General features: G+C 43.3%; 2 protein-coding genes across 3 annotated transcripts; both read right to left on the reverse strand.

The window, feature by feature from the left end:
- Positions 1-20,341: 20,341 nt before the first annotated feature.
- Positions 20,342-44,865, reverse strand: LOC112215859 (acetyl-coenzyme A synthetase, cytoplasmic). 2 transcript variants are annotated; one of them, XM_024375295.2, is made up of 18 exons: positions 43,728-44,865; positions 42,294-42,489; positions 34,484-34,679; positions 32,221-32,293; positions 31,494-31,569; positions 30,942-31,053; positions 30,445-30,489; positions 26,294-26,431; positions 25,918-26,088; positions 25,284-25,417; positions 24,745-24,877; positions 24,462-24,518; positions 24,258-24,338; positions 23,999-24,107; positions 23,753-23,821; positions 22,748-22,924; positions 22,487-22,561; positions 20,342-22,368 (listed from the first exon to the last, which is right to left on the reverse strand). In XM_024375295.2, exons 1-18 carry the CDS (start codon positions 43,852-43,854, stop codon positions 22,241-22,243), a joined length of 2,097 nt encoding a protein of 698 aa, XP_024231063.1. In that variant the 5' UTR covers positions 43,855-44,865; the 3' UTR covers positions 20,342-22,240. The 2 variants fall into 2 exon arrangements, with proteins under 2 accessions (XP_024231063.1, XP_024231062.1); XM_024375294.2 differs by having other exon boundaries at positions 30,445-30,492; positions 43,728-44,864.
- A 7,323-nt stretch (positions 44,866-52,188) lies between these two features.
- LOC112233090 (microtubule-associated protein RP/EB family member 1) lies at positions 52,189-60,401 on the reverse strand. The gene is made up of 7 exons (XM_024400497.2): positions 60,077-60,401; positions 59,243-59,366; positions 58,896-59,041; positions 55,547-55,739; positions 55,131-55,240; positions 54,862-55,014; positions 52,189-54,429 (listed from the first exon to the last, which is right to left on the reverse strand). The coding sequence occupies exons 2-7, from the start codon at positions 59,361-59,363 to the stop codon at positions 54,379-54,381; spliced, it is 774 nt and encodes a 257-aa protein (XP_024256265.1). The 5' UTR covers positions 59,364-59,366; positions 60,077-60,401; the 3' UTR covers positions 52,189-54,378.
- Positions 60,402-60,948: the final 547 nt, after the last annotated feature.

A 60,948-nucleotide genomic window follows, 5' to 3' on the forward strand; every position in this document is an offset into this window, starting at 1 on the left:
ACACTGCTCAAAAAAATAAAGGGAACACTTAAACAACACAATGTAACTCCAAGTCAATCACACTTCTGTGAAATCAAACTGTCCACTTAGGAAGCAACACTGACAATACATTTCACATGCTGTTGTACAAATGGAATAGACAACAGGTGGAAATTATAGGCAATTAGCAAGACACCCCCAATAAAGGAGTGGTTCTGCAGGTGGTGACCACAGACCATTTCTCAGTTCCTATGCTTCCTGGCTGATGTTTTGGTCACTTTTGAATGCTGGCGATGCTTTCACTCTAGTGGTAGCATGAGACGGAGTCTACAACCCACACAAGTGGCTCAGGTAGTGCAGCTCATCCAGGATGGAACATCAATGTGAGCTGTGGCAAGAAGGTTTACTGTGTCTGTCAGCGTAGTGTCCAGAGCATGGAGGCGCTACCAGGAGACAGGCCAGTACATCAGGAGACGTGGAGGAGGCCGTAGGAGGGCAACAACCCAGCAGCAGGACCGCTACCTCCGCCTTTGTGCAAGGAGGAGCACTGCCAGTGCCCTGCAAAATGACCTCCAGCAGGCCACAAATGTGTATGTGTCTGCTCAAACGGTCAGAAACAGACTCCATGAGGGTGGTATGAGGGCCAGACGTCCACAGGTGGGGGTTGTGTTTACAGCCCAACACCGTGCAGGACGTTTGGCATTTGCCAGAGAACACCAAGATTGGCAAATTCTCCACTGGCGCCCTGTGCTCTTCACAGATGAAAGCAGGTTCACACTGAGCACGTGACAGACGTGACAGAGTCTGGAGATGCCTTGGAGAACGTTCTGTTGCCTGCAACATCCTCCAGCATGACCGGTTTGGCGGAGGGTCAGTCATGGTGTGGGGTGGCATTTCTTTGGGGGGCCGCACAGCCCTCCATCTGCTCGCCAGAGGTAGCCTGACTGCCATTAGGTACCGAGATGAGATCCTCAGACCCCTTGTGAGACCATATGCTGATGCGGTTGGCTCTGGGTTCCTCCTAATGCAAGACAATGCTAGACCTCATGTGGCTGGAGTTTGTCAGCAGTTCCTGCAAGAGGAAGGCATTGATGCTATGGACTGGCTCACCTGTTCCCCAGACCTGAATCCAATTGAGCACATCTGGGACATCATGTCTCGCTCCATCCACCAACGCCACATTGCACCACAGACTGTCCAGGAGTTGGCAGATGCTTTAGTCCAGGTCTGGGAGGAGATCCCTCAGGAGACCATCCGCCACCTCATCAGGAGCATGCCCAGGCATTGTAGGGAGGTCATACAGGCACGTGGAGGCCACACACACTACTGAGCCTAATTTTGACTTGTTTTAAGGACATTACATCAAAGTTGGATCAGCCTGTAGTGGGGTTTTCCACTTTAATTTTGAGTGTGACTCCAAATCCAGACCTCCATGGGTTGATAAATTTGATTTCCATTGATAATTTTTGTGTGATTTTGTTCTCAGCACATTCAACTATGTAAAGACAAAAGTATTTAATAAGAATATTTCGTTCATTCAGATCTAGGATGTGATATTTTAGTGTTCCCTTTATTTTTGTTGCGCAGTAGTATCAAAAGTAGTATCAAAAGTAAATGGAATTGCTCAAATATACTTCAAAAGTAAAAGTATAACTCATTTCAAATTCCTTCTATTAAGCAAACCAGACGGCACCATTTTCTTGTTTTTTTATTTATGGATAGCCAGGGGCACAGTCCAACACTCAGACATAATTTACAAAGCATTTGTGTTTAGTCAGTCCGCCAGATCAGAGGCAGTAGGGGTGACCAGGGATGTTCTCTTAAGTGTGTGAATTGGACCATTTTCCTGTCAAAATGTAATGAGTACTTTTGGGTGGAGTAAAAGTACATAATTTTCTTTAGGAATGTAGTAAAAGTATGAAGTAAAAGTACAAATTGGCAAGAATATAAATAGTAAAGTACAGATACCCCAAAAAACTAAAGTAGTACTTTCAATTATTTTTACCATAAAATGAGGGGCAGACGTAAATGAATCACTAATCACGTGAAATAATAATCTTGAGATATAACTTTGTCAAAGCAACAAAATAACTAGGGCTTTACAATGAAAATGTTTTTTGGGGGGTTAGTGGATTAAAATCTTAGACATCACAGATGGTGCACGGAGGGACATGTCAAGATGCTGAATTTTAGCACTTTAGCATGTCTTTACTCATATTAATCTGATGTATTGAATTATCCATGTGGTCTATATTAAAGGGCATTTCAGGCACTGATTTCGTGGAACAACCCAGCACACGTTAAGTTCTGCCCGTTGGACATTGGTTGCAATGCTTTTGTCAAGTTTGTTTATTTGTCATATGCACATAAGACACAGCCACACCACATGACACGTTTGTCATTTTTGTATCCTTTAAATGTTCCTGCCTTTGGTATGCACAATGTACAATCAAATTGCATTTTGTAGCAGTGGCAGCCTATTAGAACACTTGGAGGCGTGGCTTGTTAGGGGCTTACAGTTTTTTTTGATTGCTTAAGCACGATTTTCAAAACAGGGCCGTGTTTTCAAAACACTACACACAATTAGCACAACCACACACCCAATTAGCAAAACACTACAGATCCTTTGCAAAATTAAACACTCTTGTAAAAACTATACACTTCTTTTTAAAAACCACACTTTGTTACCATATGAAACACACACGTTTCACATTACTATGCTCTGTTTGCACGAGTTACACTCTGCTGTGATAAACCTAAAACACTTTCAGCACTTCTACTTCCCTATGATTAGAGTAGGCTACTATCAAAGTACAAATATGTCATTTCACCAAACACTACACAAGACCAATGTTGCAGACTGAAGAAACTCATTTATTTCTCAACACGCCCAAAATGTTGACATGGAGATTCATAATACTGTAACCAAACGTCACTTTACGTATTGTAAGATAAAAAAAAAATTACAAAAATAACTAGACATTGTCTCTTCGCCTAGCTGGATCTGGCCAGAGAATTTCATCAACATCGCAGGTAATGTTGTCATTAGCAAGACACCTTGGAAAGAAACGTCTTGAATGACGAATCCATCCTTGCATTGCTGCTACCTCCACCTGGTCACAGGCCTCCTCCATGGCTTGGATGAGGGGTACCTCAGCCTGGAGACGGAGATCATATACCTTCCACCGCCATGTCGAGAAACTCTTCTATAGGGTTGAGGAATGGAGAGTATGGTGGAAGATATAGGACGGTGAAATGTGGATGTTGCTGAAACCAGATCTGAACCAGAGCAGAGCGGTGGAAAGACACATTGTCCCAGACAACAATGTATTGTATATGATCGATTTGATTTGCTGCTGTTATGTTGTGCAATTGGTCCAAGAATGTAAGTGTGAGTGCTGTGTTGTAAGGGCCCATATGGGCATGGCGGTGGAGGACCCCATTCTGTGTAATGGCTGCACAGAGTGTTATATTACCCCCACGTTGCCCTGGGACATTGACTATAGCCCTGTGGCCAATGATGTTTCTTCCCCTCCTTCGTGTTCTCATCAGGTTGAACCCAGCCTCATCTACGTAAATGAACCGATGCTGGATCTCCTCTCCATCCATTCGTAAAACTCTGAAAAACAGTGTCAGGCAAAATTGTGTAGTTCAGTGTAGATCTAGTATACATATTACAGTACAGTAAAAGATTGAGACAGTATGCAAGATCACACTGCTAAAGTGAATTACATACCTCTGCATAATCATGCCGCAGTCGTTTCACCCTTTCGGAATTGCGCTCGAAAGGTACTCGATAAATTTGCTTCATTTGAATGTTGTTTTTTTAGGATGCGTGCCAGTGTTGATGTTGAGACCTGATGGATGTCGTTGAAAAGGGCGTGGTTATTGACCATGTTAGCTTGGAGCTGCTTGAGTGTTATAGCATTGTTGGCCAAAACCATGTTTACTATCTCCCTCTCTTGCTGTTCTGTGAACATAGGAGGCCTTCCCCCTTGTCGTCCCTGACCCTCAATCCTATGTAGAAAAAAAACAGTATACAATAGTACAGTAATTTCACAGGAAAAGGTAACAGAAGTGCTGAAAGTGCATAGAATACAGTACTGTAAGCAGTTACTGAAACCGTGCAGATGTTTTTGATATGATGATATTTTTACAATACCTATTTTCCAGTCTAAATGTTCTCATCACACTTGCCACTGTATATCGGCTTAGATTTGGCTGTACTCGCAGTCCAGCCTCCCTCAGCGTCAGGCCGTGGTTGACAACGTGGTCAACCAGTGTTGCGCGGATCTCATTTGTCAGATTCGGTCCTCTTTGAGCACCTTCTTGTCCTCCTCGTTCTCCTCGTCCTCCTCTTTCTCTGACTCTTTCCATTGTGCTTGAAGGCCGATGAACTCACCTGCTGCTTTTTATAGTGCTAATACACCTGATTGGTGTGTCTACAATTAAGCAAACGAGTGTTTGCACACCTGATGACTGTGTTGAACCAATAGGTTGGAGGGTGTGGTAATCTGACAGTCAGTGCTTTGGTATTGCAAGGATGTGACTTCATGATAGATTTTTGTGAGTAATGTATGTTAAGTGTGTTTAGTGTTTTGCAAATCACTGTGTGTAGAGTTTTGCAACAAGTGTGAGGTTGACAATGTGCTTATAGTTGTGCAAATATGGGCTGATGTTTTGCTTCTTGAGTGTAAGGTTTTGCTAATAGTGTACTACTTTTAATTTTAGTGTGTAAGCAATCCAAAAAAACTGTAATACTTTTTGGCCTCCCATGTGACGACAATTCATGCCAGGTAATCTGTATTGTTCTGTGGTAGTTCTCTAATCATAATGGGACTGATGTAAACGCATGTAATGACAAAAATCTTACTGAAGTCTAATTGTTAAGGTAGAAACCGTTTTGTTACAATATGACTTGGTACATTCTAATTTCTAAATATATTTCTTACAAATACTTCTAAAAATGAATGTTGGAATATATTTGACAAAACATTGATAAACATGTGAATGTATATTCTAAAATACATGCATTTAACATTTGACATTCATATATACATTTTAAATACATGTAGGAATGTATTTAACATTTGACATTCATATATACATTTTAAATACATGTAGGAATGTATTTAACATTTGACATTCATATATACATTTTAAATACATGTAGGAATGTATTTAACATTTGTAAAAATAAACAATTTATACATTGATTTGGACAACTGTAAATATTTCTCATGAATCCTAAAAATATATATTTTAAACGTTTTAGTTTTTCATATCAACAGCGAACATTAACAAAATGTACAACAGACTCCATTACATTTTATTAATGTGAGATACATGCACACACACACACACACACACACCGCTGTGGGCCTGAGATATTCCCAATAGGATTGATAAATGTCATTAGTAACAGAGTAACAAAATAAAACCCCGCAGCAAACTCCGTAAATTGAGGAGACTGAGGAACGGCATTGTGTAAATTGGAGCTTGTTCGGCGCATTGCCATCTCTCTCCTTCTGTCTGTACAGATTTCACTGTCAGCACTGATGTCACAGTTTCAGCCCTCCTCATCTCCTGAACACCATGTCTGTCTGGAGATGATGTGCTCGTGTGGCCTCTCTCTCTGAGCTGTGTTGGTCTCTCTATACCGCTGGGCTCAGCAGGGGGCGGGGGAACTCGCCCGGCAACTCACTGCATGCGCCAGTCCACGTTGCCATGGCAACCTCGCCGCCTGGCATTCAAGGAGTTGGCAGTGAAAAGGAGGGAAAGATGGAGAGAGAGAGAGAGAAAAAAACAATATCAGTGACATGTAGGCAGTGCTTACTCTAATAGTCAACAACAAAACATAATATGTTATAAGAGCCAAATACAAAATACATTATATATTTAATTGCTATATTGTAATTACTTCGCCACCATGGCCTATTTATTGCCTTATCTTACCTCATTTGCACTCACTGTATATAGACTTGTTTTCTTTTTTTCTACTGTATTATTGACTATGTTTTGTTTATTCCATGTGTAACTCTGTGTTGTTGTATGTGTCAAATTACTATGCTTTATCTTGGCCAGGTCGCAGTTGCAAATTGATTCTGGTGTTTATTGTACTAAAACTGCACCAAAACCTAAAGAAAAGCATAAGGGTAGTCATGCCTTCCTTCCCGTCCATCCACTCATTCCAATCGTTGACACGCATGGCCGTTCCTGACTCCAATCACTGTTGACGGACAGGGTCAGCATAGGCCTCGCTGTTTCGCCGAGATTCATTCGTTCCATTGAGCAATTTTCATATTTTGCACATGCGTATTGCCTAAACATGTTGTGTGGGTAAGCCATGCACATTTGGGCGTGTTCATAATTTGCCGCTTGCATCTGAGCTATCTGTTGTATGGTAAACTTGGGCTTCATCAAGGTTTATTTGTGAGTAAATCTGGCTTTGATAACAGCCGGTTTCTACCCAGTCACCGACCACACTGCACGTCACTGTATAACATCAACAAAGCACTTACATTGTGCTGCAAAGCCCTAAACTGCATCAGTTATTCAAAAAGACAGGTTTCATTTCAGTTTCTTCCCAGAGGTTTTTAGGATACATGGTTTAATGCAGGGTTATCAAACTCATTTTGCCCCGGGGGGCACATTCGGTCTTCAACGAGGTCTGGTGGGCGGCACTGAAAATTGGTGATATTTCCTCGCCAACAAAATTACCAAAATAATCCTCCTCAACCCTTTGTTTGTTTTTTTATTTGCCAATCTCCCTGACTGTCTAGCTTTAATTTCAGTGATTATTAGCAGCTGGCCAGTCAAGAAACTCTATGGAGGACCATTATCATTACTACACAGTTGTGATTTGGTTTTAGTCATTTAAAAGTACATTGAATTCGTTCCCCAGCGGCCTATATGTTTGACACCCCTGGTTTAATGTAAGCTCACTATAACGAAATAGAATCCATCAGCTGAGCCAACAGACATTTGAAAGAATAAATATTATTCTGCAAATTGTCTTTTGACAGTAATTGTGTTATGGACATATTCTCTTGCCGTCGTCGCCAAGTGCCAACTAACCTACTAAACTGAAATAAAATATAAACGCAACATGTAAAGTGTTGGTTTCATGAGCTGAAATAAAAGATCCCAGAAATGTTCTATATGCATAAAAAGCTTATTTTTCAAAAATTCTTTGCACAAATTTGTTTACATTCCTGTTAGTGAGCATTTCTCCTTTGCCAAGACAATACATCCACCTGACAGGTGTGGAATATCAAGAATCTGATCAAACAGCATGATTATTACACAGGTCCACCTTGTGCTGGGGACAATGAAAGGCAACTCTAAAATGTGCAGTTTTGTCACATGACACAGATGTCTCAAGTTGAGGGAGTGTGCAATTGGTATGCTGACTGCAAGAATGTCCCCCAGTGCTGTTGCCAGAGAATTTCATGTGAATTTCTCCAACTTCGTTTATTGGCAGTATGTCCAACCGGCCTCACAACTGCAGACCACATGTAATGGCCTCATGTGGGCAAGCGGTTTGCTGACGTCAACGTTGTGAACAGAGTGCCACATGGTGACGGTGCGGTTATGGTATGGGCAAGCATAATCTATGGACAGCAAACACAATTGCATTTTATCGATGGTAATTTGAATGCACGGACATACCGTGACAGATCCATTGTCATGCCATTCATCTGCCACCATTACCTCAAGCTTCAGCATGATAATGCGCATGTCACGCCCTGACCTGAGTATTCTTTGTTTTCTTTATATATTTTGGTTTGGTCAGGGTGTGACGAGGGTGGTATGTGTGTTTTTGTCTCATCTAGGGTGTTTGTACTGTCTAGGGGTTTTGTAGATTTATGGGGTTGTTTCCATCTAGGTGTGTATGTAGGTCTATGGTTGCCTAGATTGGTTCTCAACTAGAGGCAGGTGTTTATCGTTCTCTCTGATTGGGAACCATATTTAGGCAGCCATCTTCTTTGGGTGTTTCATGGGTTATTGTCCATGTCTAGTTGCATGTTAGCACTATGTTTCATTAGCAGTCGCGATTGTTGTTTTGTTAAGTTTACTTAGTGTTTTTCATCATCCATTAAAATTATGCATTCACACGACGCTGCGCATTGGTCCGCTTCTTACGACGATCATGACAGCGCAGCCCCATGTCGTAAGGATCTGTACACAATTCCTGGAAGCTGAAAATGTCCCACTTCTTCCATGGCCTGCATACTCACCAGACATGTCACCCATTGTGTATGTTTGGGATGCTCTGGATCAACGTGTATGACAGCGTGTTCCAGTTCCTGACAATATCCAGCAACTTTGCACAGCCATTGGAGAGGAGTGGGACAACATTCCACAGGCCACAATCAACAGTCTGATCAACTCTATACGAAAGAGATGTGTCGCTCTGCATGAGGCAAATGGTGGTCACACCAGATACTGACTGGTTTTCTGATCCACGTCCCTCCCTTTTTTGTTTTTGAAGGAATCTGTGACCAACAGATGCATATCTGTATTCCCAGTCATGTGAAATCCATAGATTAGGGACTAATTAATTAATTTCAATTAACTGATTTCCTTATATCAAACTGTAACTCATTCAAATCTTTGAAATTGTTGCATTTACATTTTGGTTCAGTATACATCTGTTCATTACAGTATTTGTTGATTTGAGTAACCCAACGCATTACAGAACAAGTTGTAGGTAGAACATTGTAGGTAGAACATTGGCTTTGTATCCATGATCAATTTCACAGCATTAAAAGATCCGCATTACCAAATGAATACAGCTGCAGGAAAACGGTGCAACATCTCGAAAGCCTTGAAAGCATTTTGACATCTAGTTGTCAATCTACTCCTCTGTGCAGGATAAACAATGTTACCCTCTCCAAGCGCCACTCCCGCTCTCTCCTCTATCTCTACCAAAGTAAAGTACTTGGGAATTGTTTTCACGGTCTGTCATTTAGCCCAAAACAGGTCTTTCTACAGCACGCCACTTACCACCATCTTTTTCAGCCTTCTTTCAAACAAAGGCAATGTCAGAAGACTTTCAACAACAAAAAAGCTACAGTGCCCCCTCTCTCGTCATTGAAGTGCAGCATCCCAACAGCGCACGCGCGTCAGAGTTACTGCAGGGTCAAAGTCCTTCATCTCCTGATGGGGTACAGATGTGTTCCTTTCTCTCTCCTCCCCAAGCTTTGAACCACCACAGGTTCGGATCAGAAGCACATCCAGATGTGCCATCAGATGACAAAAGACAGCAGAATTACAAGCCCTCTAAATTGCCCTGGATTATATGGTCTGTACAGATCGAGATAATTGGATGGATAGAGAGAGAAAATTGTTGCAAGTCAAGGATGTTATTTTCTTGGCGTTTTTACAATGCCTTTATTTGGATGATGCCTGCGAAGAGTAAAATACACACGTATATACACATGCATGCGTGGGCACACACAAACACTTACACTCGGCGTATGAACACACACACACACACACACACACCAGCTACATTGCTTCCTAAAAAAACTCAACCATAACTGTAATATCAATGCCACTTGAGCCCTGTATTGCCTAATTAGATCCAGTGGTCAGGCTCAGAAAATGTCCTCACATTTCAACCAGGGTGGGAGAAATAGATACGGCATGAAGAGACCTACACACGTGAGACCACCCCCCCCCCAAGGATTTGTCCCTAACTATCACACAGAGGAGAAATGAGATGAGACTAATGCAAATCCAACATCCAGAGACGTGCACTACATTCACACACACGTTAGCACACACACACACACACGTTAGCACGTACACACACGTTAGCACGTACACACACAAACACACATGCCGTCAAGTCAACCACACATCCATTTGTGGATCGACTCTAGTGGAGGAGGAATAAGGCAGCAGTGATATGAGAGGCAATCAGAGAGTAAAAACACGATGCTCGTCTCTCATCTCTCTCTGAACCACTGCATGATCATATGAGGGCAATATGTAATTGCCCATATGGCTCTTCCATGTGTGTCATGATAACTGGGTTGCTTTACCCCTCGGAGATGGTCTCTGGTGAGCACGATTATGGAAAATTGGGTTAGCGGGGGTATATCAAGAAGAGAGGGCTAGATCAGGTGGTGATAACAAAACTACTGAACTGCCTCGGTGTCGGTGGTGATAACCATGGATCAATCATAGAGCAACCAGGGAGCAACCAGTGTAGAACCACTGGTAAAAAAAGGTGGATAGTGAGGAAAAAGAAAAGCTACACACAGACAGATACAGAACGATAGTGTCAGATTTGAGACTGACAGTTTGGGATTATTATTTTCTAGGGACAAAGGGACAAACGGAAAGTTGAAGCATCTCAACACAAACAACCTGGAACAAAGAAGAGAGGGGTACAGGAAGACACAAGTCAGAGGACAGTGAACAAATAATTCAATGGAGGAAGAGGAGACCGACAGGAAGAGTAGGAGCTTGAGCAGAGTACGCTACACTCCTAAGGTCGACTCGTCTACAACTGTACTGATTGAGGACAGAGACGGAATGCTAACTAAGGTCTGCTAACCTCCAACAGTGCAGAAGAGCTATTCAACAGCTTTGCATTTACAGTATCTTCTCCAACTACTCACCAGAACCACAGAGCCACACATTGGTTGATGTACCGTATGTTGTCGTACGAAGATGCCACTAATGGCCAAAAAAGGTTATGGCCTTAGGCAGAGGGGGCTATGCAGAGTCAAAGCAATGGATGAGGTGGAGAGGAGAGGTGGTGGGCTGGGCTGGGCAGAACATTGAGGAAAGGGCCTCTTTGGTGACTCTGGTTGTGTAGATCAGAGGACTAGGACAGGCTATTTAAGTCAGAATCACTGAGTGTATGTTGCAGAGCTGGAATGACTTACTAAGTGACTGACTGACCGACCGACAGACCATCTGCAACGCTGTATGGGAGCAGTATGCAGCAGGGCCGGGCAGTGACGGCTGGAAGCTGCAGCATTAAAAACAGAGTATCTTAAATAATCCCACAGCACCCCTCCATGGCCTGCATACTCACCAGACGTCACCCATTGAGCATGTTTGGGATGCTCTGGATCGACGTGTACGACAGTGTGTTTCAGTTCCCGCCAATATCCAGCAACTTCACACAGCCATGGAAGAGGAGTGGGACAACATTCCACAGATAACAATCAACAGCCTGATCAACTCTCTGCAACAGAGGTGATTTCCTTATATGAACTGTAACTCAGTAACATTTTTGAAATGGTTGCATGTTGCGTTTCTATTTTTGTGTAACACCGGCACTTGACTTGTTTCACCCTTACTAGCGCTGACTTTGCTGATAGCTACTTTATTCGGGGAAAATGTACTTAGTATGCCTGTGATGTGGTTGTCTCAACCTAGCTATCTTACTCTAAGTCATTCTGGATAAGAGCAAATGACAAATGTAAAAAAAACACACAAAAAACAGTTAGGGCTGTTGAGGCTGGCTGTACCAAACGAGGGGAGGAGCCGTTAGCTAGAGAATCACTGATAACTCTGAGGGCTGCAGGCAGCTGGTGCTACTGCTACTTCTAATTACACAGGATAACTAGTGTGTGTGTGTGTGTGTGTGTGTGTGTGTGTGTGTCAGTGAGTGAGAGAGTGTTTGTACATACACACCTACATGCGTGTCAAAAGGAAACTAAGCAAGATGTCACTCTATAGCGAACAAGTAAGATTTAGCAAGAACGTTACTGTGAAAGAATGGATTGTTTACACTATATACACTTATCAGGGGTATGAGTTCCAAAAGGTACCCTATTCCCTATTGTGTGTAACGCCTTAGTTTTGACAAGAGCCCGGTTAAAAATGGCCAGCATCAGTCAGCTGATTCTAGACATCCCTTCTTGTTAGTTCTAGTCGGGCAGCTTAGTGTCCCATTCAGAGGACCCCCACCTTTTGTTAGTGTCTTATTGGTCATCTCGTTCAGCCTATCAGTGGCCTTCATTCCCAGGACATCAGTTTCAGTTAGTCTATGACCCCAGCACGCTGTGTGGTCAGAAACATGCTTTCCCAATCCTGATGAACTTTTCCTCCTGTGGACTGAATCCCTCATGCTCATTGTATTTATTTCATGTATTATGTTAACATTTCAACATTACTGTAATGTTTATTTGAGCACAATCGCCTGAGTTTCATGTGTACAAGTCCAATAGGTTGTTTTGTCTATTGCCATGTGACAACGCCTTATGGTTTTTTTTTTATATATATTTTTTACCTTTATTTTACACGGCAAGTCGGTTAAGAACAAATTCTTATTTTCAATGACGGCCTAGGAACAGTGGGTTAACTGCCCTATTCAGGGGCAGTTAACTCACTGGGGCAGGGGCAGAACGACAGATTTGGGGGCAGAACGACAGATTTGTCAGCTCGGGTATTTGAACTTGCAACCTTTTGGTTACTAGTCCAACGCTCTAACCACTAGGCTACCCTGTCTGCTGTGGTGTATAGTCCTTGCTGTTATTTTATTTAATGAGGCAAGTCAGTTAGGAACAAATTCTTATTAACAATGACGGCCTACCTCGGCCAAACTCGGAAGACGCTGGGCCAATTACGCGCCGCCCTATGGGACTCCCAATCACGGCCGGCTGTGATACAGCCTGGATACGAACCAGGGACTGTGACGCCTCTCGCACTGCGATGCAGTGCCTTAGACCGCTGTGCCACTCAGGAGCCAGGTATATACTTACCTGTGCTAGCTCATATCATTCATATTATAGTTCTTTCTCTGCTTTCCTTTCAGAACCACAATTAATGTCAGTTTTCACTGGATTCTCAGTTATCTGAACCATGAGCGGTCAGATGTGTGTGTGTGAACATCTTCTTCCATTAAACTCCCCTTATCCTGGATATCCGCCTCATCCATGTTCTGACAGTACCTTCTGTAGTGGTTGCTACCGGCCATAAGCAAGCACCTAAGATTTCTTATTACATTTATGGTCCATCGATTCTCTACAACCCTGCCCCTATTTTTCATGGTCCTTCAAGCCAGATCTAGTAACTGCTACAGCCCAAGGATGCCAGTTAACAGAGAAGATTCTCAAGATGATGTGGTCCGTCCGCGCTGACCAGCTCACCTGCCAAAATATTTCGATAATTACGCCGATGGCTCCGAGTCAAGGCATAGACTACCACACACATCCGCATACCACTCCTACAAGGGAGAGCAGTTAAGCACTTGAGAAAGGATATACTGCAGTCAAAGTGGCCTTCTTCCCCTTCAACAATTCACCGGTCCAAGTCATCACCCAGGCTGATCAGCAGAATAGAGGACAGTACCTCAGCCTTTTCATTGGTTGCTGATTCACCGGGTTCCCACCTCAGGCTAACCTCGGCCTGGGATCCTCAGGATCAGCATCGAACCTCGACCTGAGATCCTCAGGATCAGCATCGAACCTCGACCTGAGAACCTCAGGATCAGCATCTAACCTTGACCTGAGAACCTCAGAATCAGTATCGACTTGAGCGTGGACCTTCAGTGACAACCGGAGAGGTCTCACTGCGTTTACACAGCCAGTGTGACAAGATTGAGGAGTTCATTGAAGCAGTCTGGAAGATGAAAGGTTCCTACAGTCCACCCGACCACCGTCGCTAGTACTTACCTGATGGACACTCCCAGTTGTCACTTGACCTTCTCAGCCAGTCCTCTCCTCTTACAACTGAAATACGTCTTAGATATGGAGAAAGGGACCTCTGCAACCAAGCTGCTCAAGAAGTTGATGACATCATCTCAGACATCGTCATGCAACAGATACTACACCAGAAGTGCCAGAATGATGTTCTGCGGCACCAGCGCGACCAGCTCATTTATGCCAGACGTCAGAAAATGCTTGAGACGCAGCACCGTTCTTCATCAGCTTCACCATTAGCCCCAGTCTCGGATCCGACCCCTGCTTTGGAGTCCCTCACAGCTGTGCTACAGCTTTCTCCAAGGCCAGAGGAACTACCAGAGCTCACCCTGGCAGAGCACCCTACCACTGTGCTCCAGTCGACCCCAGCAGAGCAAATACAGCCTTTTTTTGACAATGGAGCTCAAGTTAGTAACGGGGCCTACTACAGCGGCTCCTGCCATAGCGGCTCCTGCCATAGCGGCTCCTGCCATAGCGGCTCCTGCCATAGCGGCTCCTGCCATGGAGCTACAGCTCGCCACTCCCACAGCTGTGCTTCAACCAGCTCCTGTCGCAAAGTCTCAACTGGTTCCTACAGTTGTGCCATCGATGTCTCCAGTGACAGAGGTTCTGCCGACCCCTGTTCTGGACCCAAGATTAATCCTTACCTCCCTGCCTGTTCACGAGCAGGAAGACCTACAGCCTTCTCCAGGGACGGAGGAGATACCAGAGCTCACCCTGAGGGAGAACCCTACTCCAGCTGACACCTCTGAATGTCAGTTGGTCCATAATGCAGGAGCCCTGTCTGTAGCTGCTGAAAGTGCCAAGTCCAGTCCTGCTACTCAGACCGCTTCGGCCCCTGTCTGGTGGGATCTGCCTCATCCAACCTTCGACATCCAGCCTACTATCGTCCAAAGACATCTCCCTGATCCTCCATGGGAGCCCCCTCCAGTCTCTCCTTCAGTGGCTTGATCTGTGTCTGCGGTCCAGGCCTTGTCAGTCCCTGCCTGGTAGAACCTGCCATTCTCAGCCCTGGGATTCTTGCTAGCCCACCCAAACTGTTTCCCGCTATCTCCAGCCTTGGGAGACCCTACTGACGTCCCCGTGGGGAACCATCCTGACCAAGGTGTTCAGTGTCCTGTCGTAGAAGACACCTCACCTTCTACCCTACTAGGTCCTCAGTCTATAGCCTCGGTAGGCCCAGAGTATCTTAGCCCTCAGTTCCCTGATCGCCTATTTGCTTCAGTTTTCTGCTAAGCTTTCCTGTCCCAGTAGGCCCAGAGCTTTCTGTCCTTATAGATCTAACATCCCATAGCTCACAGTCTATTACCCAGTCAACAGCTCTAGGCACTCAGTCAGTTTCTCTTGTACCCAGGGTCCAGCTCTCTCCCACCGTTGGGTCTTTTACCCCCACCTTTTCAGTTGTGCAGCTGTCTCCTCTCCTGATATCTTCACCTGTTGCTGCTGTGGGGATCCAGTTGATCTCAGTTCCGGTCCCAAAGCCATCTCCTTTCACTGCCGTGGTGGTCCGGTCGTCTATTGGCCTGAGATCTCAGTCCCTGCAGTCTCCAGTCATCAGCTGACACCAAGCCAGGGGTCAATATGACTTCTGCTCCTCCCCTGGGGGTCTTACAAGCCCTCACTATTGAGGTACTCCTGTTGCCTGTTCCTGGGCAAAGGGGGGCAGCCGTCACCGGATCCACCACCGCATCTTGTTGGCTCCCCTCTTCCAGAACTGCTTCACAGCCTGCACTGGCCCCCACAGTATCACTCGCCCTGTTCTGGTGACCTCCAGCACCTTTGTGACGGGGCGGCCAGGTGCACCAAAAGACAGGCCTTCTGTTGGACCAGTCGCCCGTCTGGTCTACATTTCTGCCTATCTGGATGAACACAAGTATTCACGTCATTCCTCTCAGCCCTCGCTACCCTTTGTTGTTGATTACAAATCTGTCAACATATTTGGGGGTGGCTGTTAAAACAGCCAGCTTCAGTCAGCTGATTCTAGCCATCTCTTCTGGTTAGTTCTAGTCAGGCAGCTTAGTGTCCCATTCAGAGGACCCCCCACTTTCGTTAGTGTCACGCCAAATACTTATCACCACATCTCATTCAGCCTATCAGTGGCCTTCATTCCCAGGACTTCAGTTTCAGTTAGTCTATGACCCCAGCACACTGTGTGGTCAGAAACATGCTTTCCCCATCCTGATGAGCATTTCCACAGTTTTCCCTCCTGCTGATCTGTTCCTCCTTTGACTAAATCCCTGTATGTCTGATGTTTAATTGTGCTTGCATCTAAACGTAAGTGCCTTGAGATCGGCGCATATTATGTGGAGCTACGTTTTGTGGTCTATTGTGTATAATTACCTTGTGTAGCGCTTGTTAGTTAGCTCGCGCTAGCGTTAGCACTACCGTCAGCATTTTGCATTGGAATGCATGAGCTTTTTAGCGATTAGCCGTTTACTAGCATATAGCCTAAGTTCTTTCGCCACTTTCCTTTCAGAACCAGAGTTAATGTCAGTTCTCACTGGACATGATTCTCAGTTATCTGAACTATGAGTGATCAGATGGGTGTGATGTGTGAACATCTTCCATTAAACTCCCCTTAAGCTGGACATCCGCCTCATCCTTGTTCTGACAGTACATTCTGTAGTGGTTGCTACCGGCCTTAAGCAAGCACCTAAGATTTCTTATTACATTCATGGTCCTTCGATTCTTGACAACCCTACACCTATTTTTCAAGCCCTATGGGTCTTTGTCAAAAGTAGTTCACTAAATAGGGAATATAGGGTGCCATTTGGGTTTCAGATGAGAGAACTTCAGATTATTAGAAGGAATGTAAGATCCTGGGGTAGACGGAAGGTGACACTGAAGTGGCCCAGTAATTACTTTTTAAATTGCATTTGTTCCCTGAAGAACGCCCATAAAGTTAAACTTTAACCCCACACAGACACATTTGCCCTTCATGCACCAGTGGAAGGGTAGCAGTGCCTGCTTTTTCCTGATTCAACTCCAGTCTGGATACAATCTGGGTTTTACTTGTGAGTAAACACTAGCAGATATGCTCACAAGAAAATATTCATGAACTAGCATAATTTCCAACGCATGCACACACCAATTAGGTGGTTGGTTTATGTTGCTGTGTCATCAACTTAGCGAGAGAGATCTACCACTTCTTAGCTCTTGGAGCCATGTATTACTGAACTACATTTTCCCGTCAGATGTCATTTTATGATACTTACTTATTATCTATGTGCTGTGCCTGATGCAGCACAATTTCATACAAAACACTTGATCTGTTGTAGACAACAACAAAAAAACAAACAGTGCACAGTGACTCTTGGCTGACTTCTCAGACTTGTTCATCTAAGCCGGTCTGGGTGCAGGTCAGCTCTAAATGGGTGTCTGAGCTGTACTGAATTGGCAGGTCACTCCAGTCAGATCAGTCCACTGGACAGGCTGACCACAGACACTGTGACAAGAGGCTCATTCCAAAGTTCTGATGTGTTCTGGTCATTACTGAAGTCGGTTAGAAAGACAGACGGATGGACGGGGGCAGAGAGAGAGAGAGAGAAAAGAAAGAGAACAGATCATTTGAGAGGAAGAAAGAGTGAGTAGAAATAATTTGAGAGAGAGAGCTGACAGAGGAGAGAAGAACAGGGCTTCATTGTGATGACAGTCATAGGGGTTATTGTGTGGAGACGAGGCTTCACATTCCTCCTTAATCTGATCTGTAATAACATGGATTTACTCAGGCTGGGCCCACACAGATCTCTAATTTACTCAGTATGGACACACCCTTACATGCTTGATCGGAATGTAAGACCACAGCTAGAGAGAGAGAGACAGACCGACACCAGCTAGGTAGATGGAGTGAGTGGTAAATCCTGTCATTTGACTAAATGAGTTAAGAGGAAAAAAGTAGGTGAGGTAGAAACAGACAGATAAATCATTGGTCAGATGGATAGATCAGTAAGGAACGATGAAAATACATTAGTCTCATGGCATAGTAAAGATTGAGCTCAACAGTGAGCTTTGAACAAACAGAAAGACTTTTCCCTGGAGGCAATCTGGTCAGTTGATCGTTGTGCAGATCTCGAGCAGAGATCACCACCTGCTGTCTTGTCTCTGAGCTGCTCAATAGCTTCTGCTCCTCACCCACCCACCCACCCGACCAACCAACCACCACACTCAAATCCCCTTGGACCAGAGCACACAGCCCAGGGAGGTGTGATGAAGGGGTGGGGGATGAGGAAGAGAAGAGGGACTTAGGGAGAGGTTACTGGCTAGTTCTCCATTTCCCTTGCTCCGTCTTCCCTCCTTCCTCAAGCCCCAGGGGCTGTATGGTACATCCAGCCTGAATGAACCGTGTCCCATAGAAAGGGACTTTGAGGGGAAAAGCCAATAAGGTGCTGGAGTAGATTTGCCAGGCCATGATCAAGGCTAATCAAGCCTCTCTTTCTCCATCTGTTACTTATTTCACACCCTTTGTTTCTTTCTCTAGTCTCTTCAGACAGACGGGTTGCTTGCGGCAATGTACCAATGCTCCAGCTTACACGTCTGTAGAGGTTCTGGCGTAAGTTCACACATCGAGGACGAGTCGGAAATGGGAAGCACATCGGCGGTAACGTCACTGCCGTATCCGCTTGTTGACCTTGCTATACATGAGCACAATTCCTGCCCACATTTGAAGCACTGCCTACCCAAACTCGTGATTTGTTGTTGTCTAAAAGAGAACCCTCCCAGGATTTTACATTTTTTTTATGTCTGAAAGAAGCAGAAATCCTCCCCAGATCTTGAGCCGTTGCCTTACGTTGCTCCAAGGCATGGGACATCTGAGACTACTTTCTCCCTCTCTATATTTGCGCCTCCCTTCCCCAGTCTTTCTTTACCAACATCCTCAAATTCTCCTGTCTTACACCACAGATCTAAATTTCTCTCATTACTTTCTCAGTCATGTTCTTTAGCTCCCTTCCACCTCTGATATCTCAAGATCCTTCTTTCCCACCTGTCCTGTGCAGTCTCCTCCTTCTGTCACGGTTGGCCCACTGCGTGCACAAACAACAGCGGCCTCTCCACAGCACATATGCTCACAGGGGTCAAGCGGCTGAGACAGCTGGGCCAACACGCCCAGGCAGCTCACCCGGGGGACCCCCAGGGCTGTCCCCTCATTCTGTCTCCCATCAACAGGCCATGGTGGGGGTGATGGAACTGACTCTACTCCAGTCCTACAATTACACATGTATGGGTGTATGGGTGCAGTACACAAACCACCACGTACAGTAACGCTAAGGCTGGGAATTGCCAGGGACCTCACGATACGATCACAATACTTAGGTGCCGATACAATATATTGAGATTCTATTTAACACACACAGAACGATTCAATACTGCAATTTGATGTTCCAAACTTATTACTCACTATAGAGACGAGATATAAAAATTGTTTTCATCAGTCTGGGAAATATGTGCTGAAAACATGTTGCCTCGCTATTTTAAAAGATGGAGAACAAGCTATAGAATGAAAAATACTAGCATTTTAGTGCAGATACAGCCGAGTAGCGCCAGCTGACGCTACTATACAGTAGGAAATAAACTTTTTTTTTTAACACATCGATAATTCATCCAAAAATAATATTGTGATATGTAACTAATCGACCCCCCCCCCCAATACACACACACAAATGCACAGTGTGAGAAGGAGTGTCCTATGATTTACATGTCTCAGCGGCGCTGCACTTACTAGTCAGACTGCAGCACAAACAAGACCAGCTCCATCCCTTTACAGAAACTGCAAGTAGGCAATATAACTGGATAGCCAGGGTCTACTATTATTGACCTGAATATATCTATCACCATGCCCAGAAGAGGGTTGAGAGGATGAAAGGATCAATCTGAGGTTGCTCAGATTTCATGTGTGGAGGGAATGCTCAGAGAACAAAGCATAGAGGCAGATACTGTAGGACCCATGCTGTTCATGTGCACTAGTTATGGATTTTGATGCACAGGAAATACAATAACCTGACATAAATGGGGTGTCCCTGACACTTTTCTTTCACACGCAGGCGCACACAAACCACACACACAACCCCCAAAACAAGGACAAACCCCTTAGCTTCACCTGTCCGTGTGATTAACGACCACGGCGTCATTAGTGCTGTTCGCAACACTGAGATGGTGGGGAATCGAGATAAACATGAACACACATGCTACTGGCTGGCCCAAAAACAAGCACAACGTCATCAATTATTCAGTCCCAGCCATCCCCATTGGCAGCAGATGGCTCATCTTACTGAGCAATGTGGCATATCGTACAAGTGCATACTTCATTTCTATACTAGATAAGCATGATTCCTAGTACAAAGATGAAATGGAGAGAGACATCAGTTGAAGAATCAATACCAACATATTCACAAGAGTATACCCTCTCCAGTCGACACACAATGACAAAGGCTTACCAGGTCTTATCGATGCTTCAACACTGCCAGCTTGAGGGTGGTGCCGGTTCCACTCAGATAGTAGGTTCCATTCTAGGGGAAATCTGAAAAGGAATCAAATGGAACACAATGGAGGTGGAATGGATGATTAATATGTGCATTCGTCCTAGAAGATATGGTCTGGTGGCTTCCAGTAAACGAGGCAGTTGATGAAACACAAGAGCATCAACGAATACACCGAGCATTTGGGCAGCTACTACAATTCAACAAGCCAGACAAATACGCTTTTTATTTGACCTTTATTTAACCAAATGAGTCAACTGAAAAAACAATTCTCATTTACAATGACGACCTGGCCAAGACGCATGTACACACGCACACACACAATCTGCAGAATTATTTCATTTACAGCAGCAGCATACTGGTATTCTATAATACATTCACACTTTTAAATAATACACATTATTTTCTGACCAAGATTAAACTATATGAAAAATGGATGCCATACTAAAAAAAAAGAAGGAACGATTAAGGACTTTATAATTCATCTTATGATAATGTATCCTTGGAAGAAAAATAATGCCAATTATAGCAGAAAATGCTAAATTGTCGACAAGAAAGATAAGTCGTCCACGGATTTGTTTCGACAGGCAGCAGTGCATAAAGTAGTATTTCTCTGATACTCATGTCTCCTAGAGTATTCTGCTTCTAACTAAACAATTCCATCACATCCATGCTATGCATCATGTCCTGTTCAGTCAGATACTGAACGTGGACACAACTGGACACAGTATAGGTCTATCATTGTGTGCATATAATATCCATTGAACTGTCTGCTGACTGACAGATCAAACTGGCTATAGAAGAACACTACAGGGAAAAGATGTAGTAGAGTTGAGGAACCTGAGGATTTCAGAAAACATGTTATAGCACCATCTACTGGAGAATGTAAGAAAGGTCAAGACAAACTGCACAAAGAGGTGCGAGATGAGAGATGCAAGTGAATGAATAAAATGATTTTCAGCACTCCAACATGCCCAGGACAGGGTTGTATTCATTAGGGTATGCAAAAGAAAACATTTAAAACATTTTACAAGAGGACAAAATTGAGCATTTCTTATTGGACAAATAACGTTGTTCTTGACTAATAAAATAAAGGTTAAATTAAAAAGTCCTCTCCGTTTGTTTGTTTTCTACAGTTTAGTGCCTAGTAAATGCAACCCAGGTTCCATCCAAAATAACGACCACTAAAACTAGATGAAGTAGTCAAGTCAAATTAAAATGAGTTATTGCATCTCGCTTTGATACAAAGGGGCAACAAAAAGATAAAATTGCAAAGCGTATAAACATTTTTGCCCAGGCCCTAATACCAGAAGTTATTTCAAAATAAATTTAAAAAAATTTAACCGACACGATTATAACATCCAGCTTCAATGTTATGTTGGCACATGAACACAATGACAGTTCTGCTATTACATTTAAAAAAAATAATAATCTAAACGGGTCCTGCATTTTATGTTTGGTCCCACTTTGAAATAAACAACAAGTCTTCATTAGAACTACAATCATGTATAAGCGAGGTCCTATGACATAAAGGGCAATAACAGGCCCTTGCATCTATGCCAAATATGTACCCCCCCATGACATTTGTTCATGAATGACAGCAACGTTCTACCACAGCACCGGGGGCTGACGTCCAGTAGGTAGGCACCATAAAAGTAGTTTTTTTTCAAAATGTGACCTTTTCTTTCTAGTACAATCATCCCACACTCACAGACTAAAAGAGATGTACACACTAACAAACTCCCTCTGTCCCTAGATTACAGAGGGAGTAGAAAATACACCAACAACTTAAAACATTTCAAGCATGCAGACACAAACACACATAGCGATCCTATGTCAACCTGCAAAGAAAATAAAACAAAATGACAAAAGTCTACATAGTTCAAATGAAAAAAAGCAAACTTTGAATCTAATAGTACATCAACTGTACTTTATAACTGGGGAGAACTGAAACTCCTGACAAACTAGAGGGATGTGATTCCTCAAACCCAGTTTTGGCTTGAGCCCCACAGTGACGGCTCTACATTTCAATGCATGCATCTCCTTCTGCAACTCTTCCTCCCCTTCCTTCCAGCTTTGCCCTGGCAGGGCTCTCTGGCTCCCTCTGCAGGTGGAAGCTCACACTGCCCCACAGCAGCGGTTCAGAAAGAGCTGCTCGATGACCGAGGAGTCGGCTAGGGTGGACAAGTCCCCCAGGTCCCGCTCGTTACGAGCAATCTTACGTAGCACACGCCGCATGATCTTACCTGTATACACAGAGAGAAAGAAAGGCAATTTGTTCAATAACGCAATTTACAAGCTCTCATTCAGAACGGCTTTCAAATCATAGGGTAAAATGTTGCATCATATGTGCTATTCTCTCACCTGATCTGGTCTTTGGAAGGCTTGGGGCATTCTGTATGAAGTCGGGGGTGGCAATGGCACCAATCTTCTCTCTCACTGTCACAACAGATAATAATACACCGCATTAGTCATCTGAACATCCTCAATCCCAGTTATAATTCATCTGCTTCAACACAGGAACCTATCGTCTCTGAGATGCATGTAAACAAGGATGGTGCCTTCGAGGACATTCCCTTTCGTCATGTTCAGTGGCAGTACTTGGCCTAACGCGCATGCAAACACCTTGTTTTTTGAGCTCGGCCTCCAGGGTGTGGTTGAAGCCGACTCCATCGGTGAGCGTGACAAAGCAGTAGAGACTCTCCCCCTTGACAGGGTGCAGCCGGCTCACCACTGCTGCCTCGGCCACTGCCGCGTGCTCTCCCAGGGCTGACTCCACCTCTGCCGTACTCAGCAGATGGCCTGGTGTGTGTTCAGCAGGGAGAAAACCTTTAGAAACGGGGAGGTACTAGCTAAACTTGTACAACACAGATATACATTTTCTGTTGCAAAATATTGTGCTACGGTGTGCCCTACTTAACATGACCCAGATATGCATACACTCCATGAATCAGACTATGAGGAAATCCTTGATTTAGTTAAAAACATTTATCATTGAACCAGACATTGTAGATTCTTCTGATGACAGTTGTGGGAGGAAACGGTGCCGTTATCACAGGAAAGGTTGACTCGAGTTTCTAAATCAGTGGAATGCCCAGTGGAAGCAGAGAGGGGTGCCAAATGCGGAGAGTGTCCAAACCAGAACGCAGAAGGCTGTTATATAAAACACCTGTCTCCACATTACATCTTCAAATTAAGGGCATCCATGACAGAGGGGGAGAACGGGCAACTCTTAAAAATACTAGTTCAAATCACGACGTCAGAGATCTATCTTCTGGTCGGAAAGTCGGAGCTCTAGTTCCCGAGTTGGAATTCCAAGTTGGATGACCGTTCAAATAGATTTTCCCCAGTTGGAGCACGATTTTTTACCCTGAGTTCGCAGTTGTTTTGAACTCTGCATTAGAGTTGGAATCATGGCATATTGTTTAGCTAGCTAGCTACAAGTCTAAAAACAAGTAACCATTTCACTGTACAGTTTACATCTTCTGTATCCTGTGCATAATGTATTATGTTCTACAACACAAAGGGGAATTCCACCATTAGCAGTAGGGCAGAACAAGAGACCACATAGTAGACATACCAACATACCAACACTACGCATTTCACAGAGCTCCAGCTGATAGTACTGACCTGAGACATTCAACATGTCATCCATCCTCCCTGTGATCCAGTAGTAACCATCCTTGTCCCTATGGCAACCTGGGGGGGGAAACGTTAATACATAAGTGCCATTTACAGGGGGTCTTGATTTAAACAGGTATACATAAAACAAATTGGAAGTCTATAATATGATGCCACTTAAAGAATACATATTTGTGCGGTATTCTATAAACATCTGTCATGATGGTGCTCAAGACCATGTTAGCCTCATCTTACCATCACCAGTGACGTAGTATCCAGGGAATTTCTTGAAATAGGTGGTCTCAAACCTCTGGTGGTTGCCATACACCGTCCTCATGACTCCTGGCCAGGGCTGTTTGAACACCTGAGGAGGAGGACAAGATACAAGGATGTCCAAAGTCAAAAAAGCATTGAAAGTCCAATTCATCAAATGCCGACAACATATTGCATATATGAGAAATAATTACTTTTGCAGCTAAATTAAAGTACTGGGTAATTTCTACAGTTTTCTTACTAGGTAACCCTCGCATGGTCCCTCCAGCTCCTCCCCAGACTCATTCAAAATGGCTGGGACAACTCCAAAGAAAGGGAAGGTCTGGTGGTGGAGGAGAAAGACCAGAGAGCAAATTAGACCGACTCTGCCCTCATAATGACAGGAGGCAGGCATCATCTTAGTGGGCAGGAATGGAGAACTTGGTAGAATCAACGTAACACTTACAGCAGAGCCAGGCTTCATGGGCGTGGCAGCAGGAAGAGGAGTCAACACATGGCCACCCTGAGAGAAAAACAAATGGAAAGAGAGATTCAGACACACACCAAAAGGGCAAAATTAAACTACCTTTCAGTATTGACTGTTTACGCAAACAGAGGAGAGATGTCGATTCTGCAAGGAAGCCACCGTGGCCCGTTATTGTTTTCTATTTTTACCAACAGAAACACAGCTGTGTGTGCTGAATTCAGAGAAAGACCAATTCATTAAAAACAAACAAATGGGTACTGACGGTCTCAGTCTGCCAGAAGGTGTCGACCACAGGGCACCTCTTTTCCCCGACCACGCTGTAGTACCACTGCCACGCCTCTGGATTGATGGGCTCCCCCACCGTCCCCAGCACCTTCAGAGACTCCCGATTGTACCTGACACAAACACGGGGAGGGACGTGTTAACCTGGAAGACACACTCCCATAGACTCACACAAAAGGACAAAATCAAACATGCAGGCATTTGTGTATATAGCAGTATATTGAGAAGGCAAAAACAGACTATCTACACAATAGACGTACTTAAAGGATCATTTAAGCAGATGGAGCACTCAATAGCCCCATCTGTAGACACTGACACTTTTCTGTATGAAGTCCTGTCATATTCAGGCCTAGGTTGTGTTCAATAGGGCAGAAATGGTTGAAACTGGGTCAAACCATGAAGTACTCTCCAATTAGAACAGTTTTGTTTTCTGTTGCAAAACATTTTGCGACAGTGTGCCCTAATGAACACAATCCTGGTTAGAAACAGGGTGTATGAGCCAAGTGTGTGGAGACTCACTTCTGGACGGGCTCGCTGCCATACTTCATGAGGAGGCGGATGGCTGTGGGCGCCGTGTAGAACTTGGTAACTTGGTACTTGTCCACTATCTCCCACATGCGGCTCACATCCGGGTAGGTGGGCAGACCCTCGAACTGGACACCGATCAGATTCACATCACAACAGAGTCAGACGCAGTCACAAAATGACCACCACACAGAGCCCGAGGCAGATTATGTCAAAACAACTATGATCATAAACTAACTAAGTTATCATTGGCTGTCTGATAACAAAGATAATGCTGTCTCAACTACGTGAGGAAGTAGAGGTGGAAAATAACATCTCCTTTGATCGCTCTCCTCCGGTTTTACAACTTTTTTATGAGAAGACATTTTAATGAGTCGCTGGACGAGATGAGTCACAATAAAAACATGACTTGATTACAACAAATATCTCTGTACAGTTTGTCAACATGGAGTGTGGAGGTTTTTGACACCATTTAAAATCAAACGATATTATAAACCTGTTGCACAAAGTGGAAGCCCAGAAAAGCAACAAGTTCCTCATAATTAATCACAAAAAGCCTCCCTATATAGTGCACCAGAGCCCAAACGGAACTAATGACAGTAGTAAGCCTGTGGGGTCCTCCACTCACCAGGACGCTGGTGGCACCGTTGGCCAGGGGTCCATAGGTGATGTAGGAGTGGCCCGTGATCCAGCCGATGTCGGCCGTACACCAGTACACGTCGTCAGGCTGGTAGTCAAACACCAGCTTGAAGGTGGTGGCCACGTAGAGCATATATCCACTGACGGTGTGTAGAACACCCTGACGAGAAGAAGCACACATGATCATGACAGCAGCACTGACGTGCATGTGAAGAAAGAAAGAAAAAACCTAGAAGAGAGAGAGAGGGGGAGGCAAACAAATTGATAACGTGACCGAGAAAGATGAAGACGTGCACTTTAGGTTTCCCCGAGTGGACACAGAGAGACAGAAACGGAGTGTCATTTTTGCGTGCGATATTGTGCACCTTGGGTTTCCCCGTGGAGCCGCTGGTATAGAGGATGAAAAGGGGGTCCTCAGAGTCACACCACTCCGGCTCGCACTCGTCAGACACGCCGCTCAGCAAGCTGTGCCAGCACTGATCCACCTCTGGGTTCCACGGCACCTGGCGGAACCACACACACACAGGTAAAACCCAGACAGAATAATTGACCGGGAGACAGGGCTAGCTGAATGTTTTCAGCCCGTGCGAGAGACCGCATCAACAATAATGATTAATTCAGCTGATTCTATTCAGTCAAGAGCAACATCCAAGCCTAACAGACAACACTCATATTAAGCAGTAGGAAGAAGTATTAAATGCCTTTAAATCGCTTGAATCAGAAGTCAGCTCATATCAAACCTGCCGCTTAGACAAGAAAGAATAGAACAAACGAGAGAATAAGAAAGCGAGGCGCCAGGGATTCAAGTCTAAGTGAAGCAGCAGTGTATACACTTGAGCAGTCTGTGAAACAACGGTGAGAGAAGTGAGCAAATAATGCAACATCCAGAATTCATAATCAAATTCATAATCAATCTCCCAGGCTGCTGTTCTTGGGGGTTAAACGTCACTGGTGGGGTTAATGAAATGTACTGTACAGATGTTCTTCAACTATGGGTAGGGTCCTGTGTTTTCAGCCAACTTTTATCGTCATAGTATTTCTGAAAAATGCCATACATGTGCATCACATTGATAGTGTTGCACATATACTGATATACACTGAGTGTACAGAATACTGGGAACGCCTTCCTAATATTGAGTTGCATCCCTTTTTGCCCTCAGAACAGCCTCAATTCGTCAGGGAATGGACTCTACAAGGTGTGGAAAGCGTTCCACAGGGATGCTGGCCCACGTTGACTCCAATGCTACCCACAGTTGTGTCAAATTGGCTGGAGATCCTTTGTGTGGTGGCCAATTCTAGATAGACACGGGAAACTGTTGAGTGTGAAAAACCCAGCAACGTTGCAGTTCTTGACATGTTAAAACCAGTGCGCCTGGCACCTACTACCATACCCCATTTAAAAGGCACTTAAATATTTTGTCTGACCCATTCACCCTTTGAATGGCACACATACACAATCCATGTCTCAATTGTATCAAGGCTTAAACATCTTATTTAACCTGTCTCCTCCCCTTCATCTACACTGATTGAAGTGGATTTAACAACTGACATCAATAATTTATTTATTATTTATTTACCTTTATTTAACCAGGTAGGCAAGTTGAGAACAAGTTCTCATTTACAATTGCGACCTGGCCAAGATAAAGCAAAGCAGTTCGACAGATACAACGACACAGAGTTACACATGGAGTAAAACAAACATACAGTCAATAATACAGTATAAACAAGTCTATATACAATGTGAGCAAATGAGGTGAGAAGGGAGGTAAAGGCAAAAAAGGCCATGGTGGCAAAGTAAATACAATATAGCAAGTAAAACACTGGAATGGTAGTTTTGCAATGGAAGAATGTGCAAAGTAGAAATAAAAATAATGGGGTGCAAAGGAGCAAAATAAATAAATAAAAATTAAATACAGTTGGGAAAGAGGTAGTTGTTTGGGCTAAAATTATAGGTGGGCTATGTACAGGTGCAGTAATCTGTGAGCTGCTCTGACAGTTGGTGCTTAAAGCTAGTGAGGGAGATAAGTGTTTCCAGTTTCAGAGATTTTTGTAGTTCGTTCCAGTCATTGGCAGCAGAGAACTGGAAGGAGAGGCGGCCAAAGAAAGAATTGGTTTTGGGGGTGACTAGAGAGATATACCTGCTGGAGCGTGTGCTACAGGTGGGAGATGCTATGGTGACCAGCGAGCTGAGATAAGGGGGACTTTACCTAGCAGGGTCTTGTAGATGACATGGAGCCAGTGGGTTTGGCGACGAGTATGAAGCGAGGGCCAGCCAACGAGAGCGTACAGGTCGCAATGGTGGGTAGTATATGGGGCTTTGGTGATAAAACGGATTGCACTGTGATAGACTGCATCCAATTGGTTGAGTAGGGTATTGGAGGCTATTTTGTAAATGACATCGCCAAAGTCGAGGACTGGTAGGATGGTCAGTTTTACAAGGGTATGTTTGGCAGCATGAGTGAAGGATGCTTTGTTGCGAAATAGGAAGCCAATTCTAGATTTAACTTTGGATTGGAGATGTTTGATATGGGTCTGTAAGGAGAGTTTACAGTCTAACCAGACACCTAAGTATTTGTAGTTGTCCACGTATTCTAAGTCAGAGCCGTCCAGAGTAGTGATGTTGGACAGGCTGGTAGGTGCAGGTAGCGATCGGTTGAAGAGCATGCATTTAGTTTTACTTGTATTTAAGAGCAATTGGAGGCCACGGAAGGAGAGTTGTATGGCATTGAAGCTTGCCTGGAGGGTTGTTAACACAGTGTCCAAAGAAGGGCCGGAAGTATACAGAATGGTGTCGTCTGCGTAGAGGTGGATCAGGGACTCACCAGCAGCAAGAGCGACCTCATTGATGTATACAGAGAAGAGAGTCGGTCCAAGAATTGAACCCTGTGGCACCCCCATAGAGACTGCCAGAGGTCCGGACAGCAGACCCTCCGATTTGACACACTGAACTCTATCAGAGAAGTAGTTGGTGAACCAGGCGAGGCAATTATTTGAGAAACCAAGGCTGTCGAGTCTGCCGATGAGGATGTGGTGATTGACAGAGTCGAAAGCCTTGGCCAGATCAATGAATACGGCTGCACAGTAATGTTTCTTATCGATGGCGGTTAAGATATCGTTTAGGACTTTGAGCGTGGCTGAGGTGCACCCATGACCAGCTCTGAAACCAGATTGCATAGCAGAGAAGGTATGGTGAGATTCGAAATGGTCGGTAATCTGTTTGTTGACTTGGCTTTCGAAGACCTTAGAAAGGCACGGTAGGATAGATATAGGTCTGTAGCAGTTTGGGTCAAGAGTGTCCCCCTTTGAAGAGGGGGATGACTGCAGCTGCTTTCCAATCTTTGGGAATCTCAGACGACACGAAAGAGAGGTTGAACAGGCTAGTAATAGGGGTGGCAACAATTTCGGCAGATAATTTTAGAAAGAAAGGGTCCAGATTGTCTAGCCCGGCTGATTTGTAGGGGTCCAGATTTTGCAGCTCTTTCAGAACATCAGCTGAATGGATTTGGGAGAAGGAGAAATGGGGAAGGCTTGGGCGAGTTGCTGTTGGGGGTGCAGTGCTGTTGTCCTGGGTAGGAGTAGCCAGGTGGAAAGCATGGCCAGCCGTAGAAGAATGCTTATTGAAATTCTCAATTATGGTGGATTTATCATTGGTGACAGTGTTTCCTATCTTCAGTGCAGTGGGCAGCTGGGAGGAGGTGTCCTTATTCTCCATGGACTTTACAGTGTCCCAGAACTTTTTTTGAGTTAGTGTTGCAGGAAGCAAATTTCTGCTTGAAAAAGCTAGCCTTGGCTTTTCTAACTGCCTGTGTATAATGGTTTCTAGCTTCCCTGAACAGCTGCATATCACGGGGGCTGTTCGATGCTAATGCAGAACGCCATAGGATGTTTTTGTGTTGGTTAAGGGCAGTCAGGTCTGGGGAGAACCAAGGGCTATATCTGTTCCTGTTCCAATAAGGGACCATAGCATTCACCTGGTCAGTCTGTCGAGGAAAGAGCAAGTGTTCCTAATGTTTTGTACACTCACTCAGTGTATATTGACAGTGCTGCACAATCACAGTAAGAGAAATATTGCCATTATCCATAGCAGGAAACGAAAGGCCCCACTGACGGCATAAGAGATCAATATCGATACACTACATCTACATGGTTAGTCAGGGGTCAATTACCATTTGAAACCTTCTAGTTATTGTTTATCCTTCAGTGTTGCTTTCAGGTCCAATTTAAACCCAATGATCTGATCCTCTTAACTTAAGTATAGCTAAAAGTAAAGGCTAAATCCAGGCAGAGAAGGTAAGGGACCCCGGACCAGCTGTGAGCAGAGTGCTGTTAGTAAGACCATAGACAGACACTGACAGAGAGAGAACCTCTAGAGACAGCAGTTATGGTGTTAATATAGGTGGAACACAGGATCGACCCCCAGGGTTAGGCTACCGCTGAGAAGAGGATCAGGCAAAGGTGTTTATTAAAAAAATAAACAAGGAAACAAGAAATTCAAGCTCAGGGAAATCTGAAATACCTGAGGGACGGGACGGATTTTCTTGACGCCGTCTCTCTGTTTCTCCTGCTAGAAGGGGTTAATAGAAACGGTTATTTCAACAGATGTATATAAAAAAAGGGGGGGGTGGCTTCATGTCATTTGAACTGTGACATCTGAGACAAAGCCATACAGGGGCATACATCTATACTTCTCATCTTATACAAACACCAAAGCAAAAGTCTTGACTGTTTCAGGAAATACAACTGGAAAAACAAAAGACAGGAGGGAGTTAACATTAAAGGGATGACGACTTAAGCCATTATTTACTAAACAGTAGCCCCCGTAGCATGTGGTAAAGTTGATCGACCTGCCCTATGAACAAATGGGTCGTATTCATTAGGCACCAACTGGAAGAAAAGGGAGGGACTACCTGATCTTCTTAATAAGTGACACCCATTTTTATTTTCCATTGCAAAACCTTTTACTATGGTGTGCCCTGATGAATAGGACAGTGGGGCTTCTGCTGCTGGTCTCACCTGCAGGTCAGGACAGGGCCGCTTGGCAGGGGGGGACTGGGAGACCAGAGGAATGGCTTCCACCTCCTTGGACAGATGTTTCAGCATGATACACCTCTGAACTGGGAAACTCCTGACAGAAGGTGAAGAGAGGGGGGGAGTGGTATAGAGTAAGAAGACGAGGAAGAGAGAAAGAAGAGAGTCGTGATTCACGTCTTCACGGCCCACTCTAGGAAAATACACAAAGGAGACATCTAATGGAGGCAAGCATGGGCATGTGTTGTTGGAAATACCAAGACAAACCATCTCTTCAGGAACGGCAAACCGAGTAGAAGTGTGTAAATGCGACAAGCTAGTCCAGTGGAGGCTGCTGAGGGGAGGACGGCTCATAAAACGACTGGAACAGATTGCATGGAATCAAACACATGGAAACCATGCGTTTGGTGTATTTGATACCATTCAACCGATTCCGCTCCAGCCATTACCACCCCATTACCTCCCCAATGAAGGTGTCACCAACCTCCTGTGAGCTAGTCAGATAAAGCAGTGCGTCATGAAAAGCTTGGTCCTTACCGGTCCCTGCATTTCTGCAGCGCGTCGTCAGCGATCACCTTCAGGTTGATCAGCTTATCTCCTCTGTAGAAACCATCTGAGAGAGGGGGGGGCATGTCAGTGTTGGGGGAGTTCAGAATGGATGAGGTGAAAGGGTGCACACCGAACAGAGAGAAAGGCAGGGCAGTTATTGGCATAGACAGGACGTTACTGGTACTGTAAGATGTGACTGTCAGTGAACTGGCATGAACCTGTCACAGCCCGGGAACAATCTTCATCTTGATATTTTGAAACCCACTGACTATGAAAAGGAATGATTCCGTCTTAGATTATATGTATAGCTAAGTGGCAAAACACTTTAGTATTGAGGGTTTTCACATGTCAAACAATCCCAAAATGCACATCTAGGGTTCTAGTATAATTTAATAGTTTAAAAACAACAACTTTTAGTCCCCTTAGCAACAGTCTTTATCAGAGGGGAGAAATTGCCAATGACCGCACCACTGGCGCACACAAAGGAACCCCATCTAAAGAGGTTATGGTTATGGCGTTTATACGATTAGCGTCACTCCAGATCAATATCTGTAGTGTGATGCGATAAGCCTATACACTGGGCTCTCTCTCTCTATGAGCAAAATAAAGCAGGGCTAATTAAAACCGTGGATTAGGAGGTCATGGGATAATCTATGGCACTATAATCCATCTAATAAGAGTTTCATTATTACTGCAGTTTAGTTTGCAGTCTCACCGGCCGTGATCAGCAACGAGCACTGGGAGTTCAGGATCCTATCGCACAGCGACTCTGCCGAAAAGCCTGCAAACTGGAAAGCACACAAATAAAAACACAAGTACAGTAATCAAATACACTGTGCAGTGTGTGCGTAAGTGTTTGCCTTGTAGGGTGTGGGTAGATAGTTTTGTTCCTTCGAAATCTGTACGAGGAAGAGCTGATAAAATGGCTATTCCATCCATTTAGCACTTAAGTGGCTTAGGACGGCATCTAATTTTAAATTTGTATTTATTTCACCTTTATTTAACCAGGTAGGCAAGTTGAGAACAAGTTCTCATTTACAACTGCGACCTGGCCAAGATAAAGCAAAGCAGTTCAACACATACAACAACACAGAGTTACACATGGAAAAAAACAAACATACAGTCAATAATACAGTAGAAAAATAAGTATATATACAATGTCAGCAAATGAGGTGAGATAAGGGAGGTAAAGGCAAAAAAAGGCCATGGTGGCGAAGTAAATACAATATAGCAAGTAAAACACTGGAATGGTAGATTTGCAGTGGAAGAATGTGCAAAGTAGAGATAGAAATAATGGGGTGCAAAGGAGCAAAATAAATAAATACAGTAAGGGAAGAGGTAGTTGTTTGGGCTAAATAATAGATGGGCTATGTACAGGTGCAGTAATCTGTGAGCTGCTCTGACAGCTGGTGCTTAAAGCTAGTGAGGGAGATAAGTGTTTCCAGTTTCAGAGATTTTGTTAGTTCGTTCCAGTCATTGGCAGCAGAGCACTAGAAGGAGAGGCGGTTTTGGGGGTGATCAGAGAGATATACCTGCTGGAGCGGAGCGCGTGCTACAAGTGGGTGATGCTATGGTGACCAGCGAGCTGAGATAAGGGGGGACTTTACCTAGCAGGGTCTTGTAGATGACTTGGAGCCAGTGGGTTTGGCGACGAGTATGAAGCGAGGGCCAGCCAACGAGAGCGTACAGGTCGCAATGGTGGGTAGTATATAGGGCTTTGGTGACAAAACGGATTGCACTGTGATAGACTGCATCCAATTTGTTGAGTAGGGTATTGGAGGCTATTTTGTAAATGACATCGCCGAAGTCAAGGATTGGTAGGATGGTCAGTTTTACAAGGGTATGTTTGGCAGCATGAGTGAAGGATGCTTTGTTGTGAAATAGGAAGACAATTCTAGATTTAACTTTGGATTGGAGATGTTTGATGTGGGTCTGGAAGGAGAGTTTACAGTCTAACCAGACACCTAGGTATTTGTAGTTGTCCACGTATTCTAAGTCAGAGCCGTCCAGAGTAGTGATGTTGGACAGGCGGGTAGGTGCAGGCAACGATCGGTTGAAGAGCATGCATTTAGTTTTACTTGTATTTAAGAGCAATTGGAGGCCACGGAAGGAGAGTTGTAATGGCATTGAAGCTTGCCTGGAGGGTTGTTAACACAGTGTCCAAAGAAGGGCCAGAAGTATACAGAATGGTGTCGTCTGCGTAGAGGTGGATCAGAGACTCACCAGCAGCAAGAGCGACATCATTGATGTATACAGAGAAGAGAGTCGGCCCAAGAATTGAACCCTATGGCACCCCCATAGAGACTGCCAGAGGCCCGTACAACAGGCCCTCCGATTTGACACACTGAACTCTATCAGAGAAGTAGTTGGTGAACCACAGTATTGTTTCTTATCGATGGCGGTTAAGATATCGTTTAGGACCTTGAGCGTGGCTGAGGTGCACCCATGACCAGCTCTGAAACAGATTGCATAGCGGAGAAGGTGCGGTGGGATTCGAAATGGTCGGTAATCTGCGTGTTGACTTGGTTTTCGAAGACCTTAGAAAGGCAGGGTAGGGCAGATATAAGTCTGTAGCAGTTTGGGTCAAGAGTGTCCCCCCCTTTGAAGAAGGGGATGACCGCAGCTGCTTTCCAATCTTTGGGAATCTCAGACGACACGAGAGGTTGAACATTCTAGTAATAAGGGTTGCAACAATTTCAGCAAATCATTTTATTAAGAAAGGGTCCAGATTGTCTAGCCCGGCTGATTTGTAGGGGTCCAGATTTTGCAGCTCTTTCAGAACATCAGCTGACTGGATTTGGGAGAAGGAGAAATGGGGAAGGCATGGGTGAGTTGCTGTGGGGGGGTGCAGTGCTGTTGACCGGGGTAGGGGTAGCCAGGTGGAAAGCATGGCAAGCCGTAGAAAAATCAGGCTGGTATGGTATGTACCTAAAGGCCTCATCCAGACATGGTTGAGATGGTGGCTGTTAGCTACTCACCACGATTGAGTGCACAGCCCCGATGCGGACACAGGCCAGCATGGCCACCACCAGCTCCACCACCATGGGCATGTAGATTGACACGCGGTCCCCCTTCTTCACCCCCTGGGACTTGAGCACGTTGGCAAACTGGCACACCTGCTGGAGCAGCTCTCTGTAGGTCACCTTCATCACGTCGCCAGGCTCATTCCCTTCCCTGTGATGGGATCAAGAACAGAGATGTATCATACATAATGTTTGTCGAGATGTTTCCCGACCAAGACGGCCATAGTTTTAGTCATGTTGCAGGGATGCCAATGTCCAGTGTTCAATTTAACCACTGGCTGTTTAATTGGGGCCGATTTCAAGTTTTCATAACAATCTGTAAAAATCGGCCTTTTGGACACCGATTATATTGCAATCCACAAGGAAACTGCATGGCAGGCTGACCATTTGTTACTCAAGTGCAGTGTCAAAAGGACCTTGTGGGTGCAAGGAGCCAAGGTAAGTTGCTAGCTAGCACTTATCTTATAAAAATCAATCTTCACATAATCACTAGTTAACTACACATGGTTGATGATATTACTAGGTTAACTAGCTTGTCCTGCGTTGCATCGAATCACAGCCTACTTCAACTTCGCCAAACAGATAATTTAACAAAAGCGCAAACGTACCTAACCATAAACATCAATGCCCTTCTTAAAATGAATTCACAGAAGTATATATTTTTTTAAACCTGTATATTTAGTTAAAAGAAATTCATGTTAGCAGGCAATATTAACTAGGGAAATTGTCACTTCTCTTGCGTTCAGTGCAAGCAAAGTCAGGGTATATGCAACAGTTTGGGCCGCCAGGCTCGTTGCGAACTGTGTGACGGTAATTAATTTGCTAGAATTTTACATAATTAGGACATAACATTGAAGGTTGTGCAACGTAACAGCAATATTTAAACTTAGGGTTCCCACCCGTTCGATAAAATATGGAATGGTTCTGTATTTCACTGAAAGAATAAACAAAATGATAGTTTCTGGATTTGACCATATGAATGACCAAAGGTTCATATTTCTGTGTTTATTATATTATAATTAAGTCTATGATTTGATATTTTATAGAGCAGTCTGAGCTGTGATATGCTTACGAACCTGCTGCTGCCTTCATTCAAACAGCACATTCCTGCCTTTGCCAGCAGCTCTTCGCAATGCTTGAAGCACAGTGCTGTTTATGACTTCAAGCCTATCAACTCCCGAGATTAGGCTGTCAATACTATAGTGCCTATAAGTACATCCAATAGTCAAATCACATCAAATTATTTTATAAAGCCCTTCTTGCATCAGCTGATACCTCAAAGTGCTGACAGAAACCCAGCCTAAAACCCCAAACAGCAAGCAATGCAGGTGTAGAAGCACGGTGGCTAGGAAAAACTCCCTAGAAAAGGCCAGAACCTAGGAAGAAACCTAGAGAGGAACCAGGCTATGAGGGGTGGCCGGTCCTCTTGTAGCTGTGCTGGGTGGAGATAACAGAACATGGCCAAGATGTTCAAAAATTACCAGCAGGGTCAAATAATAATAATCACAGTGGTTGTCGAGGGTGCAACAAGTCAGCACCACAGGAGTAAATGTCAGTTGGCTTTTCATAGCCGATCAAAGGTATAGGAAATACAAATGGTATAGAGAGAAATAGCCGACACGTCATATTTCCTATAATAACTACAACCTATAACTTCTTAACTGGGAATATTGAACCACCAGCTTTCATATGTTCTCATGTTCTGAGCAAGGAACTTCAACGGTAGCTTTTTTACATAGCAGATATTGCACTTTTACTTTCTTCTCCAACACTGTGTTTTTGCATTATTTAAACCAAATTGAAAATGTTTTATTTTTTATTTGAGACTAAATTGATTTTATTTATGTATTATAGTAAGTTCAAATAAAAGTGTTCATTCAGTATTGCTGTAATTATCATTATTTCAAATATATATATATATAAAAATCGTCATCGGCTTTATTTGGTCCTCCAATAATCGGTATCGGCGTTGAAAAATCAGAATTGGTCGAACTCTACTCAAAACATTCACTCATACCAACATGCTCACAAAGCTCGTGCTCACGATGGATCTATTCTAGCTAAGTCTCGTGTGCCAAAGGTTGAAGTAATATACTGACATTTTGCCTCTGCTTTACTCAGCAATGTGCCTGAGCTGTGGAGTAATTTATCTCTTGAAATATCCTCTTAAAATGAAAAAAGCATGACTGGTAAACTCTAAAGACAAGCCCTTAAGACTGCAGAGTGTGCACTGATTTGGTTTGTTGCACCACAGCTTAGAGGGAACATTTCTCACAGGGCGTTGGCTAGTTTGTATTGTCAGTTATTTTATCATCAATTCACCGAGCCGTGTGTAATATTAAGCAATCTGGAGTTTGACAATCGGATTTCCACCCCCGTAAAAGTATGTTTTAGGATGGCACAGTGATTGCTATCCTTGGGCAGAATGTGGGATAGATGGGTGAACTTCATAAGTGACCTTTGCTCTGACTTCTCTGCAGTCTCTTGGGGCTGCTGTTATGGGCCAGTGTTCACACAGAGGGATGACATAGCCAACTGTGTTAGGAGGGACATAGTGCTTTAACAGAGAAACAAACTTGCCCAGTAACCACACTTTAAAACAGAATTGGTAATTTTTTTTGTAGGCTGAGGAGCGCATTGGAGTAGCCTTGTTCTATTTCACTGGCACGAGCGGTCTTTCCATCACCTGTAGTCAGAGTACTAGTAGATGCACATCTGAAATCACAGAGCATTTTACACTCACGTCATTTAGCAGAAGCTCTTATCCAGAGTGATTTACAGGAGCAATTAGGGTTAAGTGCCTTGCTCAATGGCACGTCGACAGATTTTTCACCTTAGTCATCTTGGGGATTCAAACAAACTACCTTGCGGTTACTGGTCCAACGAACTTAACCACTTGGCACGCGTGCAGCCAAGTTTGCACATTTGTTGACATTATTTGCTAGTTCGTTTCTAGCCCACTTATAGCAAATTTTAGTCAGCAATGGGAGAGGCATTGCTTCCTACAAGAGCATGAATTTGTACATATCAGTCTATGAAAAGCGAGCTTTTTTCTAAGGGAAAAGAAGTGTACTATTTTGAGACCGGCTTGAATTTGCAAATAAGCCAATAGGCAGATGGTATCATACATTTTTGTATGATTCTCTGTATGGTAATAATAAATGTACATTTTTAATAACACAATAGCGCAATTTCAAGTCACCTATAATTTGAGCTTTCAGACAAGTAAAACATTTCTAAAATGGTTCATGGCCCGCCTTACACCTACATCAGCACAGAATAAACATAACGAACTACAGTAACAATTAGGGCATTTAGGGACACAGCCTATTAGGCTGTGTGTAATAGGAAATCTAAAGGGAAGAGAGTGCTTCTGGGTCTGGCTGTGAATTTAGATTGAGAAACAATAGGCCTGCCAGATACTGTAGAGGGCCACTGTTGTTATCTCGCAACTGTTTATGTGCAAGCACGAAAAGGCCCATGCAAAGCTCTGCTTTCACACAACATGGATTTCTCAATAGACTGTACACTCCTCCCGTTTAGATTGATGTTTATTTATGAGCTTCACTCTGCTCTCTGGTGGAGTCTCACACGACTGCTGGCAGGTCAAGGTTATCCAACTAGTTCCCCTCCCCACGGTGGTGACAGAGTGTGACTAAACACACACAAGTCAAGGCAGCCAGTCCTATGAATACACTTTCAGCACTCACAGACAAGATGATGAAACACTCCACTGTTGTAGAGGTTGGCAGAGGACAGAAAGAAAAAACATGCCTGCCTAGCACCTACATCAGCACAGAATAAACACAATGAACTACAGTACAAATTAGAGCATTTAGGGACAAAAACAGCTAAAGTACCCTAGCAACAGACGATAGGCTTTCCTATTACAACATCAGTCCAAGACAAAAAAAAAAGTAATTCCTAAAGAAAGGACATATCCATTGGACTGACTAAGATAAGCAGCAGGGCCAAACTAATGGTATGCACAGGCTGATCGGACATGGGAACTGATGGGACAGACATTTCACACTTGAGAAGTCATGAGCACAGAGAATGGCATATCAAGCTACAGCAAATTTATTTTTTTATTTCACCTTTATTTAACCAGGTAGGCTAGTTGAGAACAAGTTCTCATCTGCAACTGCGACCTGGCCAAGATAAAGCATAGCAGTGTGAACAGACAACAGAGTTACACATGGAGTAAACAATTAACAAGTCAATAACACAGTAGAAACAAAAGAGAGTCTATATACATTGTGTGCAAAAGGCATGAGGAGGTAGGCGAATGATTACAATTTTGCAGATTAACATTGGAGTGATAAATGATTAGATGGTCACGTACAGGTAGAGATATTGGTGTGCAAAAGAGCAGAAAAGTAAATAAATAAAAACAGTATGGGGATGAGGTAGGTAAAAATGGGTGGGCTATTTACCGATAGACTATGTACAGCTGCAGCGATCGGTTAGCTGCTCAGATAGCAGATGTTTGAAGTTGGTGAGGGAGATAAAAGTCTCCAACTTCAGCGATTTTTGCAAATCGTTCCAGTCACAGGCAGCAGAGAACTGGAACGAAAGGCGGCCAAATGAGGTGTTGGCTTTAGGGATGATCAGTGAGATACAACTGCTGGAGCGCGTGCTACGGATGGGTGTTGCCATCGTGACCAGTGAACTGAGATAAGGCGGAGCTTTACCTAGCATGGACTTGTAGATGACCTGGAGCCAGTGGGTCTGGCGACGAATATGTAGCGAGGGCCAGCCAACTAGAGCATACAAGTCGCAGTGGTGGGTGGTATAAGGTGCTTTAGTGACAAAACGGATGGCATTGTGATAAACTGCATCCAGTTTGCTGAGTAGAGTGTTGGAAGAAATTTTGTAGATGACATCGCCGAAGTCGAGGATCGGTAGGATAAGTCAGTTTTACTAGGGTAAGTTTGGCGGCGTGAGTGAAGGAGGCTTTGTTGCGGAATAGAAAGCCGACTCTTGATTTGATTTTCGATTGGAGATGTTTGATATGAGTCTGGAAGGAGAGTTTACAGTCTAGCCAGACACCTAGGTACTTATAGATGTCCACATATTCAAGGTCGGAACCATCCAGGGTGGTGATGCTGGTCAGGCGTGCGGGTGCAGGCAGCGAACGGTTGAAAAGCATGCATTTGGTTTTACTAGCATTTAAGAGCAGTTGGAGGCCACAGAAGGAGTGTTGTATGGCATTGAAGCTCGTTTGGAGGTTAGATAGCACAGTGTCCAAGGACGGGCCGGAAGTATATAGAATGGTGTCGTCTGCGTAGAGGTGGATCAGGGAATCGCCCGCAGCAAGAGCAACATCATTGACATATACAGAGAAAAGAGTCGGCCCGAGGATTGAACCCTGTGGCACCCCCATAGAGACTGCCAGAGGACCGGACAGCATGCCCTCCGATTTGACACACTGAACTCTGTCTGCAAAGTAATTGGTGAACCAGGCAAGGCAGTCATCCGAAAAACCGAGGCTACTGAGTCTGCCGATAAGAATATGGTGATTGACAGAGTCGAAAGCCTTGGCAAGGTCGATGAAGACGGCTGCACAGTATTGTCTTTTATCGATGGCGGTTATGATATCGTTTAGTACCTTGAGCGTGGCTGAGGTGCACCCGTGACCGGCTCGGAAACCAGATTGCACAGCGGAGAAGGTACGGTGGGATTCAAGATGGTCAGTGACCTGTTTGTTGACAAAGTAGGACGTTCTGCAAAATCTCTTCTAACTTTAACCAATATAATGAGTAGCCCGTCGGTACGGAATACAGTTCAAAATTCGACTAGTGAGAACTTCTCCTGTAGTGAGAAGTCAGTTTTCTAAAATCAGAGTTGAAACCTCAGTCACCATAGTACAAGTTATGTGTAAGCCTATTGTTGTTCATCATTAGCCAATATCTGCGCTACAATTTGCAAGACACGCAACGCAGACACCTAAATGAATTCAACTTTAATGTGACTGGGAGCTTGGGTGTCCGTAAACCAATGAATTGAGACTACAGAGTTGCAAAGAATAATACATATCTCAGACTGGCCAATAAAAATAAAAGATTAAGAAGGGCAAAAGAACACAGACACTGGATAGAGGAACTCTGCCTAGGAGGCCAGTATCCCGGAGTGGCCTCTCAATATTGACGTTGAGACCGGTGTTTTGCGGATACTATTTAATGAAGCTGCCAGTTGAGGACTTGTGAGGCGTCTGTTTCTCAAACTAGACACTAATGTACTTGTCCCCTTGCTCAGTTGTGCACCGGGGCCTCCCACTCTTTCTATTCTGGTAAGAGACAGTTTGCGCTGTTCTCTTCAGTTTCATGGCAATTTCTCACATGGAATAGCCTTCATTTCCCAGAACAAGAATAGACTGACGAGTTTCAGAAGAAAGTTTTGTTTCTGGACATTTTGAACCCACAAATGCTGATGCTTCAGGTACTCAACTAGTCTAAAGAAGGCCAGTTGTATTGCTTCTTTAATCAGAACAAGTTTTCAGCTGTGCTAACATAATTGCAAAAGGGTTTTCTAATGATCAATTAGCCTTTTAAAATTATAACTTAGATTAGCTAACACAACGTGCCATTGGAACACAGGAGTGATGGTTGCTGATAATGGGCCTCTGTACGCCTATGCAGATATTCCTTTTTTTATTTTTATTAAGCCATTTCCAGCCACAATAGTAATTTACAACATTAACAATGTTTACACTGCATTTCTAATTTTATGTTATTTTAAATGGACAGAATGTGATTTTCTTTCAAAAACAAGGACATTTCTAAGTGACCCCAAACTTTTGAACAATAGTATGTATGTATGCATGTACGTATATCCTTTATTTAACTAGGCAAGTCAGTTAAGAACAAATTCTTATTTACAATGACAGCCTACCCCGGCCAAACCCGGACGACGCTGGGCCAACTGTGCGCCGCCTTATGGGACTCCCAATCACGGCCGGATGTGATACAGACTGGGATCGAACCCGGGACTGTAGGACGCCTCTTGCACTGAGATGCAGTGCCTTAGACCGCTGCACCACTCGGGAGCACTGGTACTACAGAGATCAAAATTAAAAAGTGAAACATTGTTTCCCGAAATCAGACAGCGAGGCTTGTATTAATTACCCCCGCTGTACCAAACTAAATGCTAGGTTGGAAGCAAGAAGAAATAATCCACGAGATGAGAAAAATACAAGAGATGATTCGGACAGGGACATGATATTCTTATGGCGGCGCAGTGATAATTTTCAGATTTAACTATTAGCAGGCATAGGTGTGTCTGTGACGCTAACACAGAAAGGCTTGGAACGCTGCTCGTCCAATCAGCAGCCAGGATCCAAACAACCAATTTTATGTGTATTTTTGCATCTCAACTTCAAAGCTCACTTATACCAACATAACACACAAATAGCTAACACATCCCTAAATAACCCATCCAGCACTAGAAGCCCATTCGTCCCCATGGATTCACTATTCATTCATGGGGACATCATTAAACTGAGGCTAGCTTTCACAAAGGAGGGGGGAAAAAATATTTGATATGACTAATGCGCAATGAGGCAAGAGACGAAGGACCAAGGATCACTGTTGAACTATTTAGCCTCCTCTCCTAGCATTCCATCCTATTGTTCCTGAGGGACACCCCCCCTCAAGCAGAGAACCATAGAACGGCCAACAAGAGAGTGCTTTGACAACCTCCGTAATTCCCTTGACACACACACACACACACACACACACACACACACACACACACACACACTGACCAGTAGAACGCCACTTTGTCCCCAAGCTTCCGCTCATAAACGTTGCGGTCAAGGACGTTGTAGCAGATGTTGGTGGTGGCCCCCTCCATGCACTTGATGTAGATCTCCCCCTTCGTCACGTCAAAGTTGTAGTCCAAGAACTGGCCCGTGTGCTTCGACTTCCAGTAGAAGTCTTTTGCAATGTCACCCCAGAACTCTGGAATAAGGAAACAATGAGCCATTATGATGACCACTAACTGGTGGTTGAAAGTAACACTCATGCAAGGCCACCTGCAGCCTCCACCACCAGGAAGAACAGAAATGTCAGACAGATGCATTTCTTGTGACATTTCCAAATGTGTAAACACTCCTGAACTGCCATCCATGTTAGACAGATAAAAAAACAAAACAATTAAAACAGTATTACTGCATGATGTTGGCTAGCTATCCTTATCCACCCCTGCAGATATGAGAGAGCATGAAGTGAGGCAAGTAGGGAAGGGGCGTGTTTTATGCTCATTAGCACAGAAATATTAAGGATATGCTGGCAAAATGTATACATTGTTGGGTCCCAAGTAAAACAAGACCTACTGGCATAAGTTTAGTTCATTAGGATCCCCATCAGCTACTGCACATGCAGCAGATACTCTTCCTGGGGTCCACATAAACCATACAAATACACAACAAAGTACAGAACAGTTATAGACAAGAAGATATAACATTCAATTCAAATTAAAAGTCACAAAGAAACATATATACTATTTACACACTATTCATATATAGAGTATAGTTATATCTTTAGAAAAATAGTATAGGCGCTGTGATACAAGATTTGTTTGTTTTTGAAAGCTAAACTGGCTTTTTGCCTGAGTAACTTCTGGCGGCAGAGCACTCAATGACGACATGGCTCTATACACAACTGAGCGACTCATTATATCTGTTTTTGGTTTGGGTATCGTGAAGAAATCCATAGTGGTGTATGTTTGAAGTGTATGCAAATACATTATACAAGGGGTTAGGCATTTTCACACGTTTTTCTTAGACTAGAAGTAGTTAACTTCTCCACACCCATGTAACACTATCATGCATGGTTGTTGTTATTTCTTGGTATGTGCTTAAGGGGAAAATACAATGCTTTTGGTTGTAGATGCATTTATGAACAGTTTATTGTTAATTACCCATTCTGAAACGAACTCATTTCTATGAGTCAGTGAGCTCACTGGCTGTAGGTGCTGTGTGGAGTGTGCAATCAGTATACATTCATTTCAGCTTCTCGAAAGACGAGGCAAATCATTTGTAAAAACAGAAGTGAAAAGGTGTTCGCTCATGCAATGCTTGTACTTCCACAAGTTGTTGACAAGGCTTTGATACGTGTATTTGTAGAAATCGAATAAAAAATGATGGGTCACATAAACATATTTAGCAGATGTTATTGCGGGTGTAACGAAAGCCTACCATCTGGATTTTCAATGGATTTCAGGTAGAGTTCTTTGTAATTTTCAAAGTTGGGAACATGAGCATTCTTCTTCAAGGCTCCTCCTGCATGAAAAACGTCCTCCTTTGGTGCTTTGTCTGGAATCATTTTGCTCTCGAGTCAGCTGCCTGACTAGCTAGCTATCGCCTATCGATTAGCTGTCGAGATACGAGACAGGTGGCAAAATTACCTAGAATGGTTTGAGGGTAAAAAAAAAAGATTTGCTCGTGCCCAATGCAGCTCTAGTAACGTACAAATCAAACCAGCCTCCAGTGAGTCACCCTCTCATTGGTCTGGCACAAAAACTAGGGCTAGTTAGCCAAATTAATGTACTTCCTTGTTTGACTGCGGATGCTCCTTTAGCCTCTTCCACGTTAATGCTTACAACTATGGTAGCTAAAGAAGCATAATAAAGCAATGTAGTTAGCTACTGAGAAAAGGACAGCTAGCTAATGTTGGCTGGTTGCACATTCAAATCAATATTACTAGGCAGTGGAACCCAAATAAATGAACTAGCAGCGAACTACTTACATCAACTAGCCATCTCTAGAAAAAGTTACAATATAAAATAGACTTTTTGGCTAAGAAAAGTGTTTCAATGCAACTGCATTTTCAGTTTGAGCTGGCTAGAGTTCAAATCCTTGTACGTTTTAGCTAGCATACAATAGCTCCCTAGCAGCTAGGAAAAAGTAGCAAGCAAACAAGATTCACTGGGACTTGCGAGACAAGGCCTTTCTGTTTCGACGTGCTAGGTCGAACACCACTTGACTTGATATACCCTTCTTCCATTCAAACAACACCTATTGCATTCATACTGAAATATGACATTTTTTATCTGCAATGGTATCCGTTTTGCCCTGAAGTGGAGGTGGTCTACCGTTCGTCCAAAAACCTCGTTGGTTTAACCGCAGAGACACCGCTAAGGTAGTACGCGTGGGAGCTCAGGAGGTGTACTCCGTTTGACCCACCACCACCGCGGCCGATCATATTTGAGAAGGCAGGTTTTAAAAGGGACCACGTGTCAGAATTTAAGATCCACGGCCACTTAATTTATATTTTAGGAAATTTACTATTGAGAGTAAAGAATAGTAGAATACACCGGGTTAAATTTCGAAATTTGGTTGTGCAACAGCAGTTTTCCTCTTGTTATGTCAGTCACTGACAGTCCCTCAATTAGCCGTGCTAGCTAACACTTTTTGGTAACACTTTACTTGACACCTAGCATCATCACACTTTATGGCAGGGTCATAACCATGTCATAATATCTCAGAACAGCTGACATAACCTTTATAATATGGTCATAACACAGTCATGGCGCATATTTAGACCTGTTGTGACATATATTGCATTATTTTATGGCTGTTTATGACAACTATATAAGAGTGTCAAAACCCACAAAATCTACCACACAAGGCAAAACATTCCATTACTTACACCATAGCCTACTTGTCAACAGAATGTTCATGTTATATAAAACAATTCTGAAATTGACCATATTAAATTATCATTGTAATTGCACACATCGTTGTTGGATATGCACCTACCCCAATGCTCTGTTTCTGATGACTGGGATGGATGCAGGAGCATATTTCATGAGCAGAACATTATTTTTAAATTGAACCTTTATTTAACTAGGCAAGTCAGTGAAGAACAAATTCTTATTTACAATGACGGCCTACCCCGGCCAAACCCGGACGACACTGGGCCAACTGTGCACCGCCCTATGGGACTCCCAATCACGGCCAGATGTGATGGAGCCTGGACAAGACACCCACTTTGTGACTGATGACTGACATAAGGGCATGTACCTGATAGGCCTATCTGGCATATATGATTATGATGGTCATAAGGCTTCTTGACAGTGTGATAAAGTGTATTTTCTTAGTCCAAGTATGATGGTCATAAGGCTTCTTGACAGTGTGATAAAGTGTATTTTCTTAGTCCAAGTAAAGTGACACAAGATGGTCATAAATGCTTCATGACATTTCATAAGGTGCATTTTCTTAGTCCAAGTGACAAAGGATGATCATAATGCTTTGTGACAGTGTCAAAATGTATTTTCTACAAGTTATTTTTTTTAAATCCTAGAGTCGATTGACGTACTGGTGCATCAATCTAAGTAACATTAAAAAAAATCCCCATTAAAATCTGTCAATTTAAGCTAGAGACATCTATTGTGCCTGGCAGGGGCACAACTTTGGTTTTAGAAGTGGGGAACATAATATATATATATATATATATATATATATTTTTATCCAATTGGATAAACACTCCAAACAAGCCTAACCGACCGCTTGGAGGCGTCTGTATGCTCCTAAAGCACACTGTTGCATCATTTTGTATCACATTCCAATGATAAAACTGGGGGGGACCAAAATGCAATTTTGCCCCCGACCCCAGTGAAAGTTGCACCCCTGGTTCCTGGATAAGGACCACTATGTAAGCAGGGGAAGCTACTGTATTTTAGCCTTTTGAGAGTGGGGCACAATGTGGTGAGCACCAGTGAAGTTTGGTCAGACGCACAGCAGGTGGCGACAGCGTTCAACTCAGGTAGGAAGCGGATCTGATGGCGGGTGGGGGGTGAGGCACGAGAAGAAGAGATACAGTAATACTGTGAGAATAGCTACAACATGGGTGGGATAATGAAAACATAGGGAGAAAAAAAAGAAGAAATCAAGACCAAGGTAATACAACTAGGCAATAGAGTAGTATAATGAAGGCTGTTGAGAGGGAAATGAAGGTGTACGTGGTCTAATGGAAGTAAGAGGTCTACTGCAGTCAGTCAGTCCATCTTCTCTCCTCCCTGCCATGCATTAGCATCTCCATCCTGTTCATTATCTAGGTTGAAGATGACAACAGGATTCTAATATCTCATATCTCTTTGCAACAATGGGACCAGCTATGCTAGTTAGCAAAGGTGCTGGTAGTTTGCAAGGGTGCTGATCCCAGATTTGTGACAGCATGGTCTTAACCTGTATATTTTCAACCTAGTTCCGTATGTATTAGTCAGTGATAGGGGATACGTCCCTTTCTTTTGACAACTCTCTTCTATTTCCTTCCTCTCCAACAGGCGAACAAAGCGCCAAAAATAGTTTCGCTACCAAAGGAGATGTAAAGCTGTCGACTATTATAACAATGGATAGCTTTATCACTGACGTTAAATCCTTTACAACATCTCTGCTAGACTCTGTGGAGCAGGAGAGAGATCCACCCAAATCTCCACCACAGTCCTAATGATCTACTGATCATATCAGTTTGCAAACAATGTAATATATATATATATATATATATATATACACACACACACATATATAAATGCCCCCCTCCTCTCCTTTGGAACTATTCCCCAGGTCATTGCTGTAAATGAGAACCTGTTCTCACTCAGTCATTTTACATGGTAAAATAAGGGTAACATTTTTGGGGCAATTGCTACTATCAAATCTGGTCTGAGGCATGGACGCATCTCTGAACAGAGTGCCGGATGTAATTTGTAAACCGAGTGTAAACCGATTCAACAACAGGTTAACATTTTCGGTCAGTCAAACGACTACCAGCAGGTGGTCCCTAAAACACACCGCGCAGACAGCAAGCCAACGAACGGTGAACAAATGCTTCTAGTGGTCCAACTAATGGGGGACAAACAGAGGAGGAAGGTCATAAGTCAAAACCTGGTACAGTTGACCCAGAACCATATACCTATCTAATACCTATACAATCACAGATCTACAGTACCAGTCAAAAGTTTGGACACACCTGCTCATTCAAGGGTTTTTCTTTATTTGTACTATTTTCTACATTGTAGAATAATAGTGAAGACATCAACATTATGAAATAACACATATGGAATCATGTAGTAACCAAAAAAAGTGTTAAACAAATCAACATTTATTTTATATTTGAGATTCTTCAAAGTAGCCACCCTTTGCCTTGATGACAGCTTTGCAAACTCTTGGCATTCTCTCAACCAGCTTCATGAAGTAGTCACCTGGAATGCATTTCAATTAACAGGTGTGCCTTGTTAAAAGTTAATTTTATAATTTCTTTCCTTCTTAATGCGTTTGAGCCAATCAGTTCTATTGTGACAAGGTATGTGTGGTACACAGAAGATAGCCCTATTTGGTAAAAGACCAAGTCCATATTATGGCAAGAACAGCTCAAACAATCTAAGAGAAATGACAGTCCATCATTTCTTCACGACATGAAGGTCAGTCAATCTGGAAAATTTCAAGAATTCTGAAAGTTTCTTTGTCACGCCCTGACCTTAGTTATCTTTGTTTTCTTTATTATTTGGTTCGGTCAGGATGTGACAAGGGTGGTGTGTTTAGTTTTTCTATTGTCTAGGGGGGGTTGTATGTCTAGGGGGTTTTCTAGTCTAGGGGTTTATATGTCTATGGTTGCCTGGATTGGTTCTCAATCAGAGGCAGCTGTTTATCGTTGTCTCTGATTGGGAACCATATTTAGGTAGCCATATTCCTTGGTTTATCTGTGGGCTATTGTCTATGTATAGTTGCATGTCAGCGCTAGTTGTTAATAGCTTCACGGTCGTTTTGTTCAAGTGTTCTTCATTAAATAAATAAGAGGAATGTATTCTCATCACGCTGCGCCTTGGTCTCCTCGTTACAACGAACGTGACATTCTTCAAGTGCAGTCACAAAAACCATCAAGCTCTATGATGAAACTGTCTCTCATGAGGACCGCCACAAGAAAGCAAGACCCAGATTCACCTCTGCTGAGTTACCAGCTTCAGAAATTGCAGACCAAATAAATGCTTCAGAGTTCAAGTAACAGACACATCTCAACATCAACTGTTCAGAGGACACTGTGTGAATCAGGCCTTCATGGTCGAATTGCTGCAGAGAAACCAATACTAAAGAACACCTAAGAACACCTAAGAACACATAATAAGAAGAGACTTGCTTGGGCCAAGAAACACAAGCAATAGACATTAAATCGGTCCTAAATCTGGTCCAAATTTGAGATTTTTGGTTCCAACCGCCGGGTCTTTGTGAGACGCAGAGTAGGTGAACGGATGATCTCCGCATATGTAGCTCCCACCGTGAAGCATGGAAGAGGAGGTTGGATGGTGCTTTGCTGGTGACACTGTCTGTGATTTATTTAGAATTCAATGCACACTTAACCAGCATGGCTACCACAGCATTCTGCAGCGATACGGCATCCCATCAGGTTTGCACTTAGTGGGACTATCATTTGTTTTGACCCAACACACCTCCAGGCTGTGTAAGGGCAATTTGACCAAGAAGGAGAGTGATGGAGTCCTGCATCAAATGACCTGGCCTCCACAGTCACCTGACCTCAACCCAATTGAGATGGTTTGGGATGAGTTGGACCACAGAGTGAAGGAAAAGCAGCCAACAAGTGCTCAGCATATGTGGGAACTCCTTCAAGACTTTTGGAAAAGCGTTCAAGGTGAAGCTGGTTTAGAGAATGCCAGCTGTGAAACGTTGTCATCAAGGCAAATGGTGGCTACTTTGAAGAATCTAAAACATAAAATGTTTTGATTTGTTAAACACTTTATTGGTTACTGCATGATTCCATGTGTTACTTCATAGTTTATGTCTTCACTATTATTCTACAATGTAGAAAATAGTAAAAATAAAGAAAAACCCTTGAATGAGTGGGTGTGTCCGAACTTTTGACTGGTACTGTACATGGCTAGGAAGGAGGGTAGTCTAATGATCCATGGGTTTCATGAGCAAGCTGCCTGTGGATGTATTCATATAAGATAGAAGACAGTAAAATCATGGGTGAGGAATGATGAATCATTCAAATTATTCCATGTGAAACAGAAACAATGGGATCATGTATTATTCAAATATGTCCCTGTGGACATTGCATTCCAGTCTAGTCTAGTAGAAGTCTGGCCTGTATCAGTGTGTGTGTGTGTGAGTAGTCCTTCAGTCATTTCAGATAGGAGATTCCCACCACAGTCTTCCTCAGTGTCTCAGCACACAGACACCTCCTGGTCTAGCCCTCTGTCTAGTAACAGGGTAGGGATGCTCATAAAATAATCATTCTGGGTGGCGGCTGGGGGTTTGAGTCAGAGGGGGCTCACTGTCTTACGAGGGACACAAGTGGCGTTCTATGGGACACGCCCACACAAGCATGTCACAAGCATGTCTGAGGACAGAAGGATTTGAAACTCTAACCCCGTACTTCTGATTACCCACCCATTAACCCCTGCCCTGAGCAATAAAATAGACAACAGCCTTTTTCCAGGGTCCTCAAAACTACCAGCTTGGCCAGACAGACACCCACTTAGTCCACACCGCCGTCACAGTTGGTGTCCACCTTCATGAAGATGATGTCCACATCTTCATCGTCAATATCACCCATCATCTTCTTGATAGCCTCGAGAAACTCATCCATATACAATCCTTTGAGAGAGGGAGAGAAAGAGAGAAAGACAGGTGGGCAGAGAGAGAGAGAGAGAGAAAGAGAGAGAGAGAGAGAGAGAGAGAGGAGAAAAGAGTCATTAGGATAATATAAGAGAGGGGTATAGGTGGAATCTATGTAAGGTTTTCAACAATGGAGTTTCACAGAAAATTATTGACATTCCAGAAAAGCTAATGCCACAGCAGTGGAATTCCAATCTGAAAGCTTCACCTGGAAATGGTGTAATGTGAATTTCACATTCTGAACCAGGATTGTTTTTTGTCAACACAATACTCACAGCAAAGACCTTATTTTCAATGACGGCCTAGTTAACAGTGGGTTAACTGCATTGATCAGGGGCAGAATGACAGATTTGTACATTGTCAGTTTAGGGATTCGAACTTGCAACCTTTCGGCTGCTAGTCCAACCACTAGGCTACCCTGCCGCCCCAGGATAAAAAGAAACAGCCAACAGAAAACATTTACATGGAAATACTGTTTTATTGTTTGTAAGAAACTTGATTCAGCAAATAGGATTTAAGAAGCAAATTAAGAAAAAATAATGAATTTCCCGCTGAAGAGCAGGAGAGAGAAAGCAAAAAAATAGAACAAAAAAGATGGCACAAGGCCCACAGTGTAAAAGAATGTCAGCACAGATTGGTGAGAATGTCACAGTGGAGATCTGATGAGCACCACTGATCTTTTGCACCCCCAAAACATATGGCCTGCTTACAGTGTGTGCTGTGAGTAACATCCTTCCAATAACCACTCTATTCTAATCATTGAAAATATCAAAATAAACAACAAAAAACTAAAAAATGGGACTCAAAAAGGCAAACAGAAAGTTGATCGAAGTTAGAGGTTAAGATTGGCAAAGGGTTAGATGAAGAGGCCATTGAGGGGTTGTCCCACTTGCATATAAAATGGACGTTTACAAAGACAATAAAAGCGCTCCAAGATGACTACTCTAGATGCATACCAGACCTCAGAATGCCTGGATAGGTGTTTAATATCAGCAAACCACATCATATGACATAGCAAACTGAAGCCCGACTGCGCAGACGATGACGTGTCACACAACCATTGGTTGATGCAATAAAACACATTTAAATGTAGTCAGCCTGGAACAGACTAGTGTTTCTAAGATTTCTCTTGGCAAAACCCCTCAATATCAGCCATCAGACTTGTTTAGTCATCAAACCACAAGCTAGATGTGTTTCAAACAAGAGAATGTGAAGTTCTCAAACTTTCAAAGACTATATCACTCAAAGTTGTTGAAATCTTAGTGTGGCGATATTAACCCAAATTGCAGTTATTTTTCCATTTTAAACAACTAATTGCCCGACATCAGTTCAATTATTTGAATTACATTTGGTTCATTTTTTTCGTGCACATTGCAGTTTCTCTATAAATAATGAACGTGGTAATCAACTACAATGATCCATTGCGCATAAACGTATCCAGTCAGTTTTTTTTAGAATGCGCGATCGTGAGGGATATAGCGCAGCTGTTGCTTCGAGCAGTATTTCTACCTGAAAATACATGATCCAAGTGATTGATAGTTGGTATTCAGCGATCAAAGTATGCCTTATTTACTTGGAATAACTACAAAATAGTGATTTTTAGACAGCATATGCAGCAGAGCTGAAATGACTTGGAATGAAATTAAGTCATCAAATAAAACCAATGTAATATACACACACAACTGAGATATTTCATTAAAAGAAACTAATATGTTAATTAAGCAATAAGGCATGAGGGGGTGTGGTATATGGCCAATGGCTGAGGGCTGTTCTTAAGCAGACGCATCCTGGAGTGCCTGGATACAGCCCTTAGCCGTGGTATATTGACCATATACCACAAACGCCCGAGGTGCCCTATTGTTATTATAAACTGGTTACCATTGTAATTAGAGCAGTACAAATAAATGTTGTCATACCCGTGGTATACTGTCTGATATACCACAGCTGTCAGCCAATCACCAGTCAGGGCTCGAAATAACCCGTTTATAAGTGAGCAGTAAGCAGTAATGAGCAGTCACTACCATCATGGGACTTAACTGTTTTATTCTGTGTTACAGCATTCAACCCAAATAATCAAAACCGAAATCCGTGATTGTTTTCTATTAATCGAACCGACCCTCGAAAAGCACTAAATCACTCAGCGCTATGGAATCTGCTGAAAAGGATGATCGTCACAATTAGTATATCTGTGTATTAAATATACACGTTCATGTCCCAATACGTTCCGGAAGTGGTTATGCCAAAAAAGTTGACACATTGAATTAGGGTTGTGATCCTGATTAAGCAATAGACAAACGTAACAGAAAATTATAATTATGATACCAGGCATGAGTAAGGATTTTGCATGACATTCAAAGGGCCTGTTTTAGTGCCAGATAACTGAAGTACCCTGCAATGTTAAAATGTGTGCTGCTCCCATGTGGACTCCAAACCAAATGGGCAATTACCTAATCAGCATCAGAAAATCCCCATCATGAAAAGCGAATGATGCCTCGCTAAACGCAACCGATTGATCCTATTGCTGCTCCCATTGTCGCATTATTGTACAATTTAAAACATTATTTAACGAGCCCTGCTAGGAGGCAATACCTTGGACTAAACAGTTATGTATTGCTAATCATTGGAGAGGTTATTTCTATGAAGGTATTTCATTCAAACGTTGGGCGGCACCAGTTAGATTAAGTACACAAATAGGCTCATAACACATCAATGAACCATCAACGGTATAAAAATGTCATTGGCTTTCGTATAACCGGAAGACTGAAAGTCTATATAATAGCTTAAAATACCCAAGCTTCTGCCAAATTCTCTACACATCTTTATTTCAGAGCAGCAGAGAGAAAAAAAATTGATAAGAGCTTAAATTACAATACTTTAAATCGTATTACAAACATCTGCCAAAAAAAAGAAGAGTACATCAAAGTCACATCTATGTAAGTTATTAAAAGTTTTTTTTTTTTACTCATTAAGAATAAAGCAATTCCAAAAAATAATCTGATCTTCTAGCGCAGACTGGCAGTTCTATTTGCATATCAGCGTTTTGGGCCTCAGAACCTGTCACTGGTGCAGTTGCTACATGATCAAAACAAACTCACAACTGGAGTGTTAAAACATGCTACAGAACCAGGAGTATTCTGTTTGTTGAGTAAGTAGAAATGAGAAGAGAAAAAAAACAGCAAAGTCACTCACCTTTCACATTCCCTAAGAGGATGAATTAGACACTAGAGGCTAAATCAAGTTAAAACTTCCCCTGCCAACTGACAAATGATATATCGGGAGAAAAAAAATACAAAAAACCCAAAGCAGGTAGTTTGGGATGGACTTGGGACCAGGGGAGTTTCTGGCATCCACAGTGCACATGCCTTCCAACAGCCAAGAGACAAACAAAACAGATAAATCACGCACAAAGTATTCCACCGTAAACTTGTAGTTCTAACATGTTTCTTCAGCATTAAATATTGTCATGTTATGAGCTGTCCTGTATCTTTGAGAAAATAATGATAATAATAATAATATCCACTTTCCTGGAATAAAGAATAGCACTATTTAAAACAGGTTCATCTCCAAACTGGATGAGACCAAATGAAAGAATTTTTAAAATATGAGAGTTGTGGTTAGTGAAGAAAACAATTCTTCCACAATAAGTACACTAATCTTTCATTGAACCCATCTAAAACACTTTCTCTATTGAAATGATTAGGAACTTAGTACATTTTCTCAGACCCATAAAACAATATACATGTGGGAAAGACTGTGATAATTTGGGAAACAAGTCAACTAAGAAAAATACAATGTACAAAAGTGAGTGCAGGTGCCAACAAACTTTTAACTCCAATTCCCGGAAGAGACAGAAAATTAGGGAAAATACCAAGAAAAAAAGCAGAATCTTAGACTGACAGTTCACTCTTCTGGACCCAAATAGAGAGCCAAAATAGTCGCCTTCTTCCAACATGATGCCAAGACCGACCCTGGCACAGGCCAATAGGATGACTCGAAGAAGGGGCTTCAGAGGTACTTCACACTACTTATTTCAACTTGATCTGAGAGACTATTTTTGTTGTTGTTGTTGATATAGTCTATTCAGAGACCAAGCAATGAATAACATGATCTGGATGTTTAGGGTGTGTTACGCAGGGTGAGGATGGGAGCTGTTGTAGCTGATTGAAGGGGCTGGGAGGGGAGTAGTATTAAAAGTTGCACGGTCCAGTCTTGAACATTAGAACTCCTCGTGGTCCTCTGACTCAGCGTCCGGTATGACGAAGCCCTCCTGAAAGCACAGACAGATGAATAAAGAGAGTCGAAATACTCACATTTTGATCTAAACCTGACATGTGTCAAATACTTCTTAAAAAACACTTGCGCAGCGTTTGATTTGCCTGGTAGAGGCACAGATGGAATGGTGCCAAAAGTGCAAACCACACTAAATCAAGCGCACCAGTGTTTTGACATTTATTTGACTCAGATGAATGAGTTTCGAACAGACTGAACCAATCATGCGCGGCCTGATGGAGGGAAACAGCACAGTTTGTCCAAGCTGTATGATCGTACTTTAGCATTCCACTTGAGCTACATTACATGCCAATCCACGGATGGAATTTTAGAGGGCATCAGCAGTTGCTTGAACCAAAACACAGGCTTAAAATCTAAGAAAGCTAAAGTTGACCCACGAGGCTCTGCGTGTAACGTTTACTAAACTCACGTCTGTGGCGTAGAGTATATCTACAATCCTCTGCAGTGTGGGGTCACCCTCGCCTTCCTTCTCTTGGCAGATGAGCTCAATGTTCCTCAGTTTGCCAAAATAGAAGTCCCGCTCCTTCTCCATGTCCTGGATGGTGGACTTCAGTATATTCACCTGGGAGGGAAAGGGAAATATGCATATCTGAACTTCAGCCAAACAATATGTGAATACAGCAATTGTTTATTCTAATACGTGTCAAGGCACATGAATGGAAGGTTGGATGACAGTACTTCCTGGATGAGTTCGGCCCGCTCCTCGTCACCTCCGCCAGCCCCTGGTCTTCGTGCCGAGCTGGGCGCCATTTTGGGTGCTACCTTGGCAACTGCTGCCCGCTGGGGTGCTGAGGGGAACAAGCAACTAATTAGAATGAGATGGGGAGAGGTTGTTATTGACAAGCTCAGTAGATTTCAATATGGAAAGAGTCATCTCTCGACTGCTTACAGCAGTCAGTTTCTCTCAGTGTTTCTATTCTCCCTCCAACCCAAAACAATTTGGTTTTCGTTGCTTTCGATTGACAATTTTAGTTCAAAAGGTCTCAAGATGTTGATTTTTGGGGCCTTTGTGCCCTGCCTGGAACATTATCTAGGGGAACCTTCTCCTAAAAAAATAAAAATACAATCATGGCACAGGCTGAGCCACCACTCACCAGCATTGAGGATCTTCTTGGGTTTGTTGAGGGCAGACACGGCAGGGCTGGGCATGGTGTCTTGGCCCTGGCGAGCCTCCACAGGGTCGTACTCCTTCCCATCGTAGTTGGCATCAAAGAACTTCTTGAACCACTGCACATACTCAAAGTTGTCCTGGAACTTGCCTTTTATCAACTTGTCAACAGGGATGATCTTGAGAGGAACAAATAACCATGTTAGTGGATTCAACACCACAAAAATGGGTTAGATAAACACTAGTGGATGGCAACGCCAGACACAGTTGATTTAGCCTGAACATGCATTGCAGAGGTAACTACCGTTAAATGCAGAATGAATATGGATAGAACACAGACTAGGAGGATCGTCTGAGCTGTTGAATTGCGACTCCACCTTGTCCCTGTACTGGCAATCAAACAAGCAAAATGCCAGTTCAGGGAATTCAGGGAATTGAACGGCTCAGACACCAGACGTATGTGGCAGGATCTACAGGAAATCGCACGCACTACAAAAAGAAATCCAGCCACGCCACGGAGACCAACGTCACGCTTCCAGACAAACTAAACACCTTATTTGTCCACTTTGAGGATAATACCATGCCACCGTCGCAGCCCGCTAACAAGGACTGCAACCTCCCCCTCTCCTTCGACATGGCTGACATGAGTAAAACATTTAAACTTGTTAACCGTCGCAAGGTTGCTGGCCCAGACGGCATCCCTAGCCACATCCTGAGAGCATGTGCAGACCAGCTGGATGGTGTGTTTACGGACATATTCAACCAATTCCTATCCCAGTCTGTTGTCACCACATGCTTCAAGAACCCCACCTAACTGGCCACCCTAGACCCACTTCAATTTGTTTACCGCCGCAATAGGTCCATAGATGATGCAATCGCCATCACACTCCCCTATCCCATCTGGACAAAAGGAATACCTATGTAAGAATGCTGTTCATTGACTACAGCTCAGCATTCAACACCATAGTACCCTCCATGCTCCTCATCAAGCGGGAGGCCCTGGGTCTCAACCCCACCCTGTGCAATTGGGTCCTGGACTTTGACAGGCCGCCCCCAAGTGGTGAAGATAAGAAATAACATCTCCCCTTCGCTGACCCTCAACACTGGGGCCCTACAAGGGTGCGTGCTCAGCCCCCTCCTATACTCCCTGTTCACCCACGACTGCATGGTCATGCACGCCTTCAACTCAATCATCAAGTTTGCAGACGACAACAGTAGTGAGCCTTAACACCAACAATGACGAGACAGCCTACAGAGAGGAGGTGAGGGCACTCGGTGTGTGGTTTCAGGAAAACAACCTCTCACTCAATGTCAAAACAAAGGAGATGATTGTGGACTTCAGGAAACAGCAGAGGGAGCATCTCCCTATTGACATCAAAGGGACAGCAGTAGAGAAGGTGGAAAGTTATGTTCCTGGGCGTACACGTCACTAACTGAAATGGTCCACACACAGACAGTGTGGTGAAGGCACAATAGGGCTTCTTCAACCACAGGAGGCTGAAGAAATTTGTCTTGTCACCCAAAACCCTGACAAACTTTTACAAATGCACAATCGAGAGCATCCTGTCGGGCTGTATCACAGCTTGGTACGGCACCTGCACCTCCCTCAACCGCAAGGCTCTCCAGAGGGTGGTGCTGTCTGCACAACGCATCACCGGGGGCAAACTACCTGCCCTCCATGACACTGACAGCACCCGATGTCACAGGAAGGCCAAAAATATCATCAAGGACATCAACCACCCGAGCCACTGCCGTTTCACACCGCTATCAACCAGAAGGCGAGGTCAGTACAGGTGCATCAAAGATGGGAACGAGAGATCGAAAAACAGCTTCTATCTCAAGGTCATCAGACTGCTAAACAGCAATTACTAACTCAGAGAGGCTGTTGCCTAAATTAAGACCCAATCACTGGCCATTTTAACTTAATAAATGGATAGTCACTTTATACAATGCACTTTAAATAATGCCACTCTAATAATGTTTGCATATCTTACATTACTCATATCACATGTATATACTGTGTTTTATACCATCTACTGCACCTTGTCTATGCAGCTCGGCCATCTCTCATACATATACTTACATGTACATATTCTCATTCACCCCTTTAGATTTGTGTGTATTAGGTAGTTGTTGGGCAATTGTTAAATATTACTGCACTGTCGGAACAGAAGCATTTCACTACACTCACATTAACCTCTGCATGTGACAAATACAATTTGATTTGAGGGACTTCGTCATGACACTTGAAGGGAGAAAATCCAGACTCAATTTTTTGCTCTCCATCTCACACACTCGACTGTGCAGTAGCAGAAGCCAACAAATACGCCATCCAACTACTGGCTGAGAACTAACGACTAACTAACAGAGAGGAGTCTGTATAGGATGCCAACAGTCCCCTCTCTTCTGGCACAGGAAAGTAAATATCAGTGAGCCACAGTAGACAGAGGCCATGCTAGCTCAGCAGGAAACAATTAGCAAGCAGTGCCAGAGAAGTATAAAGCAGGGAACTGTACAGTTTAAAAAACAAAACGGAAGCAAACAGGAAAAAAAACAGGGCGGGACCTACCCGAATTTCTCCAATAGAAACTCGTTTGCATTTTCCGTTTGGAGTAAATGGTTTGTGCAAAACGTTTTTCAACAGAATCGCCGTAATGATTACACACACACACACTATGGGCAACTCAGATGTCTAAATCCAAATGAGAAGCCAAAGATTAGGATATTAGGTTTAGAGAACATCTAAGAGACAAGTAGGCCATGTCTTTCGGTTGTATGAATTCCTGTACGCACTTGGTGGTAATATTGAAATGGTTAATAAATTGCAAGACAACACATGGTAAAGACAGGAAGCAAAAGGATTAATAGATACATATGCTTCAAAAGCAACCGGTTCAACAGATGAAAAAACAAATATACGTAGCCCGGCAAATAGGTACAGCTCTGGATGTGGACTAGAGAAGTGGCATTCAACGTCACAGTTACGGGGGAACTGCAGTGGGGTCACCAAAATTATTATTTTTAAACTCAGAGAACAGATTATTGTATGGGACAACAAATGTTTTTTTTACTGAGGAAATTTGTTTATTTTCCTTTTGATAAGAGATTAAAATGCCATGAATTGAAGGTTATTTGTTGATGTAAAAATCTAAATGTATATATTTTATGGTTGTATTATTAGATTTGGGGTGTGGTTTTGGAGAAATTATTGGGGACAAATTGGTTCCCCATAAATTCTGCTGGGGAAGAAAATGGAGTCCCCGCTGAAAAAGTTTGAATACCACTGCTCTATAGCCTAGGCCATGCTGAGAGGGAAAATAGAATAGCCGACTTACTTTGTCAACACCCATTCTTTTGAAGCCAGCTTGCAAGATCTTGTAGTTGTGAATGAATTCGTGCTCAAGTTTTGCAGCAAATTTGACTTTCTTCAAAGGCACACAGCCAGGAAAAAGCATGTCCATGAACTGGCAGTAGGCCGCACCTTTAGAAGACAGACACACCAGGGGTCATCACAAATCCTATTGAACTATTCCTCTTTGATCACACAAAAGGAAATTAGGCTAAACCTTTAGGCTACATCAATTATAGGATTTACTTTAATTTACTCAAGTATAAGCAATCTCTGCCGTATGATGTAATGCAAGAACAAATGCATTTGTGCCATCCATACCCATCCACTTACCTGAACATAACAGCTCTATCTTGGTAAGGTTGATCTGTAACGATTCATTAATCCATGCAAGCATGTCATGACGACTCAAATTGTCACTGCACACTGAGGTTGAGTAAACGTTCACAGCCATTTTCTGTTGAAGCACAATGGAGAGATTTGTTTTCAAGTGTATGTCACGTTAGAAAAAGCACAAAGTTACTAGCTAGTAATCATGTAAGCGGCACAACAGGTGCCACCTAGCACTGGTTCAGTGGGGGACCATTCCTGAAATGAGGAGAAACGATCATTTCGGTTTTGCCTAATAAAATCAGTACTACTAGCTAGAGATTGTACCGTTTCTGACCTGTCTTGCATGCCAGATACCGTTAGTTAGCTAGGTAGGGTGGGCCTGAAAAGGCTAACAACAGTAGTCAGCTAGCCAGCTAACACCAAGGTAATCAGAGCCAGCGTTAGCTTACTAGCTAGTTATAACACCACCAGCAAGCCTGCTAGTATGAGCTAAATAGCTAGCAAGGTAGCTAAGTTAGTACATAGCTTTTTGAACTAGCAAACGTTACTGTATCAATTTAGCGGACGTTTGAATATTAGACATACTAGCTAGTTATATTTAAATAGTTAGCTAACTAGTGAGTAAACTAACGTTAGCTAGTTAGACAACTGTCAGCTGACTTATACTGGATGGCTAGCTACCAACATGTCCCCTGCCCAACTCAGAAGGCTAGCGTGCTACAGCTAGACTCCCAACGACAGACGCATTCAAGGCTCCCCGGCCTCTGCGCCCCCGCCTAGGCATCAACTAAACAGCTAGCTAGCTAAATGCAAAATGGCAAACAAAATACTTACCTTGTTTTGGAATGGCTTTCAGAACTCTAGGTGTTGCTAATATATTAATTCAACGTAAACTGTTTCTCATATAAATACAGACGTCAATGTTACTCTTTTCTTCTCCTGGTAGCCAGTTCCGAGTTCAATAATGCCGGCGACAGCGGGTTGATTCCTTTCAGCGCGACTGCGTGCGTAGAGATGGGGAGCAGCTTGGTAGGTGCTATCTGGAATCCTTGGGACGTCCTTACCACATCGAAGTAGAAATTTAAAATGGTAGGGACGTCCCAAGGATTCTAAATAGCACTGATCGGAGCAGCTTGGGCGAGGCTAGACCTACAGTCATTGAGCTAGAACAGGGTTTCACAAACTCGGTGCACTTTTTTTTGTGTTTTTTTTTTTTGCCCTAGCACTACACAGCTACAACGCTGGGCTAGACTAACGCTTTCTGTATCAACCAACCTTTATACATTATTATTACTACAGGCAACATACTAATTTGAAACACTGGCATCCAGGACCTCTATAACAGGCTGTGTCAGAGGAAGGCCCTAAAGATTCTCAAAGACTCCAGCCACCCATGTTATAGACTGTTCTCCCTCCTACCGATCTGCATGGCAAGCAGAAACCAAGTCTCGAACCAACAGGACACTGAACAGCTTCTAACCCCAAGCCACAAAACTGTTAAATAGTTAACCAAATAGCTACCTGGACTATCTGCATTGACCCCAACCCCCGCCCCCCTTGCACTAACTATTTTGACTCATATACTGCTGCTACTGCTTATTATTTACCCTATTACCTAGTCACTTTATCCTTACCTATATGTACATATCTACCTCCATTACCTCATACCCCTGTACATCAACTCAGCACTGGTACCCTGTGTATAG

This window comes from Oncorhynchus tshawytscha, linkage group LG16 (assembly GCF_018296145.1).
Source record: "Oncorhynchus tshawytscha isolate Ot180627B linkage group LG16, Otsh_v2.0, whole genome shotgun sequence".
NCBI lineage: Eukaryota > Metazoa > Chordata > Actinopteri > Salmoniformes > Salmonidae > Oncorhynchus > Oncorhynchus tshawytscha.

Bases quoted from the DNA above. Each gene is read 5' to 3' on its own strand.
- LOC112233090 (XM_024400497.2), bottom strand. From the start codon at position 59,363: ATGGCTGTGAACGTTTACTCAACCTCAGTGTGCAGTGACAATTTGAGT. The intron at 55,241-55,546 runs GTGAGTGGTGGC...TGTTCCCCTCAG, and splicing joins CAAGAAGATCCTCAATGCTG to CACCCCAGCGGGCAGCAGTT. The intron at 55,015-55,130 runs GTACTGTCATCC...TTTCCCTCCCAG, and splicing joins GGGCCGAACTCATCCAGGAA to GTGAATATACTGAAGTCCAC.
- LOC112215859 (XM_024375294.2), bottom strand. From the start codon at position 43,854: ATGATTCCAGACAAAGCACCAAAGGAGGACGTTTTTCATGCAGGAGGA. The intron at 42,490-43,727 runs GTAGGCTTTCGT...TCCTTATTCCAG, and splicing joins ATCCATTGAAAATCCAGATG to AGTTCTGGGGTGACATTGCA. The intron at 22,925-23,752 runs GTCAGTACTATC...AACACACACCAG, and splicing joins TGACATGTTGAATGTCTCAG to GCCATCTGCTGAGTACGGCA.